General features: G+C 38.4%; 1 protein-coding gene across 2 annotated transcripts; it reads right to left on the reverse strand.

Annotated features, from left to right (window-relative positions):
- Nucleotides 1-299: 299 nt before the first annotated feature.
- Nucleotides 300-41961, reverse strand: ANKUB1 (ankyrin repeat and ubiquitin domain containing 1). Of its 2 annotated transcripts, XM_072618286.1 has the most exons (7): nucleotides 41712-41960; nucleotides 41248-41348; nucleotides 29411-29554; nucleotides 23805-24021; nucleotides 9376-9490; nucleotides 4005-4943; nucleotides 300-1386 (listed from the first exon to the last, which is right to left on the reverse strand). In XM_072618286.1, the coding sequence occupies exons 2-7, from the start codon at nucleotides 41335-41337 to the stop codon at nucleotides 1284-1286; spliced, it is 1608 nt and encodes a 535-aa protein (XP_072474387.1). In that variant the 5' UTR covers nucleotides 41338-41348; nucleotides 41712-41960; the 3' UTR covers nucleotides 300-1283. The 2 variants fall into 2 exon arrangements, with proteins under 2 accessions (XP_072474387.1, XP_072474386.1); XM_072618285.1 differs by having other exon boundaries at nucleotides 300-4943; nucleotides 41712-41961.
- Between the last annotated feature and the right edge of the window lie 11544 nt (nucleotides 41962-53505).

A 53505-nucleotide genomic window follows, 5' to 3' on the forward strand; every position in this document is an offset into this window, starting at 1 on the left:
CTGTGCCCTTTTAAAAAAAAAAATTTTTTTTCTCCTTCTTTTCCCACCCTTCCCCCCTTCATGGGTCTTTTTTAATAAACCCTTGACTAAAGAGCTAAGAAATCACCCAAAAAGAGGCAGGAGTTCAGGAAATTTGAGATTCATCCAGGCAGAACCACTGAGTCAAATCCGGACTGGAACACAAAGGGTTCCTGCTAGTACCAACTTTCCAAGGTTGAAAACAGCAGCCACCTGGGCAGGAGTCTTCAAATTCCACTTCCTGACCCCAGATATGTCAATGTGAAATAAAGACTACCAAAGAAGCAAAAAATAGGACATTTATTGGAGACAAGGGAATTGCAATTTAGGATTACCACAGGGTACTAGGGTACTAGAGTATGCAAGAGGGGCAGGGTTAAATATCTTTCAAAAGGGAGGGAGTCTCATAGGAGGCACAGCCTTAAGAAGCTGTTACATAAATTGTTTTGCATAGCAATTAAAAGTCCATAGAGAAGGCTAGGAAACCTGGTGACGTCAGGCCAGAATTGCTGGCTCGGGCTCCATGTATAGCAGTGTGGGAAACCAGTTTGGACCTGCTCCAGTTATGGGTTCAGTGGGGATCAAAGTCAGGAAGCCCTTTCTGATATCTGCATTCAGCGTTCTTTTTTAAACTGGTTTAATATTCTTCTTTTAACTAGCTTTGATTATCCTTGAACAATTGATAGCTCTGGGATCAGGCAAAGCCAGTAGCATTCAACAACTGATCGAAAAGAAGACTTTGGAGGGATGATAGCTGTCTTCATGTATTAAAAGGATATAATGTGAGAGAGGGACTAGATTTTCTCTATTTTGCTTCAGAAGTCAGAACTAGGTAAAATTAGTTGAAGGAGTAAAGAGACAAATTTGGGTTCAATGTAAGGAAAAACTTGTTAACAAGAGCTCTCTACAAGTGAAATTGACTACCTGAGGGGCTAGCGAGTTCCTTGTTTTTGGAATTCTTCTGGCTAAAAAATTCTACCTTGTCAGGTAGAACTGGAGTTCTTGGCTCAGGCACAGTGGAACTAGATGATGGCCTCTGATGTCCCTTTCAACTCAGCGCCTGTGATTTGGTGATTCAAGCTGCCAACATTTAGAGATCATAGTAATCAACATTAAAGCCTCTTTACCTGTTTATGAGCTGTTCATGAGCCCTTCCTTCTGCTGCATGAAGTTTGTTGGCATTAGAAATGAGGAATTATGTCTGCACTATAGAGACACAAATGAATGGGATTTTCCCTTCTCAAAGAAAAGCCTTCAGAGGATCTTCATTTTGAAGTTGGGTCTTCAGTAGTTAGATTATAAATGCTCTTCTTTGCCATAGTCTTTGCAATTTCTAACTGCTGAAGCCATCGCTTTTCTTTAAAAGTACTGCAAGAAAATAACCAACAATTTATTATGAAATTGAATCTTTTCTTGTTTAGATCTGGATATGAGGGACACCCCCTCAGTCTATAGTTTTAGCTGTCCACTAGTCTAACCTTTCCAAACAAAGATTGCATATCAGATCTGCACACATCTGCAAAGAACCTGGGATCTTTCTCATATCAGTTGTTACATTTATAAATATGTAGTTCTTAAGTGAGACAGTTGGAATAATGCCACTACTCAGGAACTGGGGAAAGAAACCAATCTGTAGAATGTAGAATCTTCAGCAGTTAAAACTTTGTTCATGCTCTTCTCACTTTCGTTTAACTCCACAGTAACACACATGCAACCACCTTTGCTGACCTTTGGACATTCTATTTTTTCCTAGCTTGAAAAGAAAAAAAAGTTAACTTGAGATAAGGACTGGAAGACAAGATTTCTCCCTGTACAGTGGAAGTTTTGGAGATCTCTTGAGAAAAACCAGAAGAGAAAAGATTGAGATGGGAGGGACCCCCAATACACGGAGCAGTAGCATGACTGGTGCTAGCAGCATGTGCAGTCCTTACACTGAGAAAAAGTAGACATGAAAAGCTGGCAGTCCTTAACCCTTCCTTATTTCATCTGGGTGCAACCAGCAACTGTTTCTAATTGTGTCAGTTTTTAAAATTCTGTTAAAGGCTAAATTTGGTGGATATAATGTCATTTCTCATAAACACTTGTGGTTGGCCATGTTCTTATGTTTCCTGGTGTCATCAGCAGCAGGAAGACTCAGGATAGTTCTGGGAGTTCCACAGAAGAGAGTGACTCTTTCTAGTACAGGGCTGGGATCTCCCCCTGCAGACCTTCCTGCAAACATCTATTGGCAAAATAAAATCATGTTTTGCTTCTTATTTCACATCATGGATCTAAGGATAAATAATTTTAAAATTCATCATCCAACTTGTTAGAATTTTGTTTAGTGTCCAAGAAGGTCACTTAAGAAAAATTTACCTCAGTAGGGAACTCAGTAGTAGGTTAATTCGTCATCTAGTCAGAGCACTAGACTTGGATGTAAACTCACTGAGAGCAGGTGATATTTTGATTTTTTTGTCATTGTATCATCTCCCACAGTGCTTGCATGCGATGGGCGCTTGACTGATTCTTGTTGAACTGAACTGAATTGCTGCCCTTTGGTTTGAATACTGCTTGTGTTACTTAGTTGTCTTATGACCCAGTGAACTATTAATGTCATTTTTTACGTTGGCTCCAAACTTTGTCCAGTAGATGTCCAAATGACCGCCACTAGGTGGCAGTAATCTGCCAAACAGTAAGGAGCAGGTACTCAAAAAATGAATTGTAATAAAATTGGTACACAGAAAGTCATAGCATGCTGTTATGTGATGTGGAAATGACAGGGTATCCCTTTTGGTGTGGGTGTTTATGATAATAAATGTGTCAGAAGCATCTGATATAAATAATCTTTGCTTATTGTCCATTTTTCTCATCCTGTCCAATCTTATCTCCAAAGCTTTACGTCATATTTTGCTTAATTCATTTTGGCTCACTTTATTACTCAGTTACTTACCAATTTGCTTCCATTGGCATCATTGTCCAATTACTTATGCCAGGAATTGACAGACTTCAGCCCTTTATATGACCCTCAAACTAAGAATAGTTCGTACGTTTAAAAATACAACAAAACTTTATTTTAAAATGTGAAAACCATCTTAGTTTTCAGGTTTACAAAATCAAGTAGCTTCTGGATTACTTGGCCCAGGGTTATAGTTTGTTGACTCCATATTGATTTTTTTAAAATACATTTTCTTCTCCTTGTTTTTCAGATTCTTTATTCTGTTCTCACAGAAACATTCTTAATCATAATACGTGCAACTGATAATTTCCTATTTGTCTTAAAAAAATAAACAAGGGACCTTGTGATTTCACATTTAACTCTTCACTGGGAAACTCCATAACATTTGTGAAAATTTCACTGAGAGGAAAGGACTCCATACTTGACTTATATAGTAATATACTGAAAACCTAAACTAGAATTTGGCAGAATCTCACATAACCGTATTTGACAGGCTTAGAGAATTTCTAATTCACACTCAACTTGATTGGAAATATGGTATACAGAATAGACATGAAGCCCTCATGACTTAATTTGTTCTAAAAACCCTTCTAAGAATGCTCTTGGAACCAGATAATCATTAGTAAGATAAACCTTAACTACAGAGAGAACAGGGTGCTATCGTTTGTAGGGACCTATGAGAAGAAACTTTGGGCTCATCTCCCAACTGGGCACTCATATTTACAGGCAGGGTTCCCAGAGGGCAGCTGATTACTCCTCCTCCTCAGGGTTCAATTGTTCATAAGTCCATACCTATGTCATTTCCATTGAGAAAATGGATATAGTTTTAAACTGGAAGGCAGGGGACAAAGCTTGATTCCAAGTGTTCATGACTGTAAAGCTACATCCCTAAGCTCTGGGAACTTGACTCATGAATGAGAAGAAGAGTAGGGATAAGTGCTTCAGAGCATGTACTACAGATGATGCAGATGACGATGATGATGATAATTTTTGACCTAGGATGCATAATTTTAAATATTGGCCAACATGAATGGTTAAAGAAGAAAAATACCTTGCAGTGGCTAAGCAGTAAATTGCATTCTCTCTTGCAGTCTTCCCACTGTGTTCTAAGAAAGATTCAAGGGATGAAGTTAGGAAATGGGCCGCCTTAGGGGTCACATAGTAAAAAGGTGGATGTGAATAGCCCCTAGTAGCAAGTGAAGGAAGAGGAACTTGGGCTGAGTACAGATTCATTATCATCATTTCCTTCTTCCTAGATGTAGCTGTCTTTTTTTTCTGGTTGTTTGAGTGACAGTCTTGTAATCTTGAGAAATCATTTGCTTCTTTTATTGGAGGCAATTTTATGCTTCCTACACTTTTCTGCTGCTGTGGAACTGTCAAAGGATCTGAAGTTTTCCTGCTTTGGGTTTTTTCATGGAAACTTGGCAGTTTGGAAACTTTACTTTTTATACCCTTGTTTCCAGCTTTACTCCACTCTTTGGAGGTCATTTTTGGTTGGGTGAAGCCATCCACCATGACAAAATCTCCAACTCGCGTTCTGAACATCCGAGTTCCATTGTAGTGTTTTCTCTGAAGGATGTGATGCTGAGCTCTGAGAAGCCATTGTTTTATTTTAATATAGATCCTCATGGGGATTGAAATTTTAGGATAAGAAACCATGGACCACATCTTACCCACCAAATATAACACACAGTCTTTATGCTTGTGTTTAAGAGCAATTGTTAGCGGGATTTGTCCCACTGCATTCTTACAGTCCAGACACAAGACGTTGTAATTGATAAAGGCCTTAAGTACCAATAGTTGACCTGTTTCTGCAGCTGCATGAATGGGACTTTTAATAGTATCTGGATGATAAGTTTCATGACACCATTCTCGGTAGGGGTGTACACCAACTGCTTCATTGGGCCTTGCTCCTTGCTGTACAGTCCACTCTGTGAGCTCAATATATCCGTAAAATGCAGCCATATAAAGTGCTACCCTCTTCTGGTACCTGAGTGAATATAACAAAATAGGAGAATTTATCTAAAAAACCGACAAAAGTAGGTACTCAGCACATTATAAAATATTCTTATTGAGTTTATCTCTTGTTAGATATTCCTATTAAGTACTATAGCAATTAACTTTTGGGAAAGTGAGTAGTAATAAGTCATTTGACTCACACCAATCCCATTTGTAAATATACCATGTGCAATGTCCAGTGATACTAGACAGCTTCAAGTCATAGACTGCTAGGGTTTTCAAAAATCTGAAGTTGAGGATCGCTCCAGAGATATGAGTAGGAGGCAACATACTATAAATAAGGAATTATATGGGAAAAGAGGTTTAAAGAATGTCATCAGAGAAATACAGGATCAGTGAAAAGGATCATAAGATCATTGATTTAGGGCCAGACTGGACCTTTGAGGCCTTCGAGTCCCTTCATTTTGTGGATAAGGAAACTGGGGCAAAAAGGTTAAGTGATTTTCTTAGTCATGCACAGCTAATAAATGACTAAGGCAGAATTTGGAACTTTCTGATTTCCAGTTCAGTACTTTATCCATTACATAATTGTAGCTGGAGTAAAACACCAATGGATAGCCCTAGTACTCTCCTGATATCCCTGCAGTGTCCAAGAATTTTGCTATAGTCATTAATACATTGTGTAGATCCCTGGGAAGACATGAATGAAAGTTGTACAAAGTGAACAGAGTGGATAGGATTTGATAAGGAATACCCATATTGCTGATATAATAGTTTCATTGGAGTAGTTATTAATCTTTTTAATTCAAAAAGGGGAAAAGTTAAATGACTGGTAATTCCAATGAATTATATCAATGGACAAACTCTAGAAGAGATTCATTCAACTGTGCTTCAGAATGTAAATGAGCTCAATAAAGTGGGCATTCCCTTCACAGGCAGAGATCACAATCGACTTATGCTATCTGATCTTGTATAATTCTTGTCCATATTCTTTCAAAAGACAACACTAGAGGCTTTTTTTGGGCTCTTTTAAAACTTAGTGGGTTTTAGTGCTGCATCTGGGTTGTTCATCTGCTAACCTTCACTCTTGTTAAATGCCTTTTCCCCTCAAACATTTCCTAAAGGACAACTTTGACATGACTTCTTGTGTTCCAGTCACTCTTGGTAGGATGCTACAGTTCACTTATACTCACTATGCATTGTGACATTGCCCTTTGATCTATCTGCAGTTTTGATTCTTTGAGGATTGTAGTGTTCATAGAGACAGAATAATATTGATGTAAAATGAAATATTTATGTCAAGAAGCAGTGTAGGATCATTCAAAGGGCCATACTTTTCTCAGTGCAAAATGGCCCTTTCTCTTCCTCCTTTTCCATTCTTGGTCTATCTCTCTGCCCATCAGCAGTGGTTATCAAAGACACAGATATCAATGGATGAAATCAGTGAACTACCCATCCAACATAATGTCATAATCTGAACCAAAGGCATTCTTCGTCCATTTGTTTTTTCCTATGTGTATTATTAAATATTAGGATCACCTTTTAAGTAAACAGGATTATCTGGAGGACTTCCTCACACATAGAGAATTCCTCTTTCATTTGAATACTATGTAGGATATCCTCCATAAGACAGCTAAAACCCCTTTCCCTATTTTATGCACTTCATCATAAAGGTACATAAAGCACCATTGTATGGTACAATGGAAAAAATAATGGAATTGAAATGAAAATCAGGTTTTTGATCCTGCCTGTGCCACTCAGTACTTGGTGACCTTAGACATGTCACTTTACCTCAGTGAACCTCAGTTTCTTCATCTGTAAAATGAGGAACCTGGAATAGGTAACCTCGAAAGTCCCTTCCATCTCTAAGTCTATGATTTGGATGATAACAATGGACAATGGAACAAAATTATATTTAAGAATCTTATATCCAGCAATCCAACCCAACAGATTATTATGTATCTACCGTGTTATAGACATGGTGCTAGATACTAAATACAAAGATAAAGCAAAAAAAAGTTCCTGCCCTCATGGAGCTTACTTTCCAATGGGGGGAATACAAAATACGAATATATGAGTTTATAAATGATAATTTGGAGAGAAATAGGGGGCTAGTGCTAACAACTAAATGGATCAGGAAAGACTTCCTAGCATTCAAGATGAACTTTTGAGGAAGCTAGGGATTCTAAGAGACAGACGTGAGGATAGAGTATATTCCAAGCATGGTGGACAACCTGTGCAAAAGCATGGAGACAGAAGCTGGAGGATTCAGTATGGGGCTAGAGCTATACATTGTCTGTAGGCAGATCCTTCAGCAGTGTGGGAGTAGGGTGTCAGCTTCCTATGATAACCAAGTTAGGTAAAAGCTTGGCAGGAATCTAAGAACAACTGGGGAAAGGGAGAAGTCAGAAGTCAGTTAGTATTTATTAAACACTTACTGTGTGCTGGACACTGGGGACAGAAAGATAAATAGGGTCCCTGCCCTCAAGGAGCTAACATTTCAATGGGAGAGATAACTTATATGTTAACTCATATGTAACTACATAACACAAGATATTTATAAGACACATATTACTTTATAAATGGAAGATTACCTCAGAAGGTGATAGAGGAGGGAGAAATGGGAAAGGTTTCCTGTAGAAGATGAGATTTGAACTGAATCTTGAAAGAAGCCAGTAAGCCAGATCAGTTTTGAAGGAAGCCAGGGAAACAGTGAATGATGTTCAGACTGAGCAATCCATGCTGATTTAATACCTTCCCACCAGACTGACAGGCTCTTGTTTGCCTGGGTCACCGGTCCAGACAGAAGTAAGCATTCATTGACTTTCAGCCGAGACTATAGGCATGGGATTTCAGGGATACTTGTTCTTGCTGAATAAGAACTAAGTTCATTAAATTACCCCAAGGTCCTAGGGTCCATCAAACCTGGGACGTATAGCACTCAATAATTGGGAAGTTCAAACTCAACAATTAAAAATGGGTAGGTTGATAGGGGATCTAGCCAATAAGGGGTTATATGGGGAGAGAAAGTTCTGTCAAGATACTTTTGCCTATCAAAGTCCTAGTTGTTTCTTTGAGTTGGGCTGAGGCAATAGGAGTGTGTTGGACTTGATACCCCCAAGCTATGTAGGCTTCCCCATGTCATATGAATATAGTAAAAACCTGAGACATGAGTGAAGGTGCAAGAATTCAGGGCAAAAGTGGCCAATGCCATGTCAGCCTTTCGATGCTGCTAAGTGCAGCTACAGGATCATTTACATACCTCTGTTGTCGTTATTCAATTGTATCCAACTCTTCATGACCCTATTTCAGGGTTTTCTTAGTAAAGATACTGATGTGGTTTGCCATTCCCTTCTCCATCTCATTTTACAGATGAGGAAACTGAGGCAAACAGGGTTAAGTGATTCTCCCAGGATCACACAACCAGTAAGTATTTGAGGTCAGATTTGAACTCATTGAAGATAAATCTTTCTGATTCCAAGTCAGGCACTTTATCTACTGTGCCACCTAGCCCAGCCATTCTCTGCCAGGGGAGTGATGGTAGTTGGGAAGAACTTTCTCACCACACTTTAGTTGCCAAGCAGATTGGGAGAGTTTCTACAGTAAGGAATTGAGATATGTTGAGGATGTTGACCTGGGAGATTCTTTTCTGTTCTGATTAGGCATGGCTATGGACATGACTAAGGATAACCATCCTTGCTTTAATAAGGGAGAAGTTCTAGCAATGGAAGACAGCTCCAGCAGAGGGCAATCGTGTAGAGGAGAAAGCATCCAGTGACTGGTGGGAAGAGATTAAGCCAACCCAGACTATTGAGCCTCAATATCATTCACTTTTCCTACCAGGTTCCTACTCTCACTGTGAAGGTGAGATGGAGAGAATGGAGGAGGAGGGGTTGCTTGAGTCTAGTTGCAATCAACAACCTTGGAGGGAAAGAAAACACTTTTTGTGGGGAAGGAGTAATTGAGAGGGAGACCTAACAGATATCCAAGTAGGACATCTGAAGTCAAAGTCAGGACTTCACAGAAAGTTTCAAAGTATTGACCAATGACAGTTTCTTCACACAAATAATAAGCCTGAGATACCATCTCATATAGCAGTGAATCGTTAACCATATAGCTCCCTCATTTTGCTCTCTATGATGAAGGCACAGATCTAGGCAGTAAGAAAATTGATAGGATGACCTCTACAATTTCTTCCAGCTCTAGATTTCCTATCATTTTATGGAGTATAGTAGGGCTACTATAATATATATGTATATGCATGTATATATGTATGTATTTATAGATGTATGTGTATGCATGTATATGTGTATATCCATGCATACATATACACATATATTTATACATACTGTAGCATTGCAGATCTGTGTCAAGGATTATTAAGTTGTTCTTGTGAATACTGCTTATGGGGAAAAAATAAGCTTTGTTAATATAGTTAACATTTATTTTTATAGCAGCCATACTTGAATACTGGTTCCTCTTCTGATAGATACCGTTGGACTTTAAGCTTTTGTCCCTGGAGACAACCAGTCAGAAATTCTTTCCATCCGTCCCACACATCTAAGCGAAGTGTTGTTCCTGTAGGTGAGGATGAATAATATTTTATCATCCTTATATCTGACTGTGATTTGTAGTTCACAAAGTTTGATTGACCACAGTGAAGGTGGTTTGCTAGTGTGGATGTGATGAAATGTGTTTCTGCCAGGACAGCAAAACTAACTAGCCTCTGTATTAGTCTGGAGGGATTCTGCTTTCAGCTCAGTCATTCATTTGGAAACGCCACCCTGACTTCAGAGTGTTTCTATTTCCTCATCTATAACACTGATTAAGTTTCCCATACATGTGCATGGTCAAAGGACATTAACAGCATTCAAAAGAAAAAAAAACTGCATACTGTAAACATCCATATAAAAAAAATGCTCTTTTGAACCCCTTTTGATCTTGGAGATTAAGAATGCTTGGTGACATATATACCACAAAAAGTGCTACTATGATTATTTTAGTTTATATGAAACCTTTCATTTGACCTAAGACAGTATCTTCCATTCTCTCTTTTTTCTTGTGCCTTTCCTCTCTCCTCTTTTGCCATTCTGTTATTTCCCTTTTCCCCATTCTTTGTTATTTGCCTTTTCCTCCTCTTTTCAAAAGAAAAATGTGAAACTGGGCATATATGTGTAAGCAAGGAGAGGACCCTACCAGATCCATCATCATGCCCGTCCAAGTTCTACCACGTTCCTGACCATGTGAATGAGCCTGTTCCTCCTGGTCCTGCTCTGCAGTGGTCTTGATTAAGGCTTAGCAGAACTTGACTATCTACCAGAGTCTTCCTCAGCTTCAAATAGAATTTAGACATCATGTGTTTTTGACCTTCCTTCCTATTTGCTATATGTATCTCCCCATCTTTGCTGATCTTGTGTTTCCTGTCCTAATTTACTAAAACCTGACAGTGACTCAGAGTAGCCCTACCACGGTAGAAAGGTCCCCTGACAAATATGGTGATTTCATATCTAGGAGAGTGTAGTTTCACAACAATTCTTTAGTAATGCTTTGATTAAGTTACTTATCAAAGACTCCATAATTGGAAATTCAAAGTTTATTTATTAAAGGGTGCCTATTCTGATTTTTTCTAATAAGATGTTTAATTTCCCTAGAGATAGGCATGAGAAAGCAGAGAGTTTTAACAGCCCACTCTAAATTCAATTATTTCATTTACTGGTACTTAATTATCTACAAAATACTAATTTATTGTGAGATAACACATATTTTGGATTCTATTCCCTTCCTATATGTAATAACTCCTCTGCAAAGGGAGGGATAACTCAGGCCCACAAAGATTGCCTGGGATTTCGAATTTTCACTCATCTTTTTCCTATGCAAGGAAATATCGCGCAGTATTTGGAAGGGGATGAAACTTGAGAGAACCTGCAAAGAAGAGGAAAAACTGAGAGGGAACAGAAGACAACCTCCCAGAGTGTAGCAGCAACAACAGTGTTATGATTGCCATGCAGGGGTCCCTCCCCAAGCCCACAGGAGGAAGGGAAAGCTAAAATGGTAAAGAATAAGGTATAAGATTGTAACTTCTTACTATGGTGGCTGCAGCACCTGTAAAAAGTGGGTGCATTGTGGGCAATACGTAGGAACTGATGGTCCTCATTCCCTTCCCATTGTCCTACTTGGGCTCAATGGAACCCAGATCTGAGACTGTTTATCTATTCTGCTAGAAATTTTATTTTATAAATCCAATTTTACTTTTAATTAATATTTGTGGTTGACCTAGACATGTGCATTTCCTTGTATTCCTTTGTTTGCCATCTGAACATGCAGGGGAAGCCAGGATAGGTCTTCTAGTTTTAGACACAGAAGGGTACTTACTGGGAAACTCTTTCTTCTAGGCTCCTCACTGGGCACCCCAATCTCTGGTCTACTGTTAAAGAATCTTTCTTTAAGTGAGGGATTTGTTATGCGCCATTAATATTTTTTTGGTAATTATGAACTTTAAATTATGAGCAAGAATTTAAAAGGAGAATTCAGAAGCAGTTACAGTCACTTCTAAGATACTAAGGAACCAAATTTTCATTCTGTTATTGTGACCTGGGTATCTGGTCCACTGGAAGGACCTTGAATCTATCTGGGTGAGGAGATAGGTGAAATTGAAATAACAACTTTTCCCATGTACCAGTGAGAGAGAGGGAATAAAGGAAGATCTTCCTTCCCTACAGGGTGTTTATTTTATTTTTTTCACTCCCTATCATCTCCACTCTAGAACTGGATCTGAGACTATACTTCCCTCTGGCCAAAGGCAAGTATCCTGCTTTCAAGGCTGATCCCTATATAATGAATCAGCTTTGATCACTTAGGTAAGAAGGAAGACAATGGGCAGTGCTCAAATGTCAAAGAAACTTTCAGATATATAGGCTGACACTTCTCAGGTTACAAAGTAAATTTCTTTTTTTTTTCCCCTCTTTTTTTATTAATTAATTTTATTTATTTTCAGTGTTCTACAATAGCTCCCATATATCTTAGATCATTATTTTTCCCTCCCTCCCCCCTCCCTCCCCCTCCTTCCCAAGATGGCATACAATTTTGTATAGGTTCTACACATACATTCCTATTAAATACATTTTCACTATAGTCATGCTGTGTTGAAGAATTAAAATGAGTGGGAGAAATCATCTAACAAACCAAAACGCAATGCCACACACACACACACACACACACACATACACACACACACACACACACACACAAATTATCTGCTACAATCTGCAATTGAGTTCCATAGTTCTTTCTCTAGATGTGGAAGGCATTTTGCCTTAGAAGACCATTGGCAATTTTTTTTTTAAGTCCTTGCATTGCAATGAAGTTCCAAGTCTATCAGAAAAAACGCTCACACACTGGGGTCATTGCTGTGCACAAAGTTCTCCTGGTTCTGCTCCTTTCACTCAGTATCAGATCATTTAAGTCTTGCCAGGCCTCTCTGAAGTTTTCCTGTTCATCATTTCTTATAGCACAATATTATTCCATTACATTCATATACCACAATTTATTCAGCCATTTCTCAACTGATGGGCATCCCCTTGATTTACAGTTTTTGGCCACCACAAAGAGTGCTGCTATAAATATTTTTGTACATGTGGGACCCTTTCCCATTTTTATGATCTCTTGGGGATACAGTCCTAGATCAAAGGGTATACATATTTTTGTAGCCCTTTGGGCATAGTTCCAAATTGCTCTCCAGAATGGTTGGATCAGCTCACAGCTCCACCAACAGTGTATTAGTGTTCCAGCTTTCCCACATCTTCTCCAACATTTATCATCTACCTGTTCTGTCATGTTTGCCAATCTGATGATAGGTATGATGTGGTACCTCAGAGTTGTTTTGATTTGTATCTCTCTAATCAAAAGTGATTTAGAGCATTTTTTTCATATGACTACAGATATCTTTAATTTCTTCCTCTGAAAATTGCCTGTTCATATCCTTTGACCATTTATTAATTGGGGACTACTTGTATTTTTGTACATTTGACTCAGTGCTCTATATATTCTGAAAATAAGGTCTTTATCCCCGAGATTAGCTGTAAAAATTCTTTCTCAGTTTTCTACATCCCTCCAAATTTTGATTGCATTGGGTTTGGTTGTGCGAAAACTTTTCAGTTTAACATAATCAAAACTATCCACCTTGTACTTCATAATGCTTTCTATCTCTTCTTTAGTCAAAAATTCTTCCCTTCTACATAAATCTGATAAATACACTATTCCTTGCTCCACCAATTTGTCCGTAGTATCCATCTTTACACCTAGATCGTATACCCATTTGGATTTTATTCTTGTGTACGGTGTCAAGAATTGGTCTATGCCTAGTTTCCACCACATTGTTATCCAGTTTTCCCAGCAATTTTTGTCAAACAGTGAGTTCTTATCCCAGAAGCTGGGGTCCTTGGATTTATCAAACAGTAGATTGCTATATTCGTTGTCTACTGTGTCTTGAGTACCTAGCGTATTCCACTTGTCTACCCTTCTGTTTCTTAGCCAGTACCAAGTGGTTTTGATAATTGTTGCTTTATAATACAATTTGAGATCTTGTAGTGCTAGGCCACCTTCCCTAGCATTTCTTTTCATTAGTCCCCTTGATATTCTGGAGCTTTTGTTCATCCGGATGAATTTTGATACTATTTTTTCCAGCTCTAGAAAATAATTATCTGATAGTTTAATTGGCATGGCACTAAATAAGTAAAATAATTTAGGTAGGATTGTCATTTTTATTATATTGGCTTGGCCTACCCATGAGCAACTGATGTTTTTCCACTTACTTAGATCTGACTTCATTTGAGTGAAAAGTACCTTGTAGTTGTGTTCATATAGTCCCTGGGTTTGTTTTGGCAGGTAAACTCCCAAATATTTTATCTGTTGCTGTTGGGCTTTGTTACTAATATATAGAAATGCAGAAGATTTGTGTGGGTTTATTTTGTAACCTGCAACTTTGCCAAAGTTGTTTATTGTTTCAAGTAGTTTTTTACTTGAATTTCTGGGATTTTCTAAGTATATCATCTGCAAAGAGTGATAATTTAGTTTCTTCTTTGCCTATTCTAATTCCTTAAATTTCTTTATCTTGTCTAATTGCTAAAGCTAACATTTCTCGTACCATATTAAATAATAGTGGTGATAATGGACATCCTTGTTTCACCCCTGATCTTACTGGAAATGCTTCTAGCTTATCTCCATTGCATATAATATTTGCAGAAGGTTTTAGGTAGATACTACTTATTATTTTGTGGAAAGTTCCCTTTATTCCTATGCTCTCCAATGTTTTTAATAGGAATGGGGGTTGTATTTTGTCAAAAGCTTTTTCTGCTTCCATTGACATAATCATGTGATTTCTGTTAGTTTTGTTGTTGATATGGTTGATAATGCTGATAGTTTTCCTAATATTGAACCAGCCCTGCATTCCTAGTATAAATCCTACCTGATCATAATATATTATTCTTGTGATAAGTTGCTGTATTCGTTTTGCTAAAATCTTGTTTAAAATTTTTGCATCTATATTCATTAGAGAAATTGGTCTACAATTTTCTTTCTCTGTTTTGTCTCTACCTGGTTTAGCTATCAAAACCATATTTGTATCATAAAAAGAATTTGGGAGGATTCCTTCTCCAATTTTTAAAAATAGTCTATATGGTATTGGAATTAACTGTTCTTTAAATGTTTGATAGAATTCACTTGTAAATCCATCCAGCCCTGGAGATTTTTTCCTAGGGAGTTGACTGATGGCTTGTTCAATTTCTTTTTCTGAGATGGGGTTGTTTAAGTATTCAACTTCCCCTTCTGTTAATCTGAGAAATTTGTATTTTTTAAAATACTCATGCATATCATTTAGATTGTCAAATTTATGGGCATAAAGTTGGGCAAAGTAATTTCTAATTGTTGTTTTAATTTCTTCCTCGTTGGAGGTGAGTTCACCCCTTTCATTTTTGATTTTAGTAATTTGGTTTTCTTCATACTTTTTTAAAAATCAGATTGAGCAAAGGTTTATCAATTTTATTAGTTTTTTTTCATAAAATCAACTATTGGTTTTATTTATTAATTCAATAATTTTCTTAATTTCAATTTTATTAATCTCTCCTTTAGCTTTCAGTATTTCTAATTTGGTATTTACTTGCCAATTTTCTATTTGTTCTTTTTGTAGCTTTTTCAGTGCATGCCCAAGTCATTGATCTCCTCTTTTTCTATTTTATTCATGTAGGCATTCAGTGATATAAGACGTCCCCTAAAAACTGCTTTTGCAGTATCCCATAAGGTTTGGTAGATTGCCTCATTATTGTCATTCTCTTGAATGAAGTTGTTGATTGTTTCTATGATTTCTTGTTTAACCCAGTCCTTCTTTAGGATTAGATTATTTCATTTCCAATTAATTTTTGGTTTATCTTTCCATGGCCTTTTATCATATATAATTTTTATTGCATTATGATCTGAGAAGGTTACATTGACTATCTCTGCCTTTCTGCACTGAATTGTGAGGTTTTTATGCCCTAGAACATGGTCAATTTTTGTATGTGTGCCATGTACCACTGAGAAAAAGGTATATTCCTTTCTATTCCCATTTCATTTTCTCCAGAGATCTATCATATCTACCTTATCCAGAGTTTTATTTACCTTCTTAACCTCTTTCTTGTTTATTTTGAGATTAGATTTATCAAGTTCAGAGAGGGGGAGGTTGAGGTCCCCTACTAGTATAGTTTTGCTGTCTATTTCTTCCTTCAACTCCCCTAACCTCTCCTCTAAGAATTTGGATGTTATACCACTTGGAGCACATGTTTAGTAATGATATTGCTTCATTGTTTATTGTGCTGTTTAGCAGGATATAGTTTCCTTCCTTATCTCTTTTGATTAGATCTATTTCTGCTTTTGCTTTGTCTGAAATTAGGATTGCTACCCCTGCTTTTCTTACATCTGCTGAGTCACAATATATTCTGCTCCAACCTTTTATCTTTTCCGTCTTTCTTCTGTCTTTTCATTCTTTAGATTTTGTTTGACTAATTCTTGATGTCTCATAGAGTCATTAGTTTCTACTTGCACAATTCTATTTTTTATCAAATTGGTTTTTTTTCAGTTAACTTTTGCATCTCCTTTTCCATCTGTTCAATTGTTCCTTTTAAGGAATTATTTTCTCCAGTTAGTTTTTGTACTTCCTTTTCCATTTGTCCAATTTCCCAGTTAGGTTTTGTACTTCCGTTTCTATTTGTTCAATTTTCCTTTTTAAAGAGATGTTCTCATCAGTGAATTCTTTTTTCATACTTTTAAAATCATTGGCCACTTTTTCTTCCGTTTCCTTCTTCTGCTGTTCCAGGAGAGCTGTTTGTGCATGCAAGCAGTTCATAGTCTCTTCTGAGGTATGTCCGTTTCAAATGTGTTTCTTTTTTTTTTTTTTTTTTTTAATTAAACTTTTAACATTTATTTTCACACATTTTTGGGTTACAAATTTTCTCCCCTTTTTTCCCTTCCCCCCCCAGACCCAAGCTTTCTAATTGCCCCTGTGACCTATCTTCTCTCTCCTCTATCCTCCCTCCCTGCCCTTGTCTCCGTCTTCTCTTTTGTCCTGTAGGGCCGGATAGCTTTCTTGACCCCTTAACCTGTATTTCTGGTTACCCAGTGGTAATAACATTACATTTGGTCCTAACACTTTGAGTTCCTCAAATGTGTTTCTTGCAAACAACATATTGTTGGATTATGGCTTTTAATCCATTCTTCTATCCATCTCTGTTTTATGGGAAAGTTCATTCCATTCACATTCAAAGTTATGATTACAATCTGTGTCTTCCCCTCTATCCTTTTTCCCACCTTTTGTGCTTTTAGTTCTCCTGTCTCCCTTCCCCTCCTCAATAGCTTTTACTTTTCACCACCACCCCCCACAGTCTTCCTTCTTTCAGCCCCCATCCCTTTTACTCCCCTTTACCCTTATTACTTCTGCCCTCCCTTTTAGCTTCCTCTCCCCTTTCTTCCCCCTTCTCCTCCTACTGCCTATAGAGCTAGTTAGATTTATATTTAATTAAGTTTATTGTTCACTCATTGAATCAAATCAGATGAGAGTACCTCACAAACAATGCTCATCTCTCTCCCTTCTTTCCCTCTACTATAATTTTGTACTTCTTCCTGTGATGTAATTTACCATTTTCTGCTTCCTCTTTTTCACATCTCCTGTTACAATCCCTTTGCATGCTTAAATCATATTTTTATCATCACATCATTTACTTTATACCTGTTCCCTCTATGTATATCCCTTTTATATTCCATACTAGGTGTACAATTTTCAGGATTAACAAGTATCATCTTCCCTTATAGGGAGGAAAACAGTTTGCCCAACTTGAGTAATGAGTTTTTCTTTTCCTCTGTTTACCTTTTTATGCTTCTCTTGAGACCTGTGTTTGAAGATCAGATTTTCAATCGAGTTCTGGCCTTTTTGTCAGGAAGGTCTGGAAATCCCTAATTTTGTCGAATGTCCATCTCCTTGCCTGAAATGTTATGCTGAACTTTGCTGGGTTATTGATCCTTGATTGTAGTCCCAGCTCCTTTGCCTTATGGAATATAGTATTCCAATTCCTTTCATCTTTTAATGTAGAAGCTGCAAGGTCCTGTGTGATCCTGACTCTTGCCCCTCGATGTTTGAATGGTTTCTTTCTGACTGTCTATAGTATTTTTTCCTTCACTTGATAGTTCTGGAATTTGGCAACAATATTTCTTGGGGTTTTTAGTTTGGGATCCCATTCGGGAGGTGAATAGTGGATTCTTTCGATGACTATTTTATGCTCTGGATCTAGCACTTCTGAGCAGTTTTCCTTGATGATTTCTTGAATGATATTATCCAGACTCTTTTTTTCATCATGGCTTTCTGGTAGTCAAATAATTCTTAAATTTTCTCTTCTGGATCTATTTTCCAGGTCAATTGTTTTTCCAGTTAGATATTTTACATTTTCTTCTGTCTTTTCATTCTTTAGATTTTGTTTGACTAATTCTTGATGTCTTATAGAGTCATTAGTTTCTACTTACACAATTCTATTTTTTATCAAATTGGTTTTTTTTCAGTTAACTTTTGCATCTCCTTTTCCATCTGTCCAATTGTTCCTTTTAAGGAATTATTTTCTCCAGTTAGTTTTTGTACTTCCTTTTCCATTTGTCCAATTTCCCAGTTAGGTTTTGTACTTCCGTTTCTATTTGTTCAATTTCCTTTTTAAAGAGATGTTCTCATCAGTGAATTCTTTTTTCATACTTTTAAAATCATTGGCCACTTTTTCTTCCATTTCCTTCTTCTGCTGTTCCAGGAGAGCTGTTTGTGCATGCAAGCAATTCATAGTCTCTTCTGAGGTTTCAGATGGAAATGCAGTCTCACTACTGACCTCTTTGGTATTCTTCTTTTGGTTCTTGTCCCCATAGAAAGATTCTATGGGTTTTTTCACCCTTGTTTTGCTTTTTCTTGCTCATGATGATGATTTACGTTGTGGCTTCTGGTTCTTTCAGTTAGAAGCTGGAGAACCCAGTGTTGAACTGACTGGTATAAAAAAGCTAAGGGCAGATGCCTTTTTATCTTTTTGTTTTGTGTTTCCCCGATCAGCCCTGGGGCTAGCTTGTTAAGTGTGGGGGAGGGGTGGTCTGGTCCTAGGAGATCTCCTCATGTGAGCTGAGGCAAAGGCAAGCTCAGAGGTTGGTGATCCTGGCTGCCCATTGTCTTCTTGTTTCCCCTGGAGTGCTGAGGTACACCTGGGTCCTCATACAAGTTTCCACCCCTCCTGGGGCTCCTCTCCTAGCACTGAGGCTTGCCTGGGTCCTAGTGCAAGTTTCTACCACCCTGCGTCCCCTCTCCTTCCAGTTCGCCTCTGCCACAGTGAAAGGAATCCCCCTTAGCTATTTTCCTAGCCTCCGGTGTTATGAGACTGTTTGCCCCTTCACTGTGCCCACTGATCCAGGATTTTTCTGGGGAAATATTTTATGATTCTTTTGAGATCAACAAGGGGGGAGGAGAGAGCATTTACCAGTCACTCTGCCATTTTAGCTCCCGGAAGTTCTAGTAGGTGACTTATAGACATTTGATCTGCAGGCTAAAAGTCTCAAGAATTGCTGTGGCTGATATGTGGGGCTCAGCAGGTGTCACTTGCTCAGCTCTGTTGGTCTCTTACCCTGGGCTGCTGCTCTGGCGGTTCCGCCTGCTGCTGCGTCAGGCCTCCCCAGGGCCCTCCTGCTGCGCTGGACGTGCTGCACTGTGCTGTGGGCTCACCCCTGCAGAACAGATCCTTCCTGTCAACCTTCCAGTTTGTCCTGGGCTGTGAATCTGCCACAGTCTGTCTCCTATTGGATTCTGTACCTCTAAAATTTGGTCAGATTATCTTTTTAGAGGTATCTGAAGGAGTTTGTCTAAGAGCTTAGGTGAGTAGTTGCTCTCACTCCACCATCTTAGCTTCGCCCTCCTCAAAGTAAATTTCTAAAACATAAACTTTAGATTTCTACCTTTGTTTCAAAAATAATATGTAACTCCAGCAGTCTGACCTAAGACCAATGCAAGATAGATTTTCAACTTGGTATAAATATGGTACTCCCTATAGACTAACTCTACCAATTAGCAGATTGGGATCCGGGAAGGTGGCTACTTAAGTCTTCCCTTAGGATTCTAGCATGTTTGTTATTTTGTTTTTTTAGTACTAGTGTTCACAAACCCTCACGTGGTATTTGCTCCTTTGATTACCATCCAGACAGACTGAATTAACTGTTAGAATAAAAAGTATACTACCTCCAAGGTGGTATAACAAGAGAAGTTGGTATAAAATATTCCCTCAAAGTGAGAGTACACTCTCCCCTTGCACGTGTAAGATCCCTGAGGAGAGTGAACTCAAGCTTAGAGACCATATATGACAAAAGTGTAATTCAAAGTTCTTGATTTCTGGAAGTCTTTTCTCCTTTTGTGGAAACTTCATGAAGACCCCTCCCTAGTGTTTGTGGCTTTCTGCTAGGTTCTGAAAGTTGGTGCCCTTGGAGAGTTCTGAAGCTACTTTCTTCTGTGGGTTCATTTTGTCCTTAGCTACCAGTGCAGACGCTGCTGTCAACTGCTGTTTCATGGGTACTGCTGCCAACACCTCATGGGAAACCCAAATTTTCTGACCTTTCACAATTCACAGGGTCATCTTCTTGTCAAAGGAGGTAGGGAGCAGACAGAGGCTCTCTTCTCCTTCCTAAATGATTTCCCCTCAGGAACTTGGCTGATCTGCTATTGGATTGCTAGATTCCCAAATGACTTGCCATTTTCAAGGCCCACAGGTTGGCTGATCCTTTTCAACCAACCACAAGATGTTTCCTGTATGGCTTATCTGCTTTTATTCAAGTCATACCTAGTTTATACCTTTAGTGATTGATTGAGTCAATAGAGTTGTTCAGGAGTCATTCACACTTAATTTACCCCTTTGATTTATTGATTTTGTGATTCAATCAAAGAGGATTTTTCACCTGAAAAGGTATCAGGATTATTCACTGATTAGTTACATTAATTGGGGTTTAGGTGTATGGGACATAAAGAATTAATCACCATTGAGTTCCCAGAGAAAGAATGAAGCACTTTGTAAGATAGGATGACTTTCTCATTAGAAAAATCAGAACATAAGGAGATCTTTAGGAAACAAATTCTATATTTTCTTTTATAGAGGGTATGATCATCACCCACCAGTGAAGACATAAAGGGGATTTCCAACTTGGCTACTAATTTAGAAAAGATGGCCTGCAGTGTCCTTTTTCCCTGCTAAGATTCTATGGATTTCTACTCTTTCTTATTTGAAAATAAAAACAAATAAGCTGCTTTGCTTCCCTCCTGCAAAAGAGAAGCAGCATAGTACAATGGATAGAGCCCTCAACTTGGACTTAGCTTCTGGTACTTGCTAGCTGTGTGACCACAGAAGGAAGACAAAAAGGACTTAGGGAGTACTATTCTTAGTGCTTTACAAATATCATCTCATTTGATCCTTCAACAGCCCTGGGAGGTAGGTGCTGTTATTATCTCCATTTTACAGTTGAAGAAAGGAGTGCTGTGGCTTTTTTTTTCTGGGTAACCTTAGGTATTAAAAGAGTTGTCAGTCTAACCTCATCAGAGACACAGGCTTTCTAGATAATCAGAAGACCCTGAAGAGATAAGGCCCAAAAACTATTTGCAGAGAAACACAGACAACCAGAACAATAGTGGGACAAACTCATTAAAGAGTAAAACTGTGAGGCCCAGTAGAAAGCAGCACTGGATGTACTATATCATTGCCTCTCTGGATGGAGGAGTCCTAGGATTACTATTCAATTCTTATCTATATCCTATATCCTCTTATCTATATCCTATATCCTCCCATAAGTTCCCCACAGGTGATCTACCCCAATGTGTTAGTGCCTTCATTCTGTAATGACTCCTCTTGGATACCAAATGAGTACACAGATTTTCTACCAGTTAACATCAGTTCTCTTTTGCTCTTAAATTTTTTTGTTAATAATCTGTTGTTGTTTTTATTGAGTCATGTCCAACTCTTCATGACCATATGCACCATACAGTATGGAGTTTTCTTGGTAAAGATATTGTCGTGGTTTGCCATTTCCTTCTTCAATGGATTAAGGCAAACAGAGATTACTAGACTTACAAAGCGTGAGTAAATGTCTGAGGATGGATTTGAACTCAGGTCTTCCTTATTTCAGGCCTATCATTCTATCCACTGAGCCACATAGTTGCCTTCTAATAATATGTACTTTACTTCATAATAAGTCCTTATTTTTAACATATTTCAGCCTGTTGACAACCACAAGGGCCTCTTCCTTGCTTCTGGTTGATGCTTGTTTTCAGTCCTTAGGACACTATAGTGTTCCCTGGCTCCCAGACACATAACAAAAACAATCGTTACAGTAGTCATTCAATAAAAGTGTATTGGTTGATTCTGGAGAGCAATTTGGAACTATGCCCAACGGACTATAAAACTGTGCACATACCCTTTCACCTAGCAATACCACTTCTGGGTCTGTATCCCAAAGAGATCATAAAAAAGGGAAAAGGACCTATATGTACAAAAATATAACAGCTCTTTTTGTGGTGGCAAAGAATTGGAAATTGAGGGGATGCCCATCAATTGGGGAATGGCTAAAACAAGTTGTGGTATATGAATGTTATAGAATACTATTGTTCCATAAGAAATGATGAACAGGTAGATTTCAGAAAAACCTGGAAAGGCTTACATGAACTGATGCTGAGTGAAGTGAGCAGAACCAGAACATTGTACACAGTAACAGCAATATTATGTGATGACCAGCTTTGATAGACTTAGATCTTCTCAACAATGCAGGGATATTAAGACAATTCCAAAAGACTCATGATGGAACATGCCATCCACATCCAGAGAAATCACTATGGAGTCTGAATGCAAATCAAATAATACTATTTTCTCTTTTTTTGTTTTTTTCTTTCTTGTGGTTTTTCCCTTTTGTTCTGATTCTTCTTTCACAACATGACTAATGTGGAAATATGTCTAATATGATAATATATGTATAGCCTATATCAAACTGAATGACATCTTGGGCAGGGGAGGGCAGGAGGGGGAAAAATTTAGAACTCAAAATCTTATAAAAGTGAATATTAAAAACTAAAAATAACAGATTAATTTTTTTAAAAAAGAAAGTGCATTGATTGAATGATTGCTATACAGGTATAGAGAGGGGTTGTCATATTAAACTCTCAGCAGGATTATCTGAAAGCAAGCAAAACAGGGGTTATTCACAGTTTGTCATTAATACTGTGATGTTTGGCATAAGAAAGCAGCTTTCAAGTTCCTTTAACACAAGAGATAGCAAGCTGGGTGACTTTTCTAATGCTCCCTAATGTTTAATATAGTGCTGGGCAAACAAAAGCTACACCGTACATCAAGGGAAAAGGGCAAATTGTGTTACTTCTCTGGCTTTCAGTTGCCTTGTTAGAAAACAGGGACAAAATTTTGTTACAGAGTTTTGTGATGTTTGGTGAGCTTGGATGAGTAAATCTCAAAGACTCTGAGGTCCTGAAACAATAATAAGTTACAGAAAGGAGAAATTTTAAGTCTTCGTAATTCTTTGGCAAAGATTTCATTAGACAAGATACATGGTGCAATGACTAGAGTTAGAGTAAGGAAATTAAATTTAGCCTCAAACACTAGCTAGCTTTTTGAGCCCAGGCAAATCACTTAACCGCTCTCTGCCTCAGTTTCTTCTCTTGTAAAATGAGGATAATTATAGCACCAACATCTCAGGGTTATTGTGGGGATGGAATGAGATCATATCTGTAAATCACTTTGCAAATCTTTAAGCACTACAAGTGCTCATTATTTTTATTATGTAATAAATTATGTAAATATTTTATTCTATAACTAAATATGTAATAAATAATATTACACAATAAATTATATGTAAATATGTATAAATTTATATTTACATATAAGTTGATAATAATAATGTAATAATAATTGTGGAATAGCTATATGAATTCTATAGGAAAAGCTGAAGCAAAGAACTGCTCACTTGCATAGTACCATAGCACAAATTCAACCTCATTATAATAAGTACCTTTATATAGTATAACTAAAAGTCTTCCCTCTCCAGCCTTTCCCTTCCTCCAGTCCTCAAAATCATTTACCTCAAGCAATATTCAGTGTTATTTCTCTAAGCCATAGTTTGCTCATCTGTAAAATGGGGTTAATATAGAACTGTATAAATACCAGCTATTATTGTTAATATTAATTTCAAGCCAAATTTCTGTTAAAAAAATAATTCAGACAGAACCCCAGTGTTTGTTTGTTGTATTGGAAATTGACCTGTGATGGACAAGTTTTAGAAAAAGTTTGCAAAGTTAAAAAAAAACATACTATACCTATATCTGTTTGGTAATCAATCAGTGTGTTACAGTCATACATCTCCCTTCCTTGAGGAGTCCGGAGACAGAAGACACTCACTGGAAATCCACAGCTCAGGGTTATCAGTGTTTTCAGGTAGGACACTTTTTTACCAAGAAGGTAAATGCTCCCCATTATTGGCATTGTTTCTTGACTTACTGCATTATAGATGTAAAGGGTTGGTTTGTTTTCTTTCTAATGGGAGGGAAAAGTAAAGATAGTATTCATATTGATGAAAAAGTTAGCCGTGCTGTCCAAGCAACAGGGAAGGGAAAAAAAGATTCAAGTTTCAAAGACCGCTAAAATCTAGTCTACTCTTCTGCAATTGAGATGTGTATCTTTTTTTTTTAATCATGATAATAACTAATATTTACATAGTGTTTTAAGGTTTGTAAAGCGCCTTTCATGGTATCTCATTTGATCTTCACAACTCAGGGAGCTAGTGCTATCTGCCATTTCAGAATGCTGTTTGTCCTTCCTTCTCAAATGAGAGCATGACATCAGGGAGGTGATGCCATGACATGCAAGTGAATTGGATTTAAGTGAGGGAGGCTGTGCAAAGTCACCTGCCTCACTTTCACCTCTGGAGACATCAGGGATGAGGAAAGGTGAGGCTGAGAAGGGTTAGGTGACCCGCTCAGAGTCATGCTAGTGACTAACGAAGGATTTGAACCAAGGTCTTTCTGATTTTGGATCCAATGTTCCATCCACCATGCCATCTAACTGATTCCCTTAGGATTAGGAGTAACTCAGCTTCACTTGCTGCTGAGTCCACAGACTCAAGGGACAAGGAGCTTAAATAACCTTGTGTCATTTTGTTTAGGAAATGGTCCAACTTCTTTTCAGTTTCATTGGAAATGTAGTTTATGCCTAGCCCTTCATTTAGTTTTGTAAAGACCTTCTGGTTTTGTTCCCTATTAGTAGATGATGTAAGAAAATGAGTGTAGCTAAGGCTCTTGAACAGGAAAAGGTTACTGGGAAATTCTACAGTTGGGGGCAAACTACCACAGTCTTTCTGCTCACAACACATACACACACATGTACACATACTCATACACAGATACACAAACACACTCACACACATATACTCACACAGATACACACATAGACATACACACGGAGATACACACTCTTTCTCACATACACACACACACACACACACACACACACACACACACACATACACACTCATACACCCACCCTTATAAATTCTAAAAGTTAATAAGCAGAGAGCTATTAAGTTTTGGTTTTCTGGAGAAAGGGGAATCCATGTCAAGTTCCTCAAAGTTCTCAAAACTAGGCATTCTACCCTTGTCAAGGCACAGCAGTTTCCAAATCATATGAGTCAACCAGTTTAGTTCAATTCAACAAGTATTCTTACATTTGAAGCTCTATGTTAGGAGCCAGGAGATACACAAACAAAACCTGAAACAAAAACAAGGCCTCAAACGGTGCCTCCTAGGAAGAATATATATGTGAATAAGTAAAAGGAAATCTATATGGAATAAATATCACATCATGTCAAGTGATGATGGTTCAGGGCAAAACACTAAATCTGGGGGGATCAAGAAAGCATCCCCCCTCTCCTGCCCCCAAAGTAGGTAACATTTGAGTTGGGTTTTAAGGAAATTTTTTTCAGGCAAAATATTGAGGTACATAAAGCTTGTTCTCCAAATATACACTTCATTTCAGACTCTCTCCTTTACACTCTACCTCCTAAGACAGTCAGTGGCCTCGTGCTGTTCCCAGGGACTGAGATATCTCCATCTCCCTGCCTCACCACCTCCATGCTACAGACTTTTTCCCTCTATGTAAAAAATGTAGCCCTCTTTTGTATCACGTAGTCTAGATTTCAGGTATAAGACAAGTGAATGGTAGCAGATTAATCAGAAAAAATAATCCCTGATTATAATGATATCTAAACCTAAGCTGGAAGATGATAGCCCAAACCAGGGGTGGAGAACCTGTGGCCTTGTATGTTCCTCAGGTGCGGCCTTTTGACTGAGTCCAAGTTTTATAGAATAAACCCTTTTATTAAAGGGATTTGTTCTGTGAAGTTTGGATTCAGTCTAAGGGCTTCATTTGAAGACCTAGAGGACTACATGTGGCTCTGAGGCCACAGGTTTCCCATCCCTGGCCCAAACTATCTCATTCCCCCCTTCCCTACCCAAAAAGTCACCTTCATTTTTCCTTTGTTTCTATTATTTTTCTTCCACAGGGTTCCTCGATGTTAATAGGCATTTGTTATAAGAGAAAGTGTGGTACTATGGAAATGCTGTGGGCATCAGAGTACCTGAGTTCAAATCTTCCCTCTTCTGACAATTTCTTCTGCCTGTGTAACCTGAGCCAAGTCACCTAATCTCACTTTCATTATCTATAAAAATTGAGAGAATTGAATTAAATTGTCTCTGAAGTACCTTGTGGATCTATGATTCTTTTCTTAAAAACTGTAATACTTTTTAAAAGAACTGTACCAAAAAACAAAAGCCTTTGCAAAGGCCTAACATAATTACAAAATACCTTTCACAAGGACATTTCAAATTGCTCATGTAATACCTTTAGGGGTAGAACAGTCCTGTAAAACCGGTAAAGATACTACCTACTTTTAAAAAAAAATTGTTGAAAGGCAGACCAGCTTTTCACACAGTCACAACATAAAAACAAAGATGACCAAAAACAAATCATATTTTCCCAAATATATCTAACTACCTAATAGCTACCTGCATTCAGCATTTGATGAAAGTACTAAGAACAGTTTCTTACCCACAAGCGTTTGGGGCACTTTATTATTCATAAACTAACTAATGTTACCTGACCCTGCCAAAAAACCAGTAAAGTGGCTTTGGTATCTCTAAATTCTCAGAAGAATTCTTTAGAACCTAGGTGTGACCAGCTTCCTGGGAGAGAGTCTATCTGATTGGGTAAATAGCACGTAGGTTTGTATGTACAATTGTGCAATGTAAGACTGTGCCTTGAGATATGGCATGCCTTCAGTCACCTGAGATAGATTAAGAAGTATACAGCGGATGGAAAGGCATTCTTTGAATCTTGGAATGTCTTTGTGTGGTCTTTTTATTGAAGAAATAGCTTCTGTTTGCCCATCTTGGCTTGTTGCCACATGTATGTGAGATTTTTCTGTCTTATAGCATCAGCTTATGTTATTACAGCAAGGGCTCAGTCAAGGCTGAAGCTGGTGTTGGCCAGTATTTGTGAGTTGGATGGCAGTTGTTTTCTCAGACAGTGCAGTATTGTCCTGCATGAACCCAGTGACCAGAAGTAGTGTTAGAGTAGCTCTACAGAAGGATGATGATTGAAATCAGCAAAAATTCCATGAAATATTGGGTGTATTCATTAAATTTTGTTATCTTGGCAAGATTCCATCTCTGGAGGCTAGAATGCGCCCTCAGCTATCCTGCCTCTGCTGCTGTTGAACTCTTTTGTCTTCCACTGTGGTCTGCGTGGGATCAGAGACTTAGGACTAGAAGGAACCTTACTGAACAAGTCCAGCAATTTCAAGGGACACAATAGTTTTTAAGCTTATAAGTGGTTCTAGAGATCATGGAGCCTATCATCTCTTAGGGGATCATAGGATTTAGAGAAAGGGCCTCCTTAGAGGTCACCTAGACTGAGGCTCTTCACCTGAGATGCACCAACCTTTAAGGGATCCATGAATACATTTCAGGGGTTCATGAACTTAGATGGGAAAAAAAGAAAATCTTCATTTTCACTGACTTCTAACTGAAATGATCATTTCCTTCAATTATGAATATAGGCAGCAAAACATTATTCTGAAAATGGGACCATTGGCTTCACCAAACTGATAATGGCCTCCATGCACAAAGAAGGTAAAAAACCCCTGTTCTAGCCCAATGTTCTTATTTTATAGATGACAAATCTGAGACTCAGAGAGTTTAAAAGCCAATGTCAAAAATATTCTTAGTAAAGATTGGGATATGGAACCTACCCACTTATTCAAGTTTTGTTCTGGCACCTAGCTTCATTTACATGTCAAGAGGTCCTTTGGAGTAAGGTCATCCTTGTTAACTCAAGCTCCCAAAAAATTCTGGGTTTTTTTTTTTTAAGGGAAAAATTTCTCCCAAAAGATCATATTCAGTGATATGATAGGAGTTATAAGGAATTTTCTAACCTCAGGTCAGGTAGTTGCTTGGGACAAAGGACCCTGATCAGCACCAGAAAAAGAAATTAAAAAGAATAGATATAATCTTTGCCTAGAGTATTCTGCTATCTTTTATTAACTTCCTAGCTGGATATGACAAGCCTTCCTTAAAAGAGCATCAGTTTGCCTCATAAGGAAGAGATTATCGAGCCATTTCAATTCAGCAGCTGGGAGCAGAGAGCAATAGGTGACCTGGAGGCCCTGAAGTAGCACAAGTATCAGAGAACAGTTGGTGACAGACCATCAGTGATTCTTGGTAGAAACAATGTGCTGGGGAGTAGAGATACAGTATTTAACCAAAGGCAGCAAGGAGCAATAAAATTGTACCATCAGAGTACACGAGCTCTGCAGTACTGGAGTGCTAACATACCTTGGCCCCCACATGTTCTAGAGGTCTGTGAATTCCTGGTGTGTGGACCACATCTGTTCTCTCCATCTCTCTCCACTAGTGGTGTGGTAAGAGTATACTCCATGTATACATGGGCTATCTTTTCTTTTCATCTCATTTGCTGTGATGTTTAATTAAATGTCTTGTTTTGAATTAATGTATCCTCTGACTGGCTAGTAAAAGTAAATGCAATACTAGGGTTTTGAGTGGGTCTTAACCTGTAGAGTGTCTTAAACTTGAAATAGCTTTTCCAGAGTGGAATAACTTTTCTGAATCCCTTCTCCATACATGGGCCCAGGTGATAGAGGACCATTGATATCAATGGTGGTTTGGTTCTATATCATGGCATTTCAAATACATTATCGGTTAAATCTTCCCCTGAAGTTCTCTGATATGTCTTCCTTTTGTTGGAGGTTGGCCCTGGGTTCTTAAAAGCATACCAGTGGAGTCCAAGCTCTGGCAGACCCTCCCAAGAGTGAAAGATCTTGAGTATGGCCCAGTGATATATTGTAGGTAACCTGTCCAAGTTTGGAGAGGTTCATCACCAGGGATACAGGGTGATGAATTTTTCAGCCATATCAATTCTCAAAGAATACCTACTAAGTCATAAAGGCTTTCAGTCCAAATGATCAGGAAGACTGCTCACATCAAAGGCAAAAATAGATTGTTGAAATGTTGAAGTGTGCATTGGTTAAAAAAGTTTTAATGGACTGACCTGTAAGACTAACCATCTTTTATAAAGTTGTTTCTAAGCTATGTACTGACCGGATTCAATTAGAGGACAAACAAGAAATCCTTCTATTTTGCAATTATCTTGCAAAAGAACTCTTCAAAAACCTTCTCTACTCATTGACTTTCTTTTAAACAATCTTGCTATTCTTTCTAATGATTGGATACCTCACATGTGTAGAGATATATTTAGGTAATAATAGTAACATTAAGCTTCAATTACACAAATTAACTATGATGTAAAGAAACCATGATATAAACAACTTCAGTCACTACTACTCTGCTCATACCTTGACCAAGCACTTGAGATTTGAACCAAGTGATATTCCTATATCAGCAAGACTCCAGTTATCATTCAGCACAGCTCCAGCATACATCAGCTGTAGGTACCTCTTGCCTTGTTTATCCTCAGATAGTGGAATATGGAAGTAATCCTTTAAATGAATAATAAAAGATTATGAAAAATAAAACAATTCCAAGAAATGTTTAATAAAACCTCAAGTCAAAAATAGACATTAAAATTAAAAAATAATGAAAAAAGACAAATAAAACAGACATGCATGTTTTTTAAAAATATTCAGACAGTTCATACCTAGGAAAAACAAAACTTGAGATAATTATGGTGAAATCTGTATCACTGTAGTATAGCAAATGTATTGGCCCTGTATTTATACTTACACTCAAATACTCTAATAGATCTGGGGTCCCATCCATATGTATATTCCTTTCAGTGAATCAGATTACAACCCATTCATGTCATTTTTCCCAGGTAGCATGTCTATGTCCTCCCATAAGCTGGACAAAAGGATATCACTCACTATGCTCGGGGCTTTCCTCACTTTCTTTTGGCTTTGGGAGGGTACCAGTAAAGCACACAGACTGTCTGTCCATCTTTCTCACTACTGACCATCTCTTTTTGCTCTGATATGTTCTTGACAACATCGTTTACTCTAGTTTTCCTTCATAATGCCTAGTTTGTAATGCATTATGTCTAGCTTACAATTATCAGACACCTCTGCACTTTTCCTGTGTGTGATACTCATTTTCAGTTCTTTAACATCTACAGTATTCTGTGACTCATACCCACCCAAGAATAACAAAATATTTGTATTAAAATTATGAGAAAATCTCAAGAAGAATTAGTTTTGATAATCTAAATATGGATATATAAATGTACACACAGACATATATGCCTATACAGTAGTTAAATACAAGATAGTTTGGGAAGGAGACCTCTAGCAGTTATGGTGAGTAGGGAAAATTTCATACGGAAGATGGTGGCTGAGCTGCATCTTAAAGGAAGAGAGGAACATTGAGAAAAAGAAATAATAGAAGGAGGGAGGGTATTCCAGGCATGGGGGATGACCAGTGCAAAAACTCAGAGATAAGAGATATAAGGTATTGTGAAGAAAAACAAAAAAGCCAGTTTGGCCAAAAGGTCAAGAATATTGAGGGAATCCATTTTTTTTTAAATGTGAAGGAATGCAACCTAACAGTACCAGATTTCACAATATATTACAAAGAGGTAATCATCAAAAACAATCTGGTACTGGCTAAGAAACAGAGTGGTAGATCAGTGGAATAGATTAGGTACACAATATACAGTAGCAAATGACAATAATAATCTGTTGTTGTTCTGGCATTTTTCAGTTATGTCTGACTCACTATGAACCTATTTGGGATTTTGTTGGCAGAGATATTGAAGAGGTTTGCGATTTCCTTCTTCAGCTCATTTTATAGATAAGGAACTGAGGCAAACAGGGTTAAGTGACTTGCCCAGGGTCACACAGCTAATAAATGTCTGAGGCTAGATATGAACCCAGGAAGATGAGCCTTCCTGATATCAGGCCTGGCACTTTATCCACCTAGCACCATCTAGCTGCCCAATAGATAGTAATCTAATTTTTGATAAACCCAAAGATCCAAGATCTAGGGACAAGAACTCACTGTTTAACAAAAGCTGCTGTGAAAACTGGAAAGCAGTTGGGCAGAAATGAAGCACAGATCAATGGCTCCAACCATATACCATGATAAGATCAAAATGGGTACATGATTTAAACACAAAGGGTCATATTGTAAGCAAATTAAAGGAGTATGGAAAATTATACCTGTCAGATCTATGGATAAGGAAGGAGTTTATGACCAAACAAAAGTTTGAGAGGATCGTGGGAATTTTTAATTACCTGAAATTAAAAAGAATTTGCACAAACAAAATTTATTTAGCCAAAATTAGAAGGAAGGCAGGAGACTGGGAAAGAATTTTTACAGCAAATTTCTCTAATAAAATTTCATTTCCTTAGTAACGGAATCAAATTTATAAAAGAGTCATTTTCCAGCTGATAAATGATCAAAAAAATATGAACAGGTTGTTTTCAGAAGAAATCAAAGCTAGATAGCTAGTCATATGAAAAAGTGTTCTCAATCACTATTGATTAGTAAAACACTAATCACTATTGATTATTAAAACAACTCAGCAGTCCCATCTCACACCTATCAGATTGGGTAATACGACAGAAAATGAAAATAACAAATTCTATAGGGGATGTTGAAAAATAGGGACACTCCACTGTTGGCGGAGTTGTGAACTGGTCCAACCATTCTAGAGACTGATTTAGAACTAGGACTAAAAGGGTATTAAGCTATATACCTTTTGACTCAGTAATACTGCTACCATTCAGGTCTTACTGACTTTTGCCCTCTAGCTCTATCTACTGCATCACCTGGCTACTATTAGGTGACTGAAAAATGCATGATGAAAAAAACAACTCATTGAATTCAATAATGTGTTTCCCCCAGAAATCATTATCTTTTTTCCTTTGGATCTCTGTTCTCTAATAAGATTTATTCTAACAGATATAATAATACTCATTCATATAATACTATAACTCATTTACATAACTCTCTGCAAAGTACCTTGCTCACAATAACCCTGTGAAATCCACCATACAAGTGTTATTATCCCTTTTTTTTTTTACAGATTTGAAAATTAAGACTCAAGTATGTCAAATTACTTGGACATCATCCAAAGGTGACCAAGTGCCAGAGAAGAAACTATTACCTAGGTCTCCTTACTTCAAGTCCCTTATTATTTCCATCATGCAACACAATGCAATAAATATCTATTAAGTACCCACTATGTGCCAAATATTATGCTAAATATAACATGTGGCCTCTCAGGAAGAAGTATAATTTTATACTTTCCATGAGCACAAACATGTGTGGGATTTAGGAGTAGATGACATTTCATGTTATAACTAATGGATGTGGCTGTGAAGAGTCAAGTTGGCCAACTGGTACTCTCTCCTCTCCACTCCCTCCACCCCTTTTGGACGCAGCTGGAGCAGTAACCCCCAGACCATTCCTATCTCTTCCCCAGACCAGGGTCAGTTCAGGATGTGACTGTTTCTTTGGTCACCACCTTTTCTTCCCAGTCCCCCTTTCAAGTTCAAGGTTGGAGATTTCATCAGCCTCACCATGTTACATAATTAATTTACTTTTAATCTAGGGGCAATATAATGGTCCTCATGTCCATGTGGCTCCTTTCTTTGTGATTCAATGAAAAATGATGAATAGAATCTTAAGACTGCAAAGCCCCCACTTAGGATAATTCCTACATTCTGACCTAATATTTAAACTAGATGTATTTGCAACTAACCCCTGGCTTCTTCCATTCTTCTTTTCTCAGCACTGACTTTGGGGGACGCCTGCAGAGGAGGGAGGAATAAATATTTATACAGATCCAACTATGTACCAAGTACTATGCAAAGTGCTTTACAAAAATTATCATATTAAGTATCTAGACATGTAATGCAAGCTCTCATGACTGTGCATGGCTATATTCATGAAACAAAGATAATGTAAAGGAAACAGTGTAGATAAAAAGTAATGAGAAAAAAATCTGTAATAGCTCTATATAATCTATATTACCAGATAGACACAGGGAAGGGAAGCAGGGAAAGGACAGATATTCTTTTTTTTTTTTTTTTTTTTTAATTTTTTTATTTTTTTAATGTTTAACAATCACTGCCATACAATTGCGATTTTATCCCTCCCCACCCACCCCCCACTACCTCCCTCCCTCCCCACGACTGCATACAATTCTGTATAGATTCTACATATACTTTCCTATTGAGTATATTTTCACTATAGTCATGCTATGTAGTCAGACTAAGATAAATGAAAGAATCCGTATAACAAATCAGAACATGATACACAAACAGATACACATACACAAACATGATCTGCTACATTATGTGAGTGACTTCCATATTTCTCTCTCTGAGTGTGGAAGGCATTTTGCCTTGAGGTCCACCATTGGGATTTTTTTTTTTTTTTCAGAAGTTCTTGTGTTATTACAAAAATCTAAGTCTACCAGAAAAAACTCTCACACACTGTGGTTGTTGCTGTGCAAGGACAGATATTCTTGAAGGATGATTGATTATAAGGGAAAGGAATAAGTATTTATTCGGTGATTATAAGTATTGCTATTTTATTATACATTGTAATTATTATATTTATTTTAATTATTATTATATTATGTGTATTATACAATAAATTATATTATATATTATAGTATTACTTATTTATTATCAGAAGCTTCAGTCCTAATCCTTGGTTCCAAAGCACCTTCAGGAAGCCAGCCACTCCCTGTGATCTCTTCTGTCTTTGCCACAGCTCAGTTTCCCCCTCTCACATTCTTTTTATGATTAAAAAAAATCTCTCCCATATCTAAATTTTAAATGTTTTTTTAAAAAGCACAAATGGGTGGTGCATTTTTATCGAAGGTTTTTTATGCAACTATTGAGATAATCATATGGTATTGAATGTTTTTGATTTTAATATGATTATGTTGATTGTTTTCCTAATGTTGAAACATCCTTGCATCACTTATGTAAATCCATTTGATCATAATGAATGTCTTCTCTTTCTATTTGATCACCCATAACTCCTCCACTAACTGGCAGGGGGCTAAAAACAGTGTCTCTCTTCCTGTCTCTTCTGCTTATCCCATTTAGTCCCAGGTCCTTCTTCACAGTATTGCCTTCCTTCAGACCAAATTCCCTTTTTCAAAACTCTTGGAGGTGATTCAAGGCCACCTCCTAGCTCAAATATCACCATAGTCCAAATCTCTCTCAAGGCTGAGAAGAAATACTTGATCCTTTGAAACACCTGTTCTAGAACTCTAGTTAGCTCTTTAACCTGTATTACTGTATAAAAAATTACTTCAGGAGTATACTGGATCATAATCTGAATATGAGTCAACTACGTAACATGGTGACCCCAAAAGCTAACATCGTCTTGGGCTGCAGGAATAAGTTGTTTTGTATGGTATGGGGAAGGAAAATTAGCAACAGGCAGTACATGCAGAGAGGAGGGTTTTGGTGTGATAGAACAAAATTATTCCTCAAAATTAGAGCTACCTAAAATCAGTTAGTAAACCCTCACAAGAAGACTTCCAGAAAAGTCTGGAGGACCTTTTGTTGAATATGTGTTAGAGAGGATTCTTATTTAGGGGTGGGCTGGACTGATTGGTATCTGCAGTTCTTTACAACTCAGAGAGATCCTATGATCCCTTGAGTTGATGGTTCACTGAGAGTGCAAGCTCATCAAAGCAGCCAAGTGTATAGGAAATAGTGCTCAATTTTTGGAGGGTTCTGGGTACGAGGTAGAAGATACCGGTGGATGGGGAGCAGGAAAAGCCTCAAGTACAAAAGCTGCACTCCAGTTCAGGCCTGAAAGAAGTTAGAAGTTTTAAGGTGTAGCCGTGAGGAAAAAAATACTCCTGAAATTGAAGGCAGCTTATACAAAGTTGTGGGAAACAGGAGAGGAAATGTTATATATGGGTAACAGAAAGTAAGCCTGGGAAAGTTGAGAACATGAAGCTGTGAAACCTTTCCAGAAAGATAAGCTGAAGGCAGATTGCGAAGGGTTTTAAATGTCAAATAGAGGAGTTTTTGTTTTATCCCAGAAGTTAAATGTTATTTGTCCTTCCTCCTCAAAGAGGACCGTGACAGTGGGGAGGTGATTTCATGACTTGCAAGTGAATTAGACTTAAGTGAAGCAGGGCTGTGCAGTTACCAGCCTCACTGAGCCATCTGTGTCCAGAGGCAAGATATCGATCAGGACAACTAGAAACAGCCCTTTTAAGGTAAGGTCTCAGTTTGTCTGAGACAACACCCATTCAGTGATTGAGACAAAAAAATGGCCTCTTTTACCCAGTCAAAAAAGAAAACTCAACTTGAGAAGAGACTCTCAGGGTTTCTGGCCAAAACAGAAACCACTGGTATTTACATTCACTCTGGGCCATCAGAACCCAAACAATGACCAAGTGAGATTTAGCCTGGGACCTATTGTTGGCCAATCAGTGAGAGTCAGAGTGATTTAGTTTTAAGACTTGGTCCTAAAAAAAGAAATCTAGCCTGCAAACCCCAAGGTATCTTGTGAAGTTTCAGAGCAAAATTAATATTCCTTTGGGCAGAGTACCCACAGGTAAAGGGTATGATTCCCTATACAGGGAAATCAGGGAGGGAGGGAAAAGATGGAGAGTAAGGAAGGAAGGAGGCTAAATAGGAAGTCATCAAAGGTCCCTGAGCAGAGCCTTAATGTGGTTCAGCCTGTACTTTAGGAACATACATGCCTGAAGGATGTATAGGAAATAGGAGTGACTGGATCCAGTAAGAGCATTTAGGGGAAGGTTGCAGTAGCGTAGGTAAGAAGTGATAAGGGCCTCAGATTCTGTAGTGGTTGTCAGAATAGAAAGATAGGAATGGATAGAAGAGATGTTGGGAAGGTGGAAGTGACAAGACATGACAATTATTTGTAAATGAGGGGATACACTGGATAGAGCACCTTACCCTAGAATCAGGAGGACCTGAGTTCAAATCTAGCCTCAGACACTTATTAGCTGTGTGACCCTGGGCAAGTCATTTAACCCCATTTGCTTTCCCCAAAAAATTGTAAATGGAGGTCAGGAAAAAGGAAAGGTCTCTGAGTTGCAAATATGGATAACTAAAAGAATTGTGGTGCCTTTATAGGAATAGAGGAAGAAGGCTGGGTCAATGAATTCTCTTTTGGACATTTTTAATTTGAGGTGCCTATGAAGCATCTTGGTCTAGATGTCCAGCAGGAAGTTGGTGATGTGAGAAAGAGAGAGATGAGAACTGGATCTGTAAATCTAGGGATCATCTGCATAGAGATGATGCTTGAGCTGATAGAGGAAGCAAAGGAAACATAGAAAGAGCATTTAGGGAGGTGGGGAGAGAATCAAGAGGTTAATGTCAGGGAAACACAGTGAGGGAATGAACATATGTGCCTCTTCTACTACATTCTTTCAGGCAAATAGAATACTCTCCCCTCTCAACTCTGCCTTTTTAGCATCTCTAGCTTTCTTCAGAGTTTATCTCAAGTCCAACCTTCTCAGTGAAGTTTTTCATGAGTCTTCCCAGCAGTAAGTATCTCTTCCCTCCAAAATTAGAGGCAGCTCTATCATAACAGACATGACACGTGTTCCTAAAAATCACCTCATTATGCCACAATAAAATTCACAGGGCTTCTGTGGAAAATAGAGTTAGGGCCACAACACTCAAATTCAGTCCTGTGGAAGCCACCACAGTCTTGGCATGAGGAATCTCCAAGGCGGAATCCTGCTAAGTGATAATGCCCCATAAGGGACCTATGTGGGAACAGAAGGAACAGGAGGCCTTTGGTACAGTCTCTCTTCTGTGAGGTGACTTGGGGGACCACCTTCCCCTCACTCCCCACATTTCTGGGCCCATTTTCACTGAAGCTATGTTCCCTAACCATCTGTAGCTGGAGCTTTCCCTGGGCAAATGAATCCCTGGTATTGGAGTCAAAGTTGGATCATTGTTGTATCTGTTTTGGGGTAGGGGGGCATATTAGGGGCTCCCTGTCTTTCCTTCCTTGTCTGCCTCTCCAGATGCCTATCTCTCCTTCCCTTAGGTGTTCTGTCCCCCTCTTCTCCTCACCCCCAACAACTCTCAGTTCATTCTGGGCAGAGAAAGATGACTTTTGCAGCATTTTCTCCTAGTTGGAGCCAAACACCTCTTCTCATAGGCCCCAAAGCATGCTGGCTGGTAGGCTGCCAGTGCCCTCCAACAGGCTGTAGAGGTCACCCCTCTGAGGCATGTCTCACCAACAGGATGACAAAAACACAGTGAAGCAAATGTAAAATTCTTTTTATGATCAAACTGTTCCTTAGTACATCAATCAGGTTGGAACAACTTGAGTTTTCTAAGCAAGTGTTATAGCAGAACTGCCTGTACTTCAGTTTATTTTGTATACAATTCGTATGTTTTCTCCCTGATTGAATGTAAACTCCCTGAAGGCAGGTATTATTTCAAGTTTATCTTTGTATCTCCAGTGCCTATACAGTGCCTGACACAGGGTAGGAATTTAATAAATGCCTACTCATTGATTGATATGAAAGAATTTAGCTGTGCCAGACTTAAGAATTCTGTGAATTTTTCTTTCTGAAATTTAAGATTAGACTTAATGACTTTGAAATAAAAGCAAAAAGTCTGAATCAACATCCAAAATGTTTCTCTATGTTAAGTAAGTCTTGCTGGCAAGCACATCCATTAATTCCCATTGTAGTCACCCTAGATCAGGGCAGCTAGGTGGTGCAGTGGACAGAGCGCTAGTGCAGGAATCAGGAGGACCTGAGTTCAAATCTCACCGCAGGCACTTGACACTCACTAGCTGTGTGACCTTGGGCAAGTCACTAAACCCCAATTGCCTCATCCTGGGTCATCTCCAGTCATCCTGATATCTGGTCACTGGATTCAGATGGCTGTGGAAAAGAAGTGAGGCTGGTGACTTGTGCAGCCCTCCCTCGTTCAAAACAAAGTCAAGTACAAGTCATATCATCATTTCTCTGATGGCATGGTCTTCTTTGGCAACGAAGGATGAACACACACACACACACACACACACACACACACACACACACACACACACACACACACACACACACACACCTAGGTCAAGTTCTCCCCCTTAGCTTGAGACCCCTGCAACAGCCTCAAAATTGGTTTCCTTGACTTTGCTATGTCCTATCTTCTGTTCATCCTTCACATAGTTACCAAGGAAGGCTCCTAATCCATACAAATTTTCACTTCCTTACTCAAAACCACCTATTGAATGAAATAAAAACTCCTTAATCTGGTATTCCAGGACCTCTACAATTTTCTACCAAACTTCCTACAGCCTTATTTCACAACACCACCCCGTAATAAATCTTATGCTTCTGCCAAACTTGGTTATGTTCCCATTTTAACTACCCCTTCCCCTGTTCCAAGGGCCATCTCCAGTCATCCTGATCTATATCTTGACACTGAACCCAGATGGCCCCTGGAGGAGAAAGTGAGGCTGTTGATTTTGCACAGCTCTGCCTCACTTAAATCCAATTCACTTATAATTCATGGCATCATCTTCCTGATGTCATGGTCCTCTTCAAGAATGAAGGATGAATGACAGCTCCTGCCCCAATCTATACATTTACTTATAGGGTCTCTGTTTCAATATAGGAAATAGGTCTTCTCTCATATCTCTTTCCTGCTTAAGTCCTTCAAAGATTAGCTTATACATCCCCTTTCTGGAGCATTCCTTAATCTCCTGATCTAAAAATGACCCTTGTTAAACCTTTTATGACATTCTATTTCTTCTATTTCCCAACCCCTTTTGTACTGGATTGGATTCAAGGCCAGACATTGCAACTGCTGGTTAGACGGCTTCACCTGGCTTTAGTAAGTCTGTTTTTATAGTTCTCCTGGTATCTATAGAAACACCAAACTGGTTCTTTCCCACATTGGGTCTCCTGTTGGTTGATACAGCTTATTGTATGCTTGTGGAGTCTCTTTATTAGAGCACCTACAGTTATTCAGGTGACTGACCTCTCAGTGATTAGTCCTGACCAGTCAAGCTAGGGTCAAGGTGGCAGAAAGGAAAATGCTTGGGTGGAACCTCTGCTACCCAATTTGAATATTTAAACATTACTATCACTAAATTGTGGGCAGCTAAGGTATCACAGTGGATAAAGCACCAGGCCTGGAGTCAAATCTGGCCTCATACACTTACTAACAGTGGAACCCTGTATAAGTCACTTAACCCTGTTTGCCTCAGTTTCCTCATCTGTAAAATGAGCTAGAGAAGGAAATGCCAAATTATTCCAGTATCTTTGCCAAGAAAACCCCAAATAGGGTCATGACAAGTGAACAACAACAAATCACTAAATTTAAAAAAGAAAAAAGAATACTTGGAATAAACATTATATAAGTAACACATCTACTTAGTTTACTTGCCTGTCATAAGCTCCTGAGGTCAGTCAAGACCCTAGCAGAGGCTCCAGTTTTGACAATGGCAATGACAAGAGAGAAACAAGTCTTGGGAGAAGTCTGGGTAGGTCCAAGGTCCACTCTCCTCAGGACTATACAATCCAACAAACATTTAATTAGCACCTTCTGTGTATAAGTACTGTGCTTTTTAAAGAAAACTAAGATGGTCCTGGCCTTCAAGAACTTTAAAATCCTAATCAAGTCACCAGTAGAAGATTAGATGAACTAATTTTCAATGGTATAGAAGTGGCCAAATTCACTTTCCCCCAGGAAATGTACCACTGGATTGTGTGTTCATCCTTCGTTGCCGAAGAAGACCATGCCATCAGAGAAACGACACGACTTGCACTTGACTTTGTTTTGAGTGCGGGAGGGCTGACCACTGGGTTACTGTGGTCTTCAAAGAGGACCAAAATGACATCACCATGATAAAGTGAAATTTCAGTGTGAGTTACTGTTTACTAAGGTTCTTCTTTGAGGCCTGGCAATCTAAGGTCATACTGAACCCTTTTCCTGCTGTTTTGCTTATTACCGTTCTCTGACGTGTTTGTCTGATCCGGACAGACCCCGTCACAACTCAGATATTTCCTAAGGAAAAGCATTGAGTTGAATTTTGTTCTGGTCAAAAAGGACTTGTTTATGTTCAGTTACTTCTCTGACTTCTTATTTCAAACTAAGCTAGATGGTTAAGTGTGGTCAGCGATCCTAAAGCCCTACCCCACACCAGGCTAGGCAAATTTTTCATTAAAATGTATTGAAGCTATTTTTGAGACTTAATAGGCCCAGAGGCCCAAAGGCCTAGTCTATCAATATAGTACAAAAGCCAGGGCCTACCCCTCATTTGGGATTCTGACTGGAGGACCAGCATTGGCCACATTGGAGGACTGAGGCAGAGAAACTTGGCTTAAGAGAATCAATGCTAGATCCTTGCCTGATTTCTTCCCCTTGCTCTGAATGTCTTTTACCTGCTGTCCTTTCTTGAACATCTGGTCAGATGTTCCTACCACGTCTCATTCTATTTCAGTCTTGACCTTGAGCTACCAGTCAGAGTTGCTCAATTTATCACAAGAATCATGACTACATAGCTAATGGTAAAACACGTCTCAAGTCCTTCAGCAAATAGAGGGGTGGAATGAGGCACATGTTGTCAGACACAGACAATGAGTGTATTTGTTTTGCTTAAGCATGCTAATGTGATAGAAGTAAGGGTTCCATTGTGTTTGTGTGTGTGTGTGTATTGGGCAGGTGTGTCATTAGAAAGTGACAATAATATAAAAAAGAAAAAGCATCAATAAAATATTTTTAAAATTTTTTGTAAGGTATATGGCAAGTGGAGGATTTGAATTTCTCACATTTTCGACATTCTGTTTATTTGGAAGGAAAATTTAGAAGGCAACGAGATGGTGCTAAAGTAAGAATTAAGAAAATCTGAATTCAAATCTTGTCTTAGGCACTTCAAGAGCTGTGAGACCCTACCAAGTCACTTAAATTCTTAGCCTCAGTTTCCTCATGTATAAAATGAGAACTGGATTGGATGGTGTCTATGGGCCCTTTTGGCTCTCCACGTGGCTACCTCTACAGTACTTCTCTCAAAGGGTTGTGTAGAAACTGAAATGAGATAATGTTTCTGATTTGTAAATTTTAAATTTTTATGAGAATGCCAGATACTATTCATATGGCACACTCCATGAATCTTAAATGATAAAGGTAAATGCATCAGCATTTCATAGGTTAAATGAATCAGCGTTTCATGGGTTAACCAGTGAAGCACTTACCTTTATCATCAGCTTCACAGCCCTTACTGTGTCTTCTGCCGAAACATCAAAAGGTTCAAAAGATCCCTCGAAAGAGATAAAAATCCTCATTTTATAATTGCCTGTTAAAAAAAAATCCAGATCATGCTGAGCTAACAAAACACACTTGCAAAAGTCTTCCTTTGCACAATCGAGGGCAGAAATATAGACAGCTGCAGCTATAAATATCTCACCACAAAGCCTAGCTTCTCTTCCAGGCAAAGGACTGATTTGCCAAGGAAAGTCCCACAGTACCAGGCGATCGCAGACAGTAGTTACATTGTGCTGGGGTGAACCAGAGGGAGCAGACTAAAACCCTCCTGTGCTCAGATTAAGGGAACCAACTGAGTTCTCACTAGTGAAAGCAAGTCTGAACCACTTTCCAGTACACAAATACAAGGACTGCCTGCCCCAAACTCACTGATATTGTAATAAGGGATACCTACTTGTTCTTGGCTTCCTACTTGCTGATGGAGAGCAGCAAGCTGATCACCAAATCCTTGGAGAATGACACAGGATGGGAGGGTGCGTGCCAACCATCAGCCTAATCCTTGGTTGATTTTGTTGACTGGGGTAATCCTTAAAACACTCTGTAAACGCTGAGCCAAAGCATTCTAGTTTCCATAACAACTTTGCACACTTCATTCCCGGACGTTTCTAAGCTTGTTTTTTTGCATAGGGCAGAACAGTGACGCCTTACACCAAGGAGATGAATGTGTGGGCAAATGATTCGATTGTTTCCTCTGCCCATCTCTGCACAATGGGAGCTGCCATTTAAAAACACAATATTACGCTGTGTTTCCTCCTGCTCTTTTCTGGATGGTTCAGTGTTTATAAGACTTAGTACACTGAACCATTGTTATCTCATTCATCTTCAGAACCCTACTGTGATGTTAATAGAAAGTGTTTTCAACTCTATTGTATAAAGAACCAAGAAAAAAAGTAAAGCTAGGGAGTTACCCAGGCTTATACACAGTGAATAAATGCTATTTGTTAGAATTAATTGAATTGAACCAGTTGCATACCTGTGGGGTTTATTTTTTTTTTTATTTTTTAAAATTTATTTATTTAACTTTTAACATTCATTTTCACAAAATTTTGTGTTCCAAATTTTCTCCCCATTTGTCCCCTCCCACCACCCCAAAAAACCGAGCATTCTAATTGCGCCTATGACCAATCTGCCCTCTCTTCTATCATCCTTCCCTTCCCTTGTCCCCATCTTCTCTTTTGTCCTGTAGGGCCAGATAACTTTCTATACCCCTTTACCTGTATTTCTTATTTCCTAGTAGCAAGAAGAGAACTCAACAGTTGTTCCTAAAACTTTGAGTTCCAGCATCTCTTCATCCCTCCCTCCCCATCCATTCCCTTTGGAAGGCAAGCAATTCAATATAGGCCATAACTGTGTAGTTTTGCAAATGACCTCCTTAATAGTCGTGTTATATAAGACTAACTATATTTCCCTCCATCCTATCCTGCCCCCCATTGCTTCTATTCTCTCTTTTGATCCTGTCCCTCCCCAAAAGTGTTGACTTCAGATTGCTCCCTTCTCCCATTGCCCTCCCTTCCATTATCCCCCCCACCCTGCTTATCCCCTTCTCCCCCACTTTCCTGTATTGTAAGATAGGTTTTCATACCAAAATGCGTGTGCATTTTATTCCTTCCTTTAGTGGAATGTGATGAGAGTAAACTTCATGTTTTTCTCTTACCTCCCCTCTTTTTCCTTCCACTAAAAAGTTTTTTGCTTACCTCTTTTATGAGAGATAATTTGCCCCATTCCATTTCTCCCTTTCTCTTCCCAATATATTTCTCTCTCACCTCTTAATTTCATTTTTTTGAGATATGATCCCATCCTATTCAATTCACTCTGTGCTCTGTGTGTGTGTGTGTGTGTGTGTGTGTGTGTGTGTGTGTGTGTAATCCCACCCACTACCCAGATACTGAACAGTTTTGAGAGTTACAAATACTGTCTTTCCATGTAGGAATGTAAACAGTTCAACTTTAGTAAGTCCCTTATGACTTCTCTTTGCTATTTACCTTTTCATGCTTCTCTTCATTCTTGTGTTTGAAAGTCAAATTTTCTTTTCAGCTCTGGTCTTTTCATCAAGAATGCTTGAAAGTCCTCTATTTCATTGAAAGACCAATTTTTCCCCTGAAGTATTGTACTCAGTTTTGCTGGGTAGGTGATTCTGGGTTTTAGTCCTAGTTCCTTTGACTTCTGGAATATGATATTCCACGCCCTTCGATCCCTTAATGTAGAAGCTTCTACATCTTGTGTTATCCTGATTGTATTTCCACAATACTTGAATTGTTTCTTTCTAGCTGCTTGCAATATTTTCTCCTTGACCAGGGAACCCTGGAATTTGGCCACAATGTTCCTAGGAGTTTCTCTTTTTGGATCTCTTTCAGGAGGGGATCTGTGGATTATTTCAATATTTATTTTGCCCTCTGGTTCTAGAATGTCAGAGCAGTTTTCCTTGATAATTTCATGAAAGATGATGTCTAGGCTCTTTTTTTTGATCATGACTTTCAGGTAGTCCCATAATTTTAAAATTGTCTCTCCTGGATCTATTTTCTAGGTCAGTTGTTTTTCCAATGAGATATTTCACATTATCTTCCATTTTTTCATTCTTTTGGTTTTGTTTTGTGATTTCGTGGTTTCTCATAAAGTCATTAGCCTCCATCTGTTCCATTCTAATTTTGAAAGAACTATTTTCTTCAGTGAGCTTTTGAACCTCCTTTTCCATTTGGCTAATTCTGCTTTTTAAAGCATTCTTCTCCTCATTGGCTTTTTGAACCTCTTTTGCCAATTGAGTTAGCCTATTTTGGGGGCTTTAGTTTTGAAAGAAGATTAGTATTTGGAGACCAGAAGGATAGATCTTCAATGGAAAACACCTGGAATGGATAAGCAGTGTACATGATTTAAATCTGACAACTGCCTATTTTCAGGGAATTTACTCTTAAGAATTATATACATAGGTAATCATTTCCTAACTGGCTAGAAACGCTACTCTTTGGGTCTCAAAGTTAAAGAAGACAAACTCATCTCTAACGTTTCTAACTTTAACCTTAATCTCTAAGTTTCTATGCATCTCTATACTTCTAAAAAAAATTCTTTCTACTTTTCTTTTTCTCCCATAGTATACTGATATTGGAAGGAGACAGAAAAATCTTTTTAATGATTGAGAATATGTCATTTTGGTCAGTTTATTCCTACAGGTCATAGGAATAGATCATAAATATATATCATGCTGGTTTGACATCAAAACTCAAAGCAGTATTTTCCTTTGGCATTCTAAATGCTGAAGATTTTGCTTTTCTTTAAAAATCACATACAGTTCCTTTAGGTATTGTTGGAAAATTGCAAAAGCAGAATCTTACATAGGAGGGAATGAAGGAAAACTTTATTAATTTTTACATTCATTACCTCTGGATGAATGGGTACTTCCCAATGGGTTGCTGCATTTGTTTAGACCAACGCAAGTCTTTTTATGCCCTCCTTCCAATTCGAATTTCCCATCTGCCTCCCATTGGCCAGCCAGCATTCCAGGGTTCACCCCACCTCTTGTGGATCTACACTACTGCCACATTCCTCATTTTCTTTGTAGAATGACATGATACAAATTTTTTTAAAGGAATTTCCTTTTTGGTGTCGACTGGAAAGTTTGGTTAAAGCTGCAAACAGGCTAAGTGATATCTTAATTGAGTAGGTGGTAAATACAAAAAGATAAGAAAGTTGACAAAGTGTCAGTTGAAATTATGACTCAGGATACAGGATATCTGTGTTTTCTTGATCATTAACATGTTGTAACATAGTCTGTGTCTGTAAAATAGTAAGAAAATGTCCCATTATTCAAGATAGTGTCTCGAGTTAAGGTTCTCATTTTTAGTGGTCCTAAAGAGAAAGAATGCTCTTAAGCCAGTTTCACCTGGCCTTGCTGACTTAGGAAGAGGTATTTTCTGAGTTTACTTAGCAAACAAAGAATCTGTTAGGTCTAGACTTTGCTTCTGGTTGATTGGTTGAGACTCTGGCTCTTATTGATATTAAATGATAATCACTGTTATTATAGACATTACATGTTTTCCATGAAAACATAAGTTCAACTCATCTCTCACAATATGAAGTAGACAATTCTTTTTATCCTCATTTTATATAAGAGGTACAATCCAGGCTCTGGCCTTTATCAATTCAGTAACTTTAGGCAAAGGAAGGAAATAAGCATTTGTTTAACATTTACAATGTGCTAGTGACTGTGCTCAGATCTTTACCTGTATTATCCCACTTGAATTACTTAAAAGCTCTCATTCCCCAGTTGATAAATGGTCAAAGGATATGAACAGGCAGCTTTCAGAGGAAGAAATCAAAGCTATCTACAGTCATATGAAAAAACGCTCTAAATCACTATTGATTAGAGAGATGCAAATCAAAACAACTCTGAGATACCACATCACACCTATCAGATTGGCTAACATGACAAAATAGGATGATGATAAATGTTGCAGAAGATGTGGGAGAGTTGGAACACTAATTCATTGTTGGTGGATCTGTGAGCTGATCCAACCATTCTGGAGAGCAATTTGGAACTATGCCCAAAGGGCTACAAAAATATGCACACCCTTTGACCCAGCAATATTGCTTCTAGGACTGTATCCCCAAGAGATCATAAAAATGGGAAAGGGTCCCATATGTACAAAAATATTTATAGCAGCACTCTTTGTGGTGGCCAAAAACTGGAAATCAAGGAGATGTCCATCAACTGGGGAATGGCTGAATAAATTATGGTATATGAATGTAATGGAATACTATTGTGCTATAAGAAATAATGAACAGGAAGACTTCAGAGAGGCCTGGAAAGACTTATATGAACTGATGCTGAGTGAAAGGAGCAGAGCCAGGAGAAATTTATACACAACAACAATAGTGTGCGAGAATTTTTCTGGTAGACTTGGAACTTCATTGCAATGAAAGGACTTAAAAAATTCCCAGTGGTCTCTTAAGGCAAAATGCCTTCCACATTCAGAGAAAGAACTGTGGAATTTGATTGCAGAATGTAGATCATTTTCTTTTGTATTATGTTTTGGTTTGTTTTATGATTTCTCCTATTCATTTTAATTCTCCTATGCAACATGACTAAGGTGAATTTAAAATTGTATGCCATCTCAGGGAGGGGGGGGGAAGGGAAGGGGAAAAAAAATCTAAGTTATATGGAAGTGCTTGTAGAACACTGAAAACAAAATAATATTTTTAAAAAGTTCTCATTTATATAATGCTTGAGAAATTAGTATCAGATAACTAATAATTAATTTGTGAACCATCTGTTTTCCTCTTATTTCCATTAAAACCCTACTCCACAAAAGGATCAGTCAGCTCAGAAGGGGATGGCTGAGTGGTGAGTTTCTTCTTAGACGTCAAGGCACATAGGTGGGACCCCACCCAACTAGAAGACCTAATTTCTGCTTGGAGTATAAACAGAATCCAAGTTTGGGCCAGCCTTTGCCTAGAGGAAGAACTCCCTATCCTTGATCCCTTGCGTTAGAGTTTAGGGCAACTCTACTCATGTAGGAGAATACTAATTAGAGAGGTGTGGATGGAGGTGGCTTCTGCTAGCGCAGAAGCCTTGAGGCTGCTGAGTCTGGAGATCAAGGAGAAAGAGCTGAAGACTTGTAGCTGTCTTCCTTATTAAACATCCCCCAATCTGAGTTGATTTCCATAGTCAGGAGAGTTCCCTTTCAGAAGGGACGTAAAGCATTTCAGGATCTCCGTTAGCTTCTTTGGTTACTTCTGATCTTCAATTTATTGATTGCCAGCTAGCATAACTAATAAATTGATTATTAATTACCCCAAAACTGTCTGCCAGGATTTTCATTCATCTCATGCTGAAGGTGTTTCATATTGTCAAAACTAGGAAGGTAGGGCAATTATCTGTGGGGTAGGAAAGAAATAGCTCTTCTCATTATCCCTGATGAGGTTGAGGGGTGATGGGGGACCCCAGAATACCAACAGTTCGGGTCGTGCTCAGATGAATTCGACTCAAGCCTTCTTAAAGCTGATAATGTTTAATATAAAATTTTGGAATAATCTCTTTGTTCTCTCTGAAACAAACTCAGAGAATGCCTCTTCCTATGTCAGCAAAAGCCAGCCAAAGCTGACTCTGCACTCCTTGGGAGACCTTTAACCTATGACATATCTTGAATAATGGACACATACTATGTTATGGGATATTAATGGTAAAGAAAAAATAGGCATCCTGGGTTTCTATTGAACATTGTTTGCCCTTTCCTGCGTCAGTTACCTGTTTGGGGCAGGAAGCCTGCCACTTACTAGTGGTGGGATTTCCGAGACATATGTTTACCCAGCTTGGAATCTCAAGACCTGACTGACATTGCTTTGTTAATTGTCCTGTCTTACTGAATTTATGATTTGCTTAATTAGGAGAGTTTCTTTCTCACGGCAAAATGTACTTAAGACAGATGATTTCTGTACTCGGTAGTCAGAGTCACCTCTGACTCCATAGCGCTATGTAACCGTTTTCTTTATGGGGAATTGATCAATTAATTAATTAAATCATAAAATGTATGCATTTAGCCATGTTGCCTTTTCTTAACAAAGTTTTCAGGTCAACAAAGCCAAAGAAAACAAAGTTTATTAAAGATTCACCAAATTGGGTTGCCCCTTAAGGAGTCTAAGCATTTGTGATGCTTGTATTCACAAAAGCAGGCCAGATAGAATCTCAGCTAGACAGAGTCTGAGCTGCATTGCATCTGAGCGCCTTCACTGAGGCGAGATGGAACTTAAATACAGAAAAGAGTACAGGAGGGATCTGGGGGGTGGTTTGGTAGTCCAGGGTGATGGGAGGAGGGATTTAGGAAGGGTCTTGAGGAAAAGTCCAAGGAGGGAATCTAAGGAGGGTCAAAGGCTGGAAACAGCTGGAGGCTATCACGAGACAGACGAGGGGACAGCCTAGGGGGCGCCTAGGTGGGAAGCAGGTGGGGCAATCCAGAGATCTGGATAGGGGCAGTATGTGGATAGATACAGATCTTGATTGGAGTTGTTGGCAGCCTGGGGAAATGGGGTTTTGATGGGATCAAGGGTGGGGGGTGCAACAGAGAACTGAATAGAATGGTAATGAAAAGCCCATGGGTTTCCTGAGACTGTGGGAACAAATGGGAAGATTAGATTTGAGTAAGAAAGGCCAGATTAAGTGGGAAGATTCAAGGGGAGCTCAAGGAGGCTCCCAGAGTCAGAACCCCATCATCCCCAATAAGAAAATAATCTTTTCTTGCCCTCCAAGATTGCTGTAGCTAACTTATAGTGTTAGTGCAGGTTTCTGGGTTGACCCAAACTGGGTCTTATGTTAGAGAGTTTATAGTAGGAAGAATGAGAGGGAATGAGAGTCAGATGAGATTTTTTTATGGCTAAACACCATCTCCCTTGGAAGCCTGGTTTCCTTTTTGTTAATGTGTGTGTTCTGTGTTTTGTGTGGCTTTGGGGAGAGTCTTGTGCAGTGAGTGGTACTACAAGCTGCTTGTGGTCTTAAGGCAAAGCATACACCAATACAACTGACCAGCAATGATGCCAGGACACAAGATCAGAGAGAACTGCATCCTTGAAAACATATTTTTTAGTTGTTCTGTAATTTTTTCAGGTACACCTGTAACTGAAGCTTTGGGACCCTTTGCAGTCAAAGGTTATAGGACCTTTGCATGTCTTTGCAACAATCCTGTGAAGTAAACAGAGCACATATTATTATACTTATTTTATTATCTACATTATCCTTATCCTTATTTATCCTTATTCTCCTTCTTATTTTATGAGGAAACAGAATCCTTAAGAGATTCAATGAGGCAGCTATAGTTTTAGGGCTTTTGAATTTTTAAGTTTAGACTCATTTACTTATCCTTCAGACTGAATCCAAAGCAAGCTCCAGTACTCTATGCTGCTACTTAACTTCCTTGAACATCAGTTTATTGTTTATGGGTTTGCTCATTGTTATATGCTTGTGAAACATGGACAGTCTACTAGCGCCATGCCAGGAAACTAAATCGCTTCCATTTGAACTCTCTTAGGAAAAGTCTGAGGATCACATAGCAGGATAAGGTACCAGACATTGAAGTCCTTGCTCAAGGTGAACTGCCAAGTATTCAAACTGTCCTTCAGAGAGCGCAACTCCAATGGGCTGGCCACGTTGTTCGAATGCAAAATGGACACTTGCCAAAAAGACTATTTTATGGAGAACTTTCATGGGGCAGGTGATCACATGTGGCCAGGAGAAACGAAACAAGGACACTCTCAAGGTCTCTCTCAAGAACTTTGGATTTGACTGTGCAACATGGGAAACACTGGCACAGGACCACTCAGCATGGCGTGCCCACATAAAAAAAGGTGCTGTTCTCTTTGAGCAAAGTAGAATTGAGACAGCACAAAGTAAACATAGGATGCACAAATTTGGGATATCCACCCCAAATATTCATATGGACTATCTGTGCTCAGCCTGTGGTAGAGTATTCTGAGCTCGTATTGGTCTGATCAGTCACAGTTGGACACACTGAAATTTCACTTTACAATGGTAATGTCATTTCAGTCCTCTTCTAAGTCGAAGAACAACAACCATTTGTTTATGCAATTGAGATAAAACCATTTGTCTTACCTACCTCATAATGTTGCTGTGAGGATCAAATGAAATATGTGTGAATTGTCTTGCTATATAAACGTATTATTATTACACTCCAAACTGTTTCAAACTCCAAAATTACATCCCTCCCCTAATAAAATCCCTCACTCCCTTAGTGCTGCTGGGCTTACCTGATATTAACAAAAGAACCAACTCATTGAACTAATTTGTGCAAATTTATAAATGAGTGAAAACTTATGGCAAATTGCATAAGAATGATAACAATTTGCGCATAGCTACAAGAATTCAGGACCAAAGTCACCAACTCTATTCCTCCTCTTCAGGACAGATAGTAAAATGTCAGAGTAATCTGCATGGCCCTGGCACAAACAAGCCAGAATTACATAGGAGCTAAAAGGAATTTATTCATTTTAAACTAAATATCAAGTGGTCTTAGGACAATTCCCATTGAAAAAGAAATGAAGAAGTCAAAAAGATAGATTTAACCTAAGGGACTGCTATACTGGCAGAGTGTGGCTGTGGACTCTGACTCACAAAAGAGTTGAAATAACTCTGAGTCTATGGGCAGTTTTATAAAAGAATAATAAACACTTGCTTTTACTAAATAAACAGCCTAGTAGTGATTCAGTAGAGAAACAGCAAATGGAAGCTCAGTGGAAAAAACAGCCCATTTTATTATATCAGTAGCTCCTTGGAGAAACATATGAAATTAAAAAAATAAAGGAAGAAAAAATATTATTTAGCATTTACTATGTGCCAAAGACTATGGTAAGTGCTGGGAATACAAAAGTGAAGATGGTTCCCAATAAGGAAACAATCTTTTCTTGCCCTCAAAGACTATCTGTAGTCAACTTATAAAAGTGCTAGCACAGATTTCTGGACTGGAGTTCCCAAACTGGGTCTTACACCAGAGAGTTTATTATATTTATAATAGAAAGAATGACAGGGAATGAAAGAGTCAGGTAAGATATCTTTATGGCCAAACACAAGTCTGGTTTCCTAGGTGGCATCCTTTGTGTGTCTATGTTTGTTCTTTTGTGTTTTGTGTGGCCATAAGTAAAAGTGAAGACAGTCTCTGCCATTAAAGAACTTATATTCTAATACAAGGAGATAGCATATGAAAGAGAAAGGTGGTCAGGAAAGAGTATTTTCATTTGGGAAATTATAGAGGTGATGAGTGGAGTCAGAGAAGTAGAGTGACAGAACCTTGCCAGTAGCATGGGCAGTATTGATTTGATTGTGGTTTGGGAAAGCAATAAAGGACAGCTGTGGTGGTGAGAGGTATCCCAACTGTGATGTAACCCGTAATGCACAGGATAGGTACAGTGTCTAAACTTGTATCTGTATCTTCTTCTGGGGGCCATTTCCTCTCATCCTGATCTACATCTTGCCATTGGATCCGGATGGCTCTAGAGGAGAAAGTGAAACTGGTGACTTTGCACAGCCCTCCCTCACTTAAATCCAGTTCACTTGCAAGTCATGGCATCATGTTTCTGATGTCATGGTCCTCCAAGAGCAAAGAACAAACAATAAAAACAACAACCTATGACTTCTATCTCTGCAGATCTTGGCTTGGTCAAAAGGCACCTTCAATGTCTCCCCACAACTTCAAGGCAAATTGCTTCCTTAATACATTTAGTATTTATTTCTATTAAGTTAATTGTACATGGATTGTGTCATCCTAGTTGACTGTAATTTCCTTGAAGGCAGGGACCTTCTTACTTATCTATATTTCTCCTCTATCTCTAGTACTCTCTATATGGTGTACATGGAAGAAATGTTTATTGAACTGAATTCCTCCCTGGAATTTTGTATTTTTCAAAGGGAAGCCTCTTTAAGCTAAATAAATTTCAGTCAAACTACAGAGCAACATGCATCAGCAGAAGTTTATCACATAGACCAGTCTACCTTTTCTAGGACTGTGCCCTCAACTAAGTTCCATGAAGCCAGGTCTTCTTTTTAGTGTGGGTCATGGACTCATGATAGTCTAGTGAAGTCTTTGGACTGCTTCTCAGAACGAAAAAGGAAAGAAATGTTAATTTCATCTAAAGATTAATGGAAAGAGAGATGTAATTTTTTTCCTCTTCAACTTCACAGACCACCTAAAACTGATTAGGTCCATGACCCCAAGTTAAGAACTCCTGTCTCATACAATTTCTGTTTTTCATGGCTTCTTTTTCTCTATTCTGGATTCACATAGTTTCTAACAGCTATCAATTTGGGGGATAGGGGTAAGGCAGGGGCAGCATGTTTGTTTGTTTGGAGTAGCCTTCATCATCACCCTGAATACCATGTTCAGATTCTTCCTTTGCTCATTTTTAATGCCCAATCTGTTCTTCCTAATGAATAAACAAAAACACAAAAGAATTTTTTTTCATATGTCATCTCTTCCTGGTTGATTTGACTCCCAAGAGAAAGTAAAATCAACAAGGACATAGCAATAAAGATATTTTGAAATGGGAGAAGAAAAAAGGCTTTGTTCATTAACAATTTTTTTTTGCCATAAGCTTTAGCAACTATTCAGAAATACAAATAACCAATTATATCTACAACATAAGGAATTTCATCTCACATATATCCTGTGGAAGCGGACAAAGCTCCTCACAAATATTAAGAAAGCACTTTAAAATTATCTTAGTCTGAAGCCTTTGGACTAATCAGAAGGAGAAATCTTTATTACTCTTTTACTATCAATTCTGAATTAATGTCCTGCTACCCTCTCTCCAGATCAAGTATAGGAAGGATTGATTCATCTCTTCATGTAATTGGGATTGTGACCAAATAAAGACAATCAAGGAGCCAGAGACCTTTGATTGATTCACCTGAAGGGATAAAAGCAATGAATCACTTCTTTGTCCATTTCCTGAAGGAACTGGGATATTGGTCAAAAGCAGAAGGTCTCTGACTATTTCATGTCCTCATTAGATGGTAAGTTTCTTGCAAGCAGAGAATATTCTTTGTCTTTGTCATTTTTTTTTTTATTCCCATGGTTTAGCACAGTGCCTGGAACATAGAGGCACTTAATAAATGTTAGTTGAGTAACTGAGCAGCCTGTGACCAGTTGCTGGAGAAACTTTGAAAAGGAATGGTCAAGGAAGAACTGTGTGGTTTTAGGAGCATAATTCTCCAGGATACTCTGGAGAGATCAAAGGACTATTTTCTATTAGATAAAATAAAATGTTAACCCTGAACTGTGACATATTGTAGAATTTTCCTTGTTCGTTGCTTAAGAATCCTATAAATGTTACTTCAGAATTATTTATTAGAGACATGTCAGAGGGCATGAGGGGACTCTGCCAGTTTGGACATTTCTCTCCAAGCAGAAAAATGCTTGAGTTTGGAATAATGTCAAATTAATTAAAATTGTTTCAGGCAGGATTGTGCCTGAAAAACACAGACCACTGTATTCAAATCCCCAGCATTTAGCATCAAGTAAATTAACACAAAGCAATCAGAAATGTCTTTTCTTTTACTTTTTTTTATTGTGAATTTGTCAAACAACAACAAACACGAATATCTCCATAGAGTAGAAAAAGAGGACTGTATATGAAACTACATAACTACCATATGTAGATGGTTGTTGTTCTTAAGTAGAGAATATGCTCAACAG

The sequence above is a fragment of the Notamacropus eugenii genome, chromosome 6, assembly GCF_028372415.1.
Source record: "Notamacropus eugenii isolate mMacEug1 chromosome 6, mMacEug1.pri_v2, whole genome shotgun sequence".
Taxonomy (NCBI): domain Eukaryota; kingdom Metazoa; phylum Chordata; class Mammalia; order Diprotodontia; family Macropodidae; genus Notamacropus; species Notamacropus eugenii.

Excerpts from the sequence above, each read along its gene's own strand:
- ANKUB1 (XM_072618285.1), bottom strand. The coding sequence starts at position 41,337 with ATGAGGATTTTTATCTCTTTCGAGGGATCTTTTGAACCTTTTGATGTT. Across the intron at positions 29,555-41,247 it reads CTGTGAAGCTGATGATAAAG|GATTACTTCCATATTCCACT; the intron begins GTAAGTGCTTCA and ends ATTCATTTAAAG. Across the intron at positions 9,491-23,804 it reads TGATTACCAAACAGATATAG|GAACAACACTTCGCTTAGAT; the intron begins GTATAGTATGTT and ends CCTCACCTACAG.